This window comes from Cryptomeria japonica, chromosome 3 (assembly GCF_030272615.1).
Source record: "Cryptomeria japonica chromosome 3, Sugi_1.0, whole genome shotgun sequence".
Classification (NCBI taxonomy): domain Eukaryota; kingdom Viridiplantae; phylum Streptophyta; class Pinopsida; order Cupressales; family Cupressaceae; genus Cryptomeria; species Cryptomeria japonica.
Genome location: NC_081407.1, coordinates 247,216,793 through 247,288,881, shown reverse-complemented (window position 1 = coordinate 247,288,881; position 72,089 = coordinate 247,216,793). Strand labels below are relative to the sequence as shown.

General features: G+C 36.5%; 1 protein-coding gene across 2 annotated transcripts; it reads right to left on the bottom strand.

The window, feature by feature from the left end:
* Positions 1-24,319: 24,319 nt before the first annotated feature.
* Positions 24,320-34,955, bottom strand: LOC131035098 (xylose isomerase). 2 transcript variants are annotated; one of them, XM_057966734.2, is made up of 20 exons: positions 34,847-34,955; positions 34,077-34,193; positions 31,962-32,036; positions 31,716-31,845; positions 31,483-31,574; positions 30,917-30,967; positions 30,677-30,756; positions 30,456-30,510; positions 30,064-30,165; positions 27,964-28,015; positions 27,547-27,592; positions 27,378-27,433; positions 26,663-26,714; positions 26,387-26,466; positions 26,134-26,204; positions 25,954-25,994; positions 25,072-25,171; positions 24,873-24,944; positions 24,713-24,790; positions 24,320-24,585 (listed from the first exon to the last, which is right to left on the bottom strand). In XM_057966734.2, exons 3-20 carry the CDS (start codon positions 31,965-31,967, stop codon positions 24,550-24,552), a joined length of 1,200 nt encoding a protein of 399 aa, XP_057822717.2. In that variant the 5' UTR covers positions 31,968-32,036; positions 34,077-34,193; positions 34,847-34,955; the 3' UTR covers positions 24,320-24,549. The 2 variants fall into 2 exon arrangements, with proteins under 2 accessions (XP_057822717.2, XP_057822716.2); XM_057966733.2 differs by having other exon boundaries at positions 34,717-34,928.
* Positions 34,956-72,089: the final 37,134 nt, after the last annotated feature.

Genomic DNA, 72,089 nt, shown 5'->3' with positions numbered 1-72,089 from the left:
AAAGGGACATTTAATTAATTAAAGGTAATTAATCAAATCGGATGGCAAAAAGGGGATTAATTAACTAGGTTAATTAATTAGGAGGAAACGGGTTGGGGAATTAATTAATTAGAAGGAATGGGATAGGGAATTAATTAATTAGATTAATGAATTAGAAGAAAAGGATTTAATTTTGATTAAATTAATGAACCAAATTTAGATGTCTACACTTTGAATACACTTTTAGTCCTAATATATTATGTATTATAAGTTTTGTTCAATACTCAATTTAGGAGAAAAATAAGTTGTTTGACATTCTTATTTTTATGCTTTTTTTCAACAGGATTCAAGGGATAATATGTATGAGTGTTACTATAGGGGCTTACATTTTAGGTTGGAAACTTCCAATCTAATCAACAAACTAGTTGGAGCAATTATGTTAATGATCAACAATAGAAATAATTTTATATATTTAACTTTGATTTTAAAATATGTTCTAGTATTTTGTTCTAGATCATTGTTATTAAACAAGCCCAGATGGATGACCTAATGCCTCAACACAACTTGCCATCCAAAGTATGTTGTGGAGCGTAGTTGGGTTCTGGGTTGGAATAGGATCATTTGTGAATTGGCTTCTCAAGTGGTGGTGACTTTGTTGAATGACCAACGGTTAGATGATGTTGGTTGGCACAACTTTGGCTAATAGACAGATTCTTCAGTTGTGTGGTTCTTTGGAATCTATTACTTTTCATCACATTCCTAGGGAATGCAACGGTGTTGCAGATTGTTTGGCCAATTGGGCTTCTAACCAACTACAGGGGTAGAATATTATGGATAGAGGACAATTACCTCTAGATTTGTCTCATATGTTGGACCGCTTAGTGGAAAATGACAGAGTCCTGTAATGCTCTTTCTTTTTGGGTTTTTGGCTTTTCTTGCTTTGTACCTCCTTTATGATTTAATAATTTTTTATGCATCTTTTAATTAGTTGTTAAAATTATCTTCCTCTTGATTTGTATTAAAACATGCTTTTGTCTCTTCTCCTATATTGTCAATTTTAATACTAAAATATGGTATCCATTCCTCTGCAATTTGCACACAATCTCTACTCATCAAGATAGCCTCCCATATGCAATCTACTCTAATGATGAGCCACAACAAAAAGGCAAGTGTTCTCTCAGATTTATGAAATAATTTTCGTAGATTTCATAATAGTGTACAGATTGAAACAATTCACTTGATTGCAAGTTAATGTTGGAAGCCCCTCATGTATCAAGAATACTTGAAATATGTACAGATAATATGTACCATTCCTTTCAAGTGTAATATATTGGTCATAAATGACCTCGATTGCATTAAAAATCCTACAAGCCAAGCAAAAGCAACAATTGTACATGTGATCTTGTTGATAGTCATGGCCAAATGACGATACCAACAAATATCAACAATAAATAAATTGACACATTTTTGCCACAACTATTGCCTGGTGCAAGTGTGTGCCTTATAAAATTCACAATAAAGAAAAAATGCAATATGAAAGAGGAGATGATAATTATTGTCTCTAGCTAACTATTAAAACAACAATTGAGATCATTGAAAAAGTTTGCAAGCAACATAAGCTCACACCTGATACAACTATATCCCAACCAATCCACTCAGATAATATATATTTAATTGGAACACTAGTCATTCTTGTGGTTGTTCACTATCAAACACTAACCCAATATCAACTAATCCCCATGTGATAAAACTATTTTAAGATGTTTTCTACAAACATCAAACCAAATTATATACTCCTTGCATTATACAATTCATTAACTATACCAACTAACACATTTCCTTCTTTTATAGGTTATAGTTCCAAGCAACTATATCAACATCTGTGCCACCCTCCAACGAATGCTTACTTCAAAAAGAACACCACTTCTCTTGTTGAACAATGTTGTATGAAGCAACATAAGGGGCACGTCTGTCATAAGATCAACTTTGTCCACTTTACATTGATGAACTCAATGACAAATGTACCAAAGCTTTTCTTCAAACACTTGCGTCCTCCAATATTTAGATATATGAATAATCTTTCATCTCCTAAAAAATGATTATTTTACATTTTTATCTTTTAAACTCCTAAAAGTATTATGGTTATTTAAATTTTTTTTATAAAGTTTGATTCTTTCTACAATCAATATTTTAGCACATTACCTTGTTAGTGCCAAAATAGTTTTCTCAAAATGTACAAATGTGTTTAACAACCTTGCCTCAAATTTGATAATAGAGATTTATCACATCATTAGCTATCATGCCACCTCTACTAAAATGTCTGGAACAATGGGAACAAAAAATGTTCACATACCACTGTATCAGCCAATGTGTAATCTATACCGCCAAACAATTTCCTTCAACAACAACACCGCTCAATGCATGACATGTGTAGTAACGACAACCTTTGCATACTAGCCTAAATTGCAAATGGCGTTGATGGGTACAACTTCACACAAAAATCTTGGAACAAAACTTTCCTGAGCTTACAAAATACCCTTTAAAAATTATGAGAAAGACATGTTTGTAGTCATCTATCTCATGCGCAAATTTTAACATGGAACATTTACACTTGTCATGAACAATTCCATCATTGTCATTGCAAACAAACGCAATTGTATAATATTATTAAAACCACTCTTTCACATTATTAAAATTTAAGAACTTAACGATTTATAATCATTACTTTGACTCTATATTAATTGTTGCTTCTAAACTGCAAAGTATGGTTGCATTGTCAATTGTTCAATCTACTGTTCTTGCTTCTCTAGAGGTTCAAATTGACCCCATCAGCCAATAGTGAGTGACTACTGACTATACTATTCTCTTTTATCATATCAGTAGTCTTCAGATTTCATTCTCTATGTCCACTTGTTTCATCCTAATCATTTTATTCTCTTCCTTTCTTCAGGCACGACATAGAACTAGTACCGGATCCAACATGACAGAACTAATACAAGCTATGATTTTGCAACACCTGAAAGCCTAATAGTAAAAGAGAACTGAACTGAGTATCTCATTTCTATTTAGGACTCTAATTTTTGTTTTTTGTTACCAAACAGTATAAGGCAAAACATGTTGCAGCTGTGCATTCACACAGATTATGTTTTGAGTCACATTCCAACTGTTTTAAGGGTTTTTTCTATAAATCATTGTTTAGGTCATTCCAAAATGACAATTTTGAAACATGGCATCAATAAAAATTGTTTAGGTCATGCCAAAATGACAATTTTGAAACATGGCATCAATAAAAATTGTTTAGGTCATGCCAAAATGACAATTTTGAAACATGGCATCAATAAAAATTCTTTTGATAAATCAAAAAAGACATTAGATTGTTGATATATATTGATTGTGCATCTTAGTTTATTGTATAAATTCGGCTTTAATTACTCAGCAGTGCTTCCTTTTTTCTTGCTCTAGATTGCAATGTTTTCTCACTCTTAGTGTGTATGTTTTCTCTCCTAAAATGGCCTGCATCTTCATTTCCTTTAACACATTTCTTTATCATTTATATATGAGAGTTTCTGGCCAGCAAGATCAGTTTGTATTCCTCTAAGTTGCTCACCATGTTCCAAGTTAGTCTTTGCAGGCTTGAGTTATTTGATTCAATAATGCTATTTGTGCACCCTTATTCTTGGATATTCATATAACCATTTAATTTACTCTTGCTTTGCAATTACCATGTGAATACTGTACTCTTATTTTCCTCCTGCCGTTCTGCCATTGTGTGTGATTCTGTTATATTAGTGTTGTGACCATTTCACACATCGCCCCATTAAAATGGGGACCCCCTCTTTTTGCTTTTGTTTTGCCTGTTCTTCTCTCTGCTTTTAGGGTTTTGAGTGAGTGAGTTGTCTGTCTGGGCTAGGGCTAAACCTTAGGGTTTTCTTCCGTATATTTTCAAGCTGAGTCCAGTCAAATTTTGAAAGTTATTAAGCATCCTTCCGAGGATTGATTATTGAAGTAAGGTGAGTCTGTCAGGAAGGTCAAATAAGTCTTAGGTTAGGTCTAGTCAGGGTTTTTTGGGGGTAAAATTCAAATTTTGTCTAAGTGTTAGCATTTTGAAGATGAAATTGTATATTCTTGCCTAGGTAAGTTTTGATCAAATTTTGGAGGCCAGATGATGCCTGAAACAGAGAAAGTGCTCCTGTCCTTCACTGGAGGCCCAGGGCGAATTTCATTCTAAGTGCAATTTCTTATTTTGCGAGAGCTTGCTAACTGATTCCTGGCCTTGAAGATGACCTAACTTTGCCTTGTGAAATGTTTGGAGACTTAAATTTTGAATGGATTAGCCAGAAAGGACAAAATCACTCTTGTCCCTCACTCAGGGACCAGGGCGAAAATGTTATTTTGTGCATATTTGTCACTAACTTTTCTATTTTGTTTTGTGCAGGGTCTCCAGGAGAGAGAATTGAACGTGACTTGGTGCTTTTGAAGATTTTGAAGGCATGAAAATAATGAATTTTGAAGGATTTTGTTTGAATCATCAAAAGCGCTCCTGTCCCTCACTGAAGGACCAGGGCGAAAAGACTTATTTGAGTCATTCCTGGCTTTGTTTGGTCAAATTGAAACATCAAAGGCATGGTGGACGGCAAAATGAACGTGATAGAACATCCAGACTTGATTAAAAACGATGAAATGATGAAGTTTTTGCCTAGAAGGTCAAAAGCGCTCCAGTCCCTCACTGAAGGACCAGAGCGATTTTCTCTATATGCACAATTTTAGACCTTTTTTGGACATTAACTTTTATTCATAGCGTGAAGTAAGGTGAAATATTTCCTAGCCAAGGAATTTCGAGATGAAAAATGAAGCATTTTGGCCTAGAGGGCAAAAAGCGCTCCTGTCCCTCACTGAAGGACCAGAGCTTGAATTTCAAATTTGCACTATTCTTGCAGGATCAAGACAATTTTATGATTTGAAGAGGTCAAGGGAAGCATGTTTTGTCCATTGAATATAATTTAAGCGGTTCACAAAGGAGTAAATCAACCCAAATGACAAAAAGTGCTCCTGTCCCTCACTGAAGGACCATGGCGTTTTTTCTAGTTTCTCCTCATTGTTTGAAATTTTATGGCAAAACTTGATTTGGATGGGAAGGACGAACAATATTTTATGCCTTAGACGTGAGTGAAGGTTTGAAAGACAAGGAAATATACCATGAAGTAAAAAGGCGCTCCTGTCCCTCTCCAAGGGTCCAGAGCGATTTTCTAAAAAGTGCACATTTCTTGCAAAGACAAGGCAAGTTTGTGATCGAAATGAATGGAAGAAGGCATGATTAGCCCATTGAAGATAATTTGGAAGGCTAGCAAAGGACAGACAAACGTGAAATTGCAAAAGTGCTCCCGTCCCTCACCAAGGGACCAGGGCGAAAAACATATTATCTAGCCTTTCTCGCCAATTTTGGACAAATTGAGGCCAAGGCACAAGTTTGAAATGATGTTTAAAATGCTTCGAGGTGGCATTGAGATGTAAGACTTGCGAATTTTGATGACAATTGGCAAAAGTGCTCCTGTCCCTCTCCAAGGGACCAAGGCGAAATTTCTAAATATGCCCATTTACCTTGCATTTTGAAATAATATTTTTGTTTCCAGGACTCAACAAGAAGTGGAGAATGATGTTCTACTCCATGAGGGTAATTTGAAGATTAATGTGATCAAGAATTTGCGCAAGGACTCAAAAGTGCTCCTATCCCTCACTGAAGGACCAGGGCGATTTTTATAAAATCAGCAATTTCCCTCCGAGATTATGCTAAGTCAAGGTTGTGCGAGATGGGAAGGATCTTCTAAAGCATGGTGAACAAAGATTTGACTTCAAAATTTGAGAATCCTAGCCTAAAAATGAAAAGTGCTCTTGTCCTTCACTGGAGGACCAGGGCGAAAATCTTGGGAGAGTTTATTTTGCCTTGCTAAAACGAGTTAAGCATGCATGGAACAAGTGAAAGAGATCATTGCTCACTCCACAACGAGAATCGACAAATAAAGGACAAAGAAATAAGAGCAAAAGTGAAAAGCGCTCATGTCCGTCACCCAGGGTCCAGGGCGAAAATGTCCTAAAGTCACGTTCCTCCTAAAGATCAAGTGAATTAAACTCAAGACTCCAATCAAAAATGCCATTTTAAAATGCCTAGATGAAGTTTGAGCGTGAAAATGAGGAATGCAAGGCCTAGATTGAAAAAAGTGCTCTTGTCCCTCTCCAAGGGACTAGAGCGAAGTCATTGGCATTCATTATTTTTTGCCATATCCCAACGTTGATATCCTCCAAATCGCATGAAATGCCAAAATCGCCAATTTCAAAATATTTGGAAAAAATTAAATTAAATTGGCATTTAATAAAGGCACATGGCATTTAATAAATTAATTTTGAGCCTCAAAAAATCGATTTTTTATTATTAAGGCATTTAAAATTAATTTTTGTGAAATTAAAATTGAAAAAGCAGGGCTTGAGGTATTATTTTTATCTATTTTATCAAGTCGGCCTCTTTCTTTTTTAATTTTTTTTTTTTTTTGGGGCCTATTTTGCCAAGTCGGCCTATGGACAGATGAAGCGGTGAGCGCCCTATATAATAGGGGTGTTTTGAGCAATTTTTATCAATCATTCATTCATTACTTCAAGTGCGATTTGGAGGTCAAGAAGAAGGTACGAAAGCTAGTCTATTTGGAGCGAATTATCCTAAGTGTTGGAGGCTTAAGGTGGTGGAGTTGATGCTTGTGAAGACTAAAGGAGGCGAATTTTGCTAAAAGGAGGACTTCGATCTACTTTTTGCCTAGCCAAAGTCCACCTTATTTTTGCATCATTTTTTTTAGAATTAATTCTCAAGTGGAGGTATGGCGAGATCATCCTAGACCCAATGTTGAAGTTTTGAATTTTGAATCCTAAGTTTTTTAAAAATTGCGTAGTTAATTACGAAATGATAACTCAAGATTTATCATGAAGTTTCCTAATTAATATCTTTTAATCTTCCTTTCTACTCTATATTTCTACATTGCAAAATATATTACTCATTATGAAATGTTGTGTAGGTGTCAAGATGGCGACTCCAAAGGCAGGAGCATCTACTAGTCATCCAGCCCTCATGAAGTAAGATCAGAGGAACGAAGAATTGGAGACCAAGATCGTGTCTAAGTGGAGCAACATTGGAGATACCAACTTGGGAAACTTCAGTGTGAAGAAGTTTCGAGAGCTCCCTTACATTGGAAAGCCATCACCTATCGCAAAGAGAATAATTGAAAGTGGCATCATCAAGGCGGTCGGTTTCCCTCCAGCAGTCCAGTGCCATGAGATGATGATCGAGTGTGCTCGCCATTATGACCCACAATCAAGATCGATCGTATCCAAGGAAGGGAACCCTTTGGCATACCTTTCGAAGGAGGCTATAAGTGAAGCTCTCCATCTTCCGGAGCATAAAGATATGATTTACAAAAGCCTAGAAGGAGCCAGGTCGATGTATGAAGATGATCCAGACTCTTGCTTGAGCATCATCAATAAGAATTGGTTACTCAAAAGTCATCCTCGCCTGAGCAAAATTCCCAACACACCACATAGGATCGACTTCTAAGAGGAGTACAGAGATTTGATAACTTTGCTCAATCGAGTTACAAGGGCTCCTCGGGCCTTCTATTTTGAGAAATGGATGTTCTACTTCATCCAAGTGATAGTTCAAGGAAAAGGAACGATTCATTGGGCTAGAATTATTAGCCATTGCTTGGACATGCAGTTGAGAAGACTAAAGGCTACCAAGTCATTTCACATGAGCTCATACGTCATATATGCCTTGATCAGGAGTTTCGAATATGCAGGATTACCTCACAGAGGAGTGATCGAAAGAGGACCCAGAGAGGTGAGAGTTTGTGATTCTTATGTTCATTTGCATCATCCACCAGGAAGTGACTACAAGTTAGTCAATGATACCTTCACGATGAACATCACTAGGATATTGCAAGGCGGGATTCACAATCGACTATCTCTAGATGCACAAGAGCTTGTAAAGAGGTATGGTGCTTGGTTCATCCAGTTTCCAAAGTTTACATATATCAGAGTCCATGGGTGTCCTTCACCTCCCTACATGTTGTCGAGGTATCCGACAGACAGGATAGTGCTACTCGAGGTGACTAGGCATTTGGCAAACTATGTGAAGGCATTCAGACACGGGCATAGAAATGGAATTCCTGTGCCCATCATATTGGGGAATTCAGTTGAGGTATGTCCTAATGCTTTAGCCTTGGATGATGCAGAGAGGGAGTTGGCCTCATATTCATTCACATTCTTTGCCTTGATGGAGAATTTTGATCCTTATGGGTATATAGAAGAGACATATGGTAGGAAGTACAAGCATGAGTGTCAGGTAGAAGACTTTTGGATGAATCTCTCAAGTGATTTAGAATTGAAAAGAAAGGTGCATTCCAGATTACCTTTAGATTTTATCAGGAAATGTAAAGTCTACAGAGTGGCCGATCAAGCTCAAGACAATGGCAGACATCTCCAGTCATCTTATGACAGAGAGGACAAAGCTGTGAAGATAGATTGGAACGAGCCTGAGATTACAGACTTGAGAGCTCTAATGGCTCCAGTTTTGTCATGTACTCGCAGATGGGTGGATGTACAACATCAAAAGTTAAGAGAGAAGAACATACCAATGACTTATACTTTGGAGGAAAGACCAGAAGAAGGAGCAGCAAGCGCAAGTGAAGACAATTCTCATCCTAGAGGCACAAAGAGGAAAGAAAGACCTGAGAAAAGGGAACCCTCCAAGAAGAAGCAAGAGGCCAATCGAGATCGCTCATCAGGTACATCATCTCGACATGAGAAAAGGACAAGTCAAGTTGAAGGACAAGAGATGACGATGCCTAAGGTTGATGAATCTATGGAGTCAATAGTACAGAATGATAAACCTGAAAAAGGGAAGGCACCTAAGCATTCGTCAAATCGATCTCCCCAAGTCAATGAGCTACATGAAGACAAGAATGATGATGAAGTGACATCTCCTCTCCGAGAAGACGAACCATTGCCTAAAGAAATACAAGTTAGAGAGACGAGATCCGCCATTCCAGATTGGTTGAAGGAGAGATTGACAAGGGTGATTGTGATTGAAGATGAAGATAATGTAATTGACTTAGAGAGCCTTGTAGGAAATTCTCAGGAAGTAATGGAGAAGAAGAAGGCCACCAAGATGTCCAAGATGATTAGAGATGAGACAGGGTCTAGGAAATTGCAGATAGCTACACCAGCAGTGGACAAGTATGAAGGTGAAATTCTCGCAGAAGAGTATGATGTAGAAACATTTGAGCTTGGTCCACTCACTGTTGAGAAGGCACTGGATGAGGCAACTGATTCATTTGAAGTACTTAAAGACAAGCTTAAGGAAGAAATGGAAAATAATAGAAAGCTTGAGAGAGAGAGAGGTTCTTGGAGAGGCTACTTTAGCCATCTTAATCAGCCCTTGGGACGTCAGGATCCAGCAGTGTCTCCTATGCAAGCACTTCCCCTTGAATCAGTTGGCGAGGCAGAGAGGGTCAAGAGCTTGGTTCAGCTTATGAGCTCTTGGATTGACAAATCCCACACAGTTGTCGTTGAATTTACAACAAGAATGATGCAGACAATCCACCAAGCTATCCAGGTCCTTGAGATCATCCACAACCTAATGATAACGATAGCTGCTTTCGCTCACACTAGAGATGTTATCATTCCTGTTCTGCAAGTGATCAAGCAAACACCAAGGAAGATCCTGGCACAAGAAAAGATAATGGATGGAGGAGCTCATAATTTACTCCAGTGGTCAACTCTACTCCAGATGAAGGAGGTTCTTTTCGAGGACATCAGCACCAAATGCAATCAAGTTGAAGGCGTCATCCATCCAATTCAGGACAAGGTGTTTGAGGTGTTATGTACCATTCTTGGCAGGAGGATCGAAGTTGAGACAGATGTGGACATTCAAGAATTGGAAGAAAGAGTCAAGGTCATCTTTTGCAAAAATGAGAATGTCATCACAAATGAACAACGGGATCAAATGTTCGCTACTATGCTCGTGATTGAGAAGATCAAAGAACTCGAACATGGATGGGATGTGGCTCTTCTCAAGGCCTTTGATCAGGTTATCCACTTGGAGGAACGAATGAGGAATCTTCCCGAGATTCCTATTGCTAAGATTGACGGAATTGTCTCCAGATTCATTGCATATGCTAAGAAAGAACATTGGAAAGGGAATAAGGTTCTAGAAGAGAGGTTGTTGTAGATGATGTGGCACCTTAATTATCATTGGTCTATGTTTCCTAGATTTTTTGTGCCAATTAAATATTTGGCTATGCATTTAATAATGTTCAACTAAAAGGGGAACTTTTTGTAACAAACCCTAATTAGGGTTTAGGTGTCAGAATCTCGGTCGTTGATCTTCTTTTGATTTGGGTCGTTCATTGTAATTGAGGATGCTATATATACCCTCACTCATTTTCATTTTGTCATTAAATATTAGCAATTAGATATTAGAGAGAAACAGTTAGAAGTTAGAAGATTAGAGCTTTTGGAGAGAAGAAAGTTATTTTGTAGCAAGATTGAGCATTGAAGAAAGAATTTCAAACAATTGTTGTCTATTTTGGCTTTTAGATCAATAAAATATTGAAGATATGGTGTTTTATTGCAATTCTTGTGGCTATCTTCATGGTTGTTTACTTTCTTGAATCATTCTCAGTCGAAGTAGCATTTTAGTTTGAAGGACTAAGTGTTGGGCTTGATCTTTGGTGAGATTCACGTTCCAAACCACTAGCTTCTTACTGATTGTAAGAACGCCTTGTGTGGTCAACTAGAGATATTTGGATTGCTTGAACCTTCAATCATTATTGAACTATTGATATGTACCTTCATGGTAGTGTCTATAATTCTTGATGATTTGAAAAATCACTAATCACCTTAGAAGATCGCATCAATTCTAGTAGAGTTGTAATTCCTTGGCAATACTGAAATTGGTAGAATTTTACCAAGTCTAGCCTACATGGAGTCATTCGTAGGATTAGATTAGAATTCATCTCTTGCAAACCCTATCTTTTGATCTTTTTTGAGAACTTGTTAGTTTTAGGAAAATTTTGTTCCTGCAATTCGGAAACGTAAGGCCCCTTGAAGAAACAGCATTCACAATGACCACTGGTGCTGACCCTACATCGAAGAACCTTGGAGTCATCCTGATTGATCCTTTTTCGCAACATCTTCAGCAATCAAAGGCTTTATTCAAGAGAGGATAAGGTACCCTTGGGTATTTTATTCTGTGTTTGATTGTGTACAAAATACACGTCAACAATTAGCTAAATGCATCTCTGGTTGAGTGGAAATTAGTGAAACAATTTTGTATCTACTCTTTAACAATGATGCTTGTGCTTCTTTTCTGAAATATAAATAGTTGACATCCGCCAATCATCATATCATTACAACTTATAATCTGAGCTCCATCATTGCAATTATCTGAATGCCAACTCTACCATTGCTATTTTGGCAAAAGGCCGGGATTCCAGCTGTATCACAGTTCTTGTTTGTTAAAAATTCATCATCTATGATTACAGAAATCAAATATATCTCTGTATGCTTATTAATGCATAACGTGCTCCCTAAAATCCATTCTTGTTATGAAACTAGCTCAATTTAATCCAAAGATTTGCTTCCTTAGATTTAAAATTACAGAACTACCTCAATCATGAGAACCTTACATCTAACACTGAAATTCAGGGTAGCTCACCTTTACTCTAGCAAATTTCAGGCTTGGTTCTTTCTTCAAAACTTGAACATATTGCCTTCAAAAGAACTCCTTTGTCAAATTTCCCTACCATGAAAACATGTGAATATGCCCCATCGATTCTCTATATCAGAGAATTTAAAGCATAAAAAAATCAAATTTACCGACCTCTATATTGTCTGGTGTTGATCATGAGAGTGGGCGGTATTGTTACATCACCATAAGACCAATATCCAACCTGAGGAAATTTTCAATAGCCTACAATGTCTCTGATGCTATGGGAAACCAAAAGCCAACATGCAAAAAGCTTGCACAATAACCAATCAAATTTTATAAATATGAAAACAAATGATAGGAGGAGATCGATTTTAGAATTGAACATAATTTGTCCCAACTTCGAATAATACACATGTAAGATAACCTATGCATCTTCAAAGTAGATTCTCTATATCTACCATTTAGATCTCCCATACGTTTTTCTATCTTCTACAAATCCATTTCTAATAAAGAGTCACTGCCATGAACCAATTACTAATAGATGATATAGCATCATCAGGGGCAGGGGTTCCAATCAAAGTAAGATTCTCCGATAGCGATCCCTGGTTCGACTCAATCAATTGGGTATGGATCCGTATCTTCATCTGAGCCGCAGGAAGGGAAGTCTAGGTTCAAGAATTGATCTAGACACTTTCTTCAGACTAACTGTCAATACATGTCAGAAAAACCAAACATTCAAGTATTTAATTGGTAGAGATTTGATTACATTATCTACACATTTCTTCTTGTATTTTTTATCCTTTCATTGGACACCTAATATGGAAATCACTGACATAGTCATACCAAATTCAGGATTTCTAAGTCTCGTTTGCATCTTTAAAAACACAAAGTTGCCTCAAACTTTCAATCACCCCATCTTTTCCATCATAACATTTACTAAAGTCCTCTAGATCAAGTGAATGACAACTTTCATGATTAATGCCCTGATCTTTGCACTTCTTGCTGTGTGGGCAGTACCATGTGATATAATGAGGATTAAATTGTGTATATCCACTTTGCCCAAAACAATTTGCACTAGCTTTGAAACTCTTTGCAAACTCCATTTGGCTCTCACTTGACTCCACATTCATCATTGTTGTTTGTTCACAATTCATACTTCACTCGATAATTTGGGCGTGGAACATACTTTCTCTATTCCAAATTTATATTAAGCGTGTCCTCCTTGCTGAAGGCATTTTCAGCTGGTTACTGAACAATGCAGAATCTTACCTTTCAATTTTGCATTGCAAACTCAACCTCTGCACTAAAACTAAAGAACTTCACTCAACATCTAGAAATCTTAGACGCCTAAGCATAGAAGAAACTCGACAACATAACAATAGATTCAAAAACACCACATGAAGACCAAAACTCTATATATTCTCAACGTGTGTTGCGTTTTTCTTTTCATATTTAGTTCCCACGTTATAACCATCTTATGTCCAGTGGTCAATTCACCTGACAAAAAGAACATAAAAAATCATATCGCAAGTTCCTGCACAAGTAAATCATTTTATGTTCACCCTCGTGAACTCGCTGATTCTACAATCTATCTCCACAAGTGTTGTAGATCACACCAGATTGCTAATGTGGTATGCTTTAAATGGCCTTCCCTCATATTATAGGTTATGCATCTTATATTTAATCTAGAGGTTCTCGAATTCTTCAATATTAGATGAAGACAAATAGTTATGCAGCAGCCATCAGCACCTCACTCGATTACTTCATATTTGATGAACAACCTCATCTGGTCTTGATAAGGCAAACACATTAGCCTCACCAAGAATTAACCAAGCTTTATCAAATGAGGAAAATATAGAAATTATATCATAAGGCAGGCAAATGTAAGAGGTGTTTGTCAGCTTAAAATATACTTTATTGGGAATAATCCATCTTCCAATGGAAAGGAAACTTTTAAGTATGGGAGGTAGCCTTTAGGAGTAATTATATAATAAAGATGAAAGAAATTGATCAGTGTTGAATTATCGAAGTTTTGATTTAGGAAATGCATATGACGTGGAGTCATCAAAAAGTTTGGGAATATCACTAATATTCAATATTGTAGATTTATATCAATATCAGAGTGATCTTAGTTGGCTTAGTTGGCTGCAAGGAGGTGCAAAGCTAGATACCAAGTGTTGCATATAATTCACCAAATGTGTGATGGAACTTTCTCGAATACATGTGATGATGGATCAATAGATTTTAATGTGGTTCATACAAAAAGCTCTACTGCATCCAGTGTATCTTTAAATGTGTTATCTTATCGTTGCATGCTTTGAAATGTTACCACAAACTGTGAATAGTGAAACATGATTTTTACTTGTTACGTCTTTGCAATGATTAGAATCTCTTGATATTTGAATGTAATATTGTAGGATCAATGTAGAATATGTATTGCCAATTACAAGGTGAAATGTGTAGTGAATCATGGTAGGATCTATAGGTGATTAATAGTTAATGACTAGAATGTGAATGAAAACTTACAAACAAATAAACAAGTACATCTTCTTTTTTTTTTGGGTCAAGCAAGATTGCTCTTACACCTTGGGAAGCTCTTGCAACAGATACTTTGGCTAGAGGAAAACAAGACTGTTTATCTTAACTTTCAAAATCCAAGATGAATCACTTTACTAAGTACTCATCATGTTATCTATTCTTAGCGTTTCTTTCAATTCTAGTGTCCAAAATCTCCTCAATCTCCTCCTTTTGCTATTATGATATCCAATTCTTCCATTATACCTTTAAATCACTATCTCCTAATTGTCCTTAATGAGTTTTTACTCTTTTTTTGACGTTTTCTATTTACATCCCACACAAGAAGACAACACTACACATGGGCATTCATGCTATGTGCTAGCATCCTTGATTGAGAGATTCAATTTCCTATTGAAGGCTCTTCGTTTTGTACTTTTCAATCTATAATTAGAAGGTGAATTATTTTTACATATTTTCACCAATTTATTGTATTTAATTATGTTAATTGATTAAATTTAATCTGTGTGTGCATTTATTTTACTTTCAAAGGAATTGTGTTTTCCTTTCACTAGAGTTAAATTTCCTATATACAACTTCATAAGTAGAAAATTAGATGTTTAGCATTGTTATCCAAGCACATTATGCATCAAGAAATTAGGATACTAAAGTTTTATTCTCACATCATTTGCAATTTGTGTCCTTATGATCTCAGATGGAGGAGGGGCTAAAAGATGTTAACTATAGCAAGCATTTGGAGATCAAACATCAATTAGAATATACGATGTGCAAAACAATATCAGAACTTATTCAAATTTAGAGTCTACTATGTGTTTCACTGATAATGTTTCAAGAGTTTTCTATGATTCAACTTGTTGGTTACTGGTTGAAAGTTTGGGCCCTTTGCTTTTGCTAGTTTGTGACTACTTTTATAGTTCTTTGTTTGGATATTTTATTTTGAATTCTTAAGGTAAAACATTTTTATAATGAGTTTTTGATAGTTTCAATGCCAATGGGACTGATCTTTGTAGATCTATGATTAATTTCTTCAAAGTTCCTTTCCAAACTATTATTTTTTCATTTTATTATTTTTAGATTTCAGCAATTTAAAACTTCACAAAGTTCTAACACTTTTTTATCTTCATAAACACAAATCATATTTCCTATAATGATTTTCATAAATAAATCAGTAAATGTCATGTGTTAATCAAAAAAAATAATGGCTAACAATCATCTCAAACATGATCCAGCTTTATCTGCCTTCAACAAAAAGCACAAGAGGGGCCTCTTTTGCTATCCGGTTGATTGCAAGAAAGTGCGAAAGGATAAGAAGCTCATGGTAACGATCAAGATCTATAGGGAATGCCCTTTCAAGAACAATATGGAGTTGTTTTTGAAGTTTTTATATTTAGACAACAACTTACTCTCCATTAAACACGTAGAACACATGTTAGAACTGTCAAGCAACGACGGCGGTGGCAGTTGTAGCACCAGCAAGATTGGATGCGCATAACATATGCATACGTATAGGGTGCTACATTTATGGAAACCTCATTTGATTTACTGTAATCTCATTTGTTATTATTTCTCAGACTTTATTTGGTATTCATTGAGAATAATAGGCTAAAAATACAAAGAAGAAAAGGGATGAAGGGCCAATATAATAAACCAAATCTGGTGCAATTAGTCTTTTATGCTCTACAAATTTTTGCAACATAGGGTTGGATCTTATTTCTTTTAATCACAAGTTGGACGTAAATATTGAGATATGCCAAATCATCAGCCTTGATTTTAACATGGTAAACTATTACTTGGTGATTAATATACAGACATGTAAGTTTGGGGTAGGTTTCGATTCTAATTTGACAGTCATATAGAACTGCAAACAGGAGCAAAAGCATTAATACATCTAAGTTGGTCTAATGGTAAAATACTAAAATGTACTCTTCAAAGAGAGGTCACAAGTTTAAATTATAGAGGGTCAGGTATGTGCACACAATGTTTCAAGCTTTCTAAAAATTTAGTTTCTCCATATTCTGTGACCAAACATTCTGACAAGGAAAGTTTTCTTTAGTGCCTAATGAATCTTTGCTACCATTAAGGAAAATCCCAGATTTGAAGAATTTCATTTCCTCTTTCTGGCATTGCTCGGAAGAACTCTATGAAAACTTTGGAGTTTGGAATGATTTGCATCCCTTGCAAACCACCCTGCAGTTTGCAATATATTGTGAATGTCACATAAGATCATTGTAGATCTTTCTAGGGATAAACCCCATGCAATGACAATAATATCTTCCGGTAGACCCTTAGAAAGGAGCAGTTATGGTCGAAACATGCCATAATTACCAACCTCTACCCATTTCTTGAATCCTTCATGATAACTAAAAGATTTTATACTAGGCTTTGTATAAGGATTGTGGGCGGGTTTGAATTTTATCTTAGTCATTCCCAGACGAGAAAAGAAACCATTCAAGACACCAATCAAGTCACCCAATGTAAGGCCTCTATCACAAACAACACCTTCAATTTGGTGAAACTCGACAAGATGTGTCCTATCCACTGCCTCATAGATCTCTATTGTTAATGATTCATTATATTCTGGAAAATATTTGCCTCTCATCTCTAAATCTCTCAGGCATAGACTCCACATGTAAATCTCTCGGGCAAAGACTCCACAAGATTGTCCCACTCCGTTGGATTGTTACCCATCAATCGAACACAAAAATTCACTAGTTGCAGTTTTTTCTTAACTGCATCACTAGACTCTAATATTAATTTTAGCAGTCTGAGGTGATTTATATATTTGTTTCACTATCTGGATAACTGTTGAACTAGCAAACATCCCAGGACTAGCAGGAATGGCTGTCTTGGCAATGTCTATGGAACCAGACACCTTGGCCACTTTTTTAGCCAATAAAGAACATGAAAAATAGAATAGCTGAGATAGAGTACACCTCTAAAATCTGTGGTTGTTTAGCTTCAACCCTGAGGAATTTGGCATAAGGGGTATTTGTGCAGAGATGGGAAAAGACTTCATCCATTTGCTTGGTCTGGATATGTGGATGTTTTACCAAATTAGCCATGACCCACTATATCATGGTCAATGTGATGTCAATGGAAAAATCCAAGTCATTTACTTTATCACTTAATCAACTGTGGGTTACTTGGTAAAGTGGAATTCTTTCGTCAGCTGGAACTCGCAGCGCAACCATACCCTAAGGTGGATTTGAAAAAAATCCATCAATGTTTCAACAGACTAGTCTGCTCAAGACCTTTATTATGCTTGAATGGTGCCATCTCCACATCCTTTGAATTCACATCATCCCTATATTCACATTGTGTCCAATGGATTTATGCTTTTTATGTTAAATTCCCAATGTGTCCTCTCGTGGTGCCAATGTTTTTTGAAGAAACATATCCTTAAAACTCGTGTGAATGCCACCATCACCTATTGGTCCATTTGCATAAAGAGCTTCACATTCCTATATGAAATGTACTGCATGGTCCTTTGTGTTGAAGCAGACATCCATTCGTAACCTTATTTCCATTGGCTCAGTAGTTGACAAAGGAAGTAAATCGATAAAATGTGCCTGCAAGCACCTTCCAGAATCATTTTCCTCAACTGCTGCTCCATAAGTTTCTACCTTAGTTTTCATTTTCCTCAACTTTTTCAAAGGCCTTGGCTTCCTTACACAAAACCCTTGAAAAGCCACCTGAATTTATACATTTATTGTATTTTCATCCATAGTGAGGACCTGCATTCAATGAGGAATACTTTGTAATTTAAATCCGTCATTTTAGAGATGATCTCTTCTAAAGGCACAACACATTCTTTCACCAAATTTCCTTGTTCTAATAAACTTTGCATTACCCTTTCATTGAAAATGACATCTTTGTTGCAGGTGACTTGTTCCAAAATGGGATCCCACAACCTATAGTCATGTATCATCTCTGTATCCGACAAAGGTACACCATTTTGATTTCACTTCCATCTTTTTTCTTTTTTCCTGTCGAATGTGATTGAAAGCTTCACACCCAAACACCTGCAAATGATTGTATGAAATCCTCTTTCCTACCCACTTCTTTTCAGGTACTTCAAAATCCAACTGAGAGGACAGACCTCAATTAACTAAATACACCACTGTTTTTACTACCTATAACCCAAATTCTTTTCCCAAACCTACATTTGAGAGCATGCTACGAGTTCTCTCCAAAATAGTCATGTTCAAACTCTCTACAACACTATTTTCTTGTGCTGAAAACAAAACTATTTTAACACCATTCTCTACACAGAATTGATCACATTATGAAACAAAATTCACCACCATTATCCATTTTCAGACAATTATTTCCGATTTGGTTTTCAACAAATGCTTTGAAATCCTTAAATTGGTCAAATACTTGAGTCCTATCTAACATGCAAACACAAACCTTCCAAGTGCAATCATCTAGAAAAATAACAAAATAATTAGATTCACCATTTGAAGTTACCTCTGTAGGACCAAAAGACAAGACAACTGAATGCACTAGCTCCAACGATCATGTTTTTTTGTCACATACCTTGGTAGAGAATCTGGTCCTCTTTTTTTTGTCATAAATACAATGCTCAAACATCTCCAAATCTACCAATTTCAGCCCTGAAATTTTATCCTTTTGTGAAAAATCTCAAGGCATTGCTCATGCAACCGAGCCTCTTGTGCCAAAGCTGCATCTCGCTATCCACAATTGCCATTGCAACTCTCATTTCAGTGTGACTCTCTAGCACATACAAAGTTCCTGATTTGCTGCCCCTAGCAATTACCAAGGCTCCTTTTGTCACTTTCCATGTACTTGATTCAGAAGTGACTCTACATCCTCGAGAATCTAATTGCTCAGCCGAAATCAAGTTCTTTTGACTTGAGGGATATATCTAACATCTCATAGCAGCAAACTGTTTCTATTTTTTAATTTCAACAAAATATCCCATTTGCCAACAATATCACAAAAATTCTGGACCCATCCTCTTGGCAAAAGGCTGCTGCTAGGGTTGAGGAGGGATGGATTACTGTTAAAAGTAAAAAATCTAAATTGTCCCAGTCCTCTTTTGATATGACCCTTCGATCCCATAAGGTTAGGTCAAATTCTTGATCTTTCCTTGTTGGAGTAGGGCTGCTGGTTTTTTGCAGCTTGTTGGTTTTTGGTGGGGGTTAATGCTGTTCCCTTTCTTTTGATTGGCTGGGCCAAATCTCTTTTGTGTTCTGTTTCTTTGAGTGGTCTTTCAAGTTTATCTTTCGGTTTGGGTTGCAGGTCCTTCTAAAACCTATCTTGTATAGGGTTGCTGGTCCCTTTAAAACTTGTTTTTACTTAATCAAAAACAATATCACAAAAATTATTATCACCAAGAAAAAACTTACCAAAATTACCGCTTTGATAGTTTTTGAAATACTCCCTGCATGAAATGATGCTGTAGATTCTCCTATAGATAGAATAAGAACACCTACATCTTCATATGTTGTATTTGCTTCATTATCAAAATGGTATATTGGTATAAAGCATCATAGGCCTTGCTCAGTTATAGATTTGTCAACATTTCTCATCTGTCCATATTTAAGCCTTTGACATTTGTAGATTTGCCAACGTTAAGCCTTTTGCATTTGCACATTTGTGCAAATTAATCCTTTAACATTTGTTTCTTTGTCCCTAAAAGCAAGATTTTGATGGTACCCCAAAGACTGGACAGTGGCCATGGAAGGGCACTTTACTAAAACTAGTATTTAGTGTTTTGATCGAAGAAGAGAAACTCGTATTTTTACTGCTGTTTATCAAAGAACACCTGTTACAATGAAAGGGAGGATAATACATGCTCAAAGTCATGTCTCAAAATGAGATAATAAATGGAAAAATATTAAAAATGTACAGCCTAGGTCAAAAGGCTTTTTGGAGAGGACTGGAATGCATTGTGCCAAGCTATGAGACAATCACCAGCCTCTGCCTGGACCGCAACATGAACAAACCTTACCCCAACATCAGGGATTAAGTACATGCCTCCCCAACTAAACATGAGATCTTCCCATTCAGGCCCACCCAAGTGTGCTAATAGGTAAAACTCCATTATAGGCATATACCACCCAACTCTAACAATAAATCGTAGCAAGAAATAAACACAGTAAGTAAAAAAAAAATTCTCCCTCTTTTGAGTAATATACCTATTGATGGGTGTTTTGTGACTACACCAACACAGAATAAAATGCCAAAGACACTTTATCCTCTCTTGAACAAAGACTCCTCACGTGCTAAAATTGCAAAAAAAGTTCATTGAGGCGACTCCAAGATTTCTACTGCATACATGCGACTTAATATTGGATATAAGCTCTTTTGGATGATGTATGATGGTAATCCAAGGGGACTTAAGTTTGAATTGTTCTTCACTTCTTTTGCAATGCTGGCTGGAACTTCATCATCGGATATAGCAGGATTGTGATGCTTCTTCCTTGAACGGACTTAACTGAAATTGAAAAAAATGACAAAAGGGAAAAGGTTAAGAAGTTCTAATCTACTCCTAGGGACAATGAGGGTAATGGATGATGCTCCAATAACCAAGTCCTGCTTTGCCATGCTCAGCAACAACTCCACGAGAACTAGTGCAATCTTCCAGGGATTATGCAAAGACTTCTCATATCACAATGAGCACCATCATTACAAACAATGTACATTCCATGATAGAAGTTAAGCATCCATATAAAAAAAGGTTCAGGCGAACTTTACACTGCAAATAGAAATCATCTAAGTGCAAAAATTATGAACCATTGAAATTCATCAAACATTATCACATTCTCCATTAACATCAATGTACTTCTAACAACTTGAGAAATCGAAGGAACACCATGCAACAAGTTAGAATAAACATGAATCCACCATATTTTCAATGAAATCAAATTTTATTTCTCCAAGTCTTACAACAATGTCTTCTCCTTCTACTCTACTTCTACTCCAAGGAGCAAGAGATCTCTATTTCTAATGAGCTATCTAATGATTTACAAATGAGAAGACATGGGCCTTTTATAGAGATCCTTCCACAAATGGCCGAGATTACAACATGGAACCCTAATTAGGGTTTCAACGTAAATGACCACCTTTTATGCAAAAAGAACTAGAGTAAAGAACCAATAACTAGATGTCAACTAAGCATCAAACAACTCATCATCTAGAAGTAAGCGTCCCTTATCTCTCTCTTTGTTGGCAAATTCAATGAACCTAGACATCACTATCTCGAGTTCATCTACAAAGACACTTGGAGTAGTCTCATGCTTGTACTCCATAATTGTTGTATCCTTTTCACACTGACTGAGAGTCTTCTGCCATGTTGGCTTGAGTACTTGAATCTTGTTCATGAAACTTATGAATATGGAAATGTCATCTAGGCGACTCCCTGAGAAAGAACTCATGTCCTTGAAAACGTATTCCTTGACCTTGCTCTTCAAATTATCTGTGGTCATTTCCTTATCTCCCATTTCTTGGACAAACAATTCCTCCATTGAAAAGAGGATTTAATCTGAATTTCTTTGAGTATCTTCATTAGCCGGGTTGATTCTTCATTTGATTTCTTGAAGGCTTCCTTCCCCGTACTTGGAATGGATTGGACTTTCTTGTCGAAGATTTTGTCATTCTTGATATCTTTCACACTTGAACTTTCTGACCTTTGATTTCCAGATGAGATTCTTCATTCTACATTTGCACTTGAACTTTGATTTTGAAGTGAACCTTGGGGTCTAGAACTAGATTGCCTTGAAGCCTGAATGTTTGGAGTTTGAATGTCCTCCTCGACGTTTAGAGCTTCAATTCTTCCTCCATGAACTCCCTAAGATTGGATTTCTTCTTGAACTTGTATGTCATAGATTGGATTTGCTCATCTTGGACCTCCATGCCTCTTGATGTCTTGATGTTGCCTTTGGATTGGATAGATGAATCCTTGATGTTTTATCATTTTCTGACTTGTCAAAAATACCATGTTTTATCAAAATATCTCCTTGGGAACTTCAATTTTATGTCTCCAATCACTTTTCTTCTATGGGCAGATTTGAGATAGGTGGAAGGATTCTCCATGTTTGGGCGCCAATTCTCCATGGTGGAGGATTCTTCTTGCTTAGAGGATTCGTCCCAAACTTAGTAAAATTTCATCATTTCTTGCCTTTCTAGATACTTAGGCACATTTGGATAGTAAAATTTCATCATTTCTTGCCTTTCTAGATACTTAGGCACATTTGGAAGGGAAAAAAGTAAAATTTCGGAGGAACTGGAGGATATCTTTTTTCATTTCTAAGGAATTCCTCAACACATATCAACCTTGGAAAAGGAAAGGTTCCTTTCTTTGTGAAGTTCTGCCATTTATTGTTCAGTGAATGCTCGTGTGTACTTTGTCCTGAAGAAGGAATTCTCTGATACTTAAACCATTTTTTTACTTTCCAATAATTCTGTCCTGAAGAAAGGAATTTTCAATTCTTAGCCAATTTTACACAATTTCCAAGAATTCTGTCCTTTGCTGAGAATTTCCACTCCTGGGTGGACTTTTGAGAATTTCCACCCTTGGGTGGATTTTTGACTTGGAGGAGGATTTTTTTTCCATTGCACCGACTTTTTATGCTCTACAATTCATCTTCGATCTTCTAGACTTGAATCTGGATATAAATTCCACTTGCAATTAATGTTCAATTGTTTCTAAAAATAGAAAGTTTTGTCCAAACACGAAATTAGGCCAATCGGGGCCATAATGAAGCTTTCTAAAAATACAAAATTCTTAGAAAACACTCAAATTTTACTGGTAGGCCCTTTGAAGGATAAGGTTTTACCAAAATGCGAAATTAAACCAATCGAGGGCCACAGTGAAACTTTATAAAAATAGAAAGTTTTCAGAAAACCCTCAAATTTTACTAGTAAGCCCTTAGAAAGATCCTCTTTCATTTCCTCGTATTTGTTCTCAAGGTTATCTTGACACTTAGCCAAATGTTCATCATTCCCTTCCTCTAACTGTGTATTCTTTCTCTTCCTTGGACGATGATATCACCCACTCAACGATGTCCTAAACCCTTATTGTCGGCTTGATAACAATATTAAGACGGTATCCTGTCTAGGCTGTATATTCCTTAAGAATACATTCCCTACTTAGTTAGTTCATTAATTCCAAAGATCAAAATCCAAACCAACAAGACCGTATAACTCATTCCTTAGAGCTGTAAAAAACTTGGTTTATTTAGCGAGACGAGGGGGTCCCCATTTGCACTGGGGTGATATGTGAGAACGTCACAACAGTACCCTCCTTAAGTCAAAAACCCACAAAGACAATCTTAGAGAGAGGTAACCTTCCATCAACTTCATTAAAAATTTCATAGCGCAAATAAAGCTTGTATGCTTTTACAACTTCCAGTTATCTGGATTCTCTTGAACCAATCTGACCAGCTCCTTGATCACTGCAAGATTGGATAGTCAATCATCTCTCATGACAGAATATAGTTTGAGTAATATCACAGTCCGTCATTTGAACGAAGGAGGCCTTTGCACTTTAGAAGAGGGAGGTAGGTTTGTACACTTTAACCATATACAGGTATATGGAAAAAGCAATTCCTTTGTTGTCTCCCACAAGGGGCTTCATACACCAAATTCATGTCTAGGGTGACAGCAACCCAAAAAACAACCTTTAGCTTTCATGGCCTCTCCACGTTCAGTTTAGAAGCCCTATCAATGTTCAAGTTCGCTACAGAGTTCTCACAAAAATCCACTCTTCAGATTGTGTATGGTCCCTTTATAGCAATTGCAAGTGATTTCTTATTAAACCAAATATCACACTACTATATACACCACTATAGCAGTCAGCACAATCAGGCAAACATATTCAAAAGCAAAACGATTGAGAGTAGTATAGCAGAACCAGATGTAATATGTAACAAGAGAACAATGTAAACATTAATTCATCAAGAATAAACACAGCAGCTATATTTCCATAGTAACCACCTTCCTCGTACCATTATGATAAAATAAACATGGAGAGCGAGTAGAACATATTTTGATGCTACAGGCCACCAAGACAGTTCAGTACAAACACAATCATAAAAACTGATGGTATGTTATTTTACTTGAGTTATTTGTACTGTGAATGTAACTGAAACATAGTTAGGCAGCAGCACTGAAGTATCACATGTTCCATGGATATCCTACCACAATACAAAAGAAAGAATACATTTCTCCCTACACTCATCATAAGTGGCTCCATAATTCCTATCCTGATAATGGATTGGGTACACATGTTTAGATCCATCTAGACAACAGCTTCATATTTACAAGTAAGAATGAAAAATCATCTCAGCGAGTTCCTGCGAACAGGAAAAAAGATATTAATTGTTATGCAAGACATCCTTCTAGAAATAGACATACTGCTTCAAAATACAAAATAACATAATAACATATTTCAATTCATACAGAAGTCCATATAGAGCTTACCTGTTTCCCTGAAGTAAGACGGGGTTCACCCCACTCTTTAACTTTGTTCTCAAGCTCCTCAAAACTGATCTCTCCTTTCTGCAAGGAAAAAATCAAGACAAAGAATTGGCAAAAGAATTACTAAATAAGACTACAAAATATGAGAATAGATTGCAGTGACCTCAATCTGAGTTCCTATTTCAGAAGTGAAGGTTTCATAACGCTTTTCAACAAGCTTTGTCAATTCCCCATCCTGAGCAATGAACATAAAATAATCAGCAATATTGCAAAGATTCTATAGAAAACCAATCTTAAATATGGAATCCTAAAATATAAATAAAACCTAGTATGCATAAAATATAAAAACACAAAATATTGACCTGCAAGAGTTTAGCTGCATTCCTCAAGCCTCTTGCAAGAGTGTCCATGCCTGATATATGAGCAATGAATAGATCTTCTACATCCACACTCTCTCTCCGCCTATATAGGAAAATAAATAAATCAAATAATATACAAGCTTAATGCCAATTCAGAATAGCAATAGAATAAAATTATAAACCATCATCCAGGATTATTACACTATGCAAACATACAGAAATATAAAATAACTTGCCTTCTTTAATATACTTTTGGCTATACGTAAAAGAAGATATTTATCTTCTTATCTTCTAACATTAAAATAACTTTACAGAGATATCTTATATAGACAATTTGCCCCATCTTTGAAATCATAACTGAAAATTCATCAATTTGCTAAACTAACCCATAAGAATACCCTGACAAATAGGAGGTAGAGATGGAGAGGAATTAATGAATGCAGATCAATGCATTCAAATAAATACTGGAAAGAAGAATCCAAGGCGAATCTTCCTACTTTTCTCATTTAAGTGGTAGAAGAAAGCGCAATGAATTGGTGATTTCATGAGTACATACTCAACCACCACAAATGTATGTTACAGGGTAAAGCAAATATTATAACTGTTCCAGCTATAAGAGCAGCATTCATTCAGATAGTGAGCAGTTTAGCATACATGTTTGTCCATTGCAAAGGTATGTGGAAACATATATCAATAATCACTAGATAACAAGCACAATAACCATGCCTTATCTCATCCAAATTAATGTACATTAAAAATAAGTAAATCTAAATTATCTCGTCCAAATTAATGTACATTACAAATTAGTAAATCTAAATTTTTGAAGAGAGAACTGTTACGTCATATTGTGCTGAAAAGCAAATCACCAAAAATGTAAATACTCACAATTTCGCATCAAAGTTGAAGCCACCAGGTGCAAGCCCACCCTGCAGGGAAGGAATAATTTGTTTGATGAGTGAAACATGTTCAGTTATGAAGAAACCAATATAATACCTCCAAATACTTCGTGTGGTTTTGCACAGATATTATGAGCATTAGTAAAGTTATAGCAAAGTTCTGACTCACATTCTTGATAACAGTCATCATGACCAAAGTTGCCTCTCCAACATCCACAAGAAATTGGTCAGTATCCCATCCTGACAAAAATGAAATTAGATAACATAGATTAGCCTCAACAGAGGAAAGCAATTAGCAGAAACAAGCAATTACCTCTAGATTGAAAGTGCTGAAACACAAAAACTATAGCAGTTACCACCTGCCGCTTGTTATTCCTTACAAGTAAAGAATATTCTCCAAAAGCAAATGTCAATCCAAGTACCTGTTTGTGCATCCCCTGTGTTTGCATCAATGTTACCAAGCATCCCATAAATTCGTGCAATTTCCAGCTCATGATGACAGCTGAAAACAAGACCAATTAAATCAACATTACACATTCATCAAACTGTGTTTTCTTATTCTAACCACTAGTTCGAACACTAGAAGAGATAAACAGACCTTTCAGGATAAAATCCACATATTGATTCATGCCAGAATCTTAAACAGGATATAAAAATATTTATCCAAATAATTCAACAATGGAAGAAGGATGCCTTACCTGTGCCCTGAAAGGGTTGCATGATTGCACTCGATATTCAATTTGAATTCTCCTGAAAAATGGAAGCCAAGGAAATGTCATAAGTTTATGAATAGTCACCAAAAAAACAAAGATGTGAAAACTTTAACGAACTTCAAAAAAGATAGATAACAAAATAACTGGCATGAAAAATAAAGTAATTCCAAAATACAGGAAATCCCATATACATATGATATAAAAAAACACAATGATAAAATATGCCAATTATATGAAAAAAGCAGAAATTTCTTCAAAAATAAAATTCAATTTCCAATAAAAAAAGTAATCTAAATAAAGAAGAATGCAAAAGTCAAATCTAAGCCAACAAAGAAAATAAAAACTATGTTGAACAAAGAAACCAGACTGTAGGAAGAAAGGAAAACTACAATAACTTGATCGACCTTGTATTGCAGTGTTTGGACAATTTACAGATCAAAACTATCAAAATTTTCTTTCAAAGCAGCAGATTATGAAATTTGGCAATTCATGACAACGCTGTAAAAGCTGTAACTTAAGATATTAGACAAATATAAACACCAGAATTATTTTTATTTTTTAATCAACAGAGGAATTGCTACAAACACGTGCCAGGATACCATATGATATCTTAAGAATATCCGAAATATTTATACAAGAATATGCAAAATGTAATGTTTAAATCAAGGAAAATATGTTAATAAATGAAATGTTTATACACCTGCAAGACCATATCTTTGCAAGAACCCCGTCGTTGTTGCAGCATCCCAGTCATACCTGACAAACATTTGATTCAATTTCAATACAGAGAACATAAATTAATGGAAATGTGAGGCACGGAAAGAGAAAAGGATGAACTAATATCAATATGATCAAGGGTCAAGATGTACTGGTGTTTTGTAGGCTCTTGTGGCTTGGGTTCAATCAGAAGTGTCCCTGCAAACCATATTCAACAAGATTCAGACATTACAAAGTGGGAAAGAAATTTCATCCTAGCAAGAATAAGCATTCTGTCCTAAAACAATGTTCAAATTTATATATAAACACACGTTTAAGTAATTCCGCACTTTCTTACAATATTCCCATTTTCAAATCACACTTTGACCTAATCATTTCTCTTTCCTACTCCATACTTGACCCCTCATTGTTCACTATCATGCAATACCTTGATCCCTCTTATCAAGGCATCATTTCTTGATCTCCAAATTGCCAATCCTCTGTTACTACTGAACTTTTCTAACATATTGATATAACAGATCGGTTCTTTCTCAAAATGGAATAGTGATGATTCAAGATAATAAAATTACCATTAAAACCAATTGTTTTCTTCCAGTTCACAGCCCCTTGGAGAAAGCTAGCCTGCAGAGTTCCACATAATTAGAAAAATTTTGTTGACTTCTGTTAAAGAAAGCCTAACTCAATCCTAAGTAAGTTTGAGCGATAATTTCTCCTTTTCGTCATCTTTAATCCTCTATATTTAGGATGAGCATGTGCACAGCATGAATTGGCTTATGAATACAAAATGTTCATAGAGGCAAACAATCATATTTTACTATTTAGAGAGCATGAAAGTGCATAGTTGAAGTGTGGATGGCAATGCAAACAACAATTACAACTATAAGCAGTAGCCAAAGGATACAAGTTTTTATTCTATACATTGTGCTTATTTCGATTATTCCATCTATTCTCAGGCCAAACAAATGTGTGGATTTTACAACTAGCCAACCTGTAAAAAACCAAAGAAGCAAAAGCAACAAGACAAAACAGCTACTATTGAACAAGAAAATCACATCAAATTACAAGGACAAATCAGTCTTGTGGATTTTTATAAGAAAAATTTGATCTCTATCTTAGCTAGTTCTGAACAATAATCTTTCCTTTCCATTGTCTCTAACCCTCAAGATCTATGTATGCATATCCATGCAGACAACTTGGCTTATATACACAATGTTTATTCAAGCAAGATCTTTTATTTAGAGACCAAGAATTACAAGTTGGAAGTAGGAATGGAATTGCAAATAACTTTAATATTACAAGCAGTAATTATGGGAGCAAATTTTATTCTATATATTGTGTTTCTCACCATTAACTATTCAAGAGGATTCCATTGACTTGCAAGCCAAAATCACTGGTCAATCAAAAACAAATCTGTGGGTTTTACCACTTGCCAGCCTCTCTATAAAAAAAGGAAGAAAAAACTTAGGCAAAATAGCCACTACTAGACAGGAAAACGTGGCAAATTACAAGGCCAACCCCAAGCCATGGGAATTCTTGATGAGAATCGGTATTCTTCATTGGCAAATTCATAAAGAAGGGAATTCCATCTACTTGCGTGGACATCAACAACAAATTCACTAAGGGAGTGTCATCTATTATAATATTTATCTAAGTCACAAGGTTCGAATTCGAATTTGAAAGAGACAGCCATGAAATTCGGATGAAATTCGACAAGGGAAAAATTCGAAAAAAAATTCGGATAAAATTCACCTTCTATAATTTTGTTTATTTTTAAATATATTTATACTTCTAATAAATTATCAGAATAGCGACCCTTGTTGGAGAAAATCCGAGGGCGATCCAGCAGTTGCAGACACCCATGACCCAATAGATACAAAGCATATACAAAGAATACCCACGACCAGCTGAGTTGTGTTTAGAGGCGGATAGCAGTGCTTTATAGAGGAAATTCGATTAAATTTGATTTTTTTATAGAAGTTTGAAATTCGATTAAATTCGAACCTCATCCATGAAAATCGCCGTATCCTGTGACTTAGATATTTATTATGCATGATTTTGTGAATATGTTTCACATTATTATAAAGAATCTATCAAATTCTTAAATAGAATGAGTGCATTAAAATATCACGCAAATAAAAGGTATTGTGAACTAAATACACCCCTTAAAGCATCCAAGTTCAACAAAAAATTGCAAACATGGATTTTCTTAAGACCAATTTTGTGCTAGCTTTGACTTTGTAATCAGTATCTATCAAAAGTTTGGCTCTCCTCCGTGTTACTGGCAATTGTTTCAATATGTTCTCGTTAAAAAAACATTAGAGATATTATGCAAGTCATCATAAAAGGATGAAATTTTGGAATTGAGAAGCATATGATCAGGTTATTGTTGGACAACTAGCTCAGGCATTACACAGAAGTTCAGAACATTGGAATCTATAGGACAGTATATTACAAACAGGGCTTTTAAGTCAACATACCTTAATGATTATAAGTCTGATTTATTGCTAGTGAAAATCAATTACCATTAGCCCAAGCAAACATAGTTACCACTAGAGTAATAAGAAAGATTTACTGAGAAAATTTTCATTGCAATGAGATTGTAGGAAGGCCATTTTATCAGAGGTGTGACCAGCATCATTCTGCAGAAGGGAGCATCCCAGCATACATACCATATGATCAAGTTCTTTTTTTAGATCGGTATTCAGTAGCGTTTGATAACCCTCTCTTCCACCCCAGAAAACAAAGTTCTCTCCTCCAAGTTCATGCGTCACCTGCAAGCAATAAATGTGGGGCCATGGCAATAAATGGTTACTTATCCAAAACAGAAAACATTAACTTTAATACTTCAACCTAAAAATCTTGTATCAGGAACCTTAAACATGACTCTGAATTGTTTTATGTAGTTTCCCGAAATCAAGGCAGGGTGATTTTTTATCATGAAATGAACATTGAATACTCCCTTGGCAATCACAATACTAAGCCTAATTACCCAGTGGATAAGTGCATAATATTAACAAACAAATAAAATCACCGAAAGGACAGAATTGACTTACAACCATACCTCCATTGCCTTCTTGACCTGAGCTGCAGCATATGCATAGACATGTACATCTGGACTGCATCGTCGGAAAAGAAAGATTCAATTTATCAGCATCAAACTTGAAAAAAGGGCAGCATGAACATATGCATACTAGCTTAAGATCCAGTACAAGTTAAGAAACACATAGAATAAAAGCTATCCATGTAATCATGAAAAACCATAGTGAATCTTCAAATCAGAACCTTGTAGCACCTCCATGCATGTAACGAGGATGCATGAACAATTGGGCAGTTCCCCACAATGGGTGAATACCAGTTTGTTCCTGCCAATAAAATAAGTGACTGATTAAAAAGAAATGACTCTTAGGAAAGACTACTCCATAGCTAGTAAATTGGAAAATTTATTAGAAAAAAAATTTAAGACCTAGGCATTTGGTATGACTAAAAAGAAGGATGTGACGAAGCTTAAGTGCAAATAGGTACCTGAAGCTTCTTTGCAAGTGCCACAACAGCATCAAGATTGGCATTTGACTCCTAAAATGAAATGAAAACTTTATTTGTTAAGCATATGGATTTGAAGATTACTTTTTATGTGGTCTCCCTTAGAAACAACAATAGTGGAATACAGACACAAACACAAAACACAGTCGCAAACAGATAAAAGATTCTGATGAGTGCATCTCTCTATGGGTATTAAATTATTAATAGAACAAATGTAACATGACTATCATCATGTCAGTAGATATCAAATGGTGAAAGAACAAATAATTGATGCTCAAGAAACTTTGGAATCATTCTAATGATAATCTAATAGATCAAATATGTGAAGTAACAAGACAGTAGTTCAATATTGTTAGCATTATAATTATTAATAGTCTCTAAAAAAAGTGTATATTTCAACTAATAGCGCCCATTAAAGTTCTTACTTCAATAAATTATTAAAAGCTCCTTCTGATCCAGCAGAACAAAACATTATTAGTAGTTTAATGCAAAATTAAAAGCTTCTTATTGACTATCTCTAGCATGAAAAAGCTTCTTGTAGGACTTACCATGAGTGTTTTACCATCAGGGGCAATATCACGATCATGAAAGCACCAGTAGTCCACCCCTAATTTAGTTAAAAACTCGAAATTTGCTTTCACTGCATTCCAAGAATAATATATTAACAAAAATTATGTAATGCCTAGCTTCAAATCCAAAGTTCATGAAGACACATCACAATCATGTTTTCTTTCCCACAGACCAATAAATAAGAGAAAATGTCAGCCAAAACTGTTCTTACTTCTTCTTAGAGCCATGGATAATGAGTTAGTGCCATCTTCCCACGGCCAACTTTTGGTTGGAGCTCCAAATGGATCAGCTCCAGTGCCACGGAATGTGTGCCAAAAAGCAACACTAAATCTCAGCCAATCCTGCAAACATATCAAAGTGAAGATAATGTCCAAGTCAAGCATCATTGGTGTAAAACACTGGAACACAAACCATATACTCCACGGAAGAAAGTACAAGAAATTAATGATTTGCAAACCTTCATTTTCCTTCCAAGAATCTCCTCATCTGCATTGTACCATTTGTAGGCCAAAGGATTCTTACTTGATGGACCCTGCCAAACCCCAATGCAATGGGGCCTTAGAATGGAACTGAAAAATCATTCTTAATTAGCAACACCAGTACAAAGGAATTTATGGTTTCATTTAGCTCCTGTTTCAGAAAGACGATGATTATTACAATGTATATGCATGCGAATTAAGTGTCCTTAATAATCCTGAACCCCGCCGAAGCTTAGAATGACAGCCATTATAAGCTCTAAAATAACAAGCCATATGACAAACCCCTAATTAAATCATCTAATTTTAAAATAACAAGAACAAAGTGACCTCATTTTAGTCCTTGTCTAAAGAAAGGTGTTTCAAACTTTATTTTCAAAAGTTATCAGAGAATGCTCCTTGTTCGCTAGCATTATCCACTTGTATTAAGGATCTCTTATTCATGCATGTAAGGTTAACTAGAGTGACACAATTGAGACTCGAATAAGTCAGCAAGACCTGAGATTTAAGACTACAACACTGCCAATGAGTGAGAGTACAACCCACTGCAAGCAAAACTTAGAAAATACTAAGCAAAAAAAACATATATTATTCAATTTTCTCTTTCAAAATTAAAGTAATTATTACATGGGTACTTCCTCTGTTGTATACTTGGACCACACTCTTCAGAGGTATATTTAATGTGGTCACCTTATTACAGTGGTAAGATTGAACCTTAAACACAGTATGGGGGCATATTTTGACTGCACTCTTAAGATTTGTAAACAAGTTTAGTTCTCAAATGTACCCCCTAATCATTGAACAACAACCTTGCCAAATCTCCACCATAGTTATGGGCCACCTTATTTAAATGGGGAAATTTGAACTGGGTCAAAGTGCTTAAGAGTGTCCCCTTGGACAAGTGGAAATATTTTTCATTCTATTAAAAATTCAATTGATCAAAGAAAATATAAATTATTATGCTTTACATAAGCAAAAATCATCAATGCTAGGGCATTTGCCGATTTGATATGTATTATTCTATTTTATTTTAAAGAAGTATAAACATGCAACTCAGGCTCAAGAACAGCTTGACAGGCTGAAGAGTAACAGTAGACTAAGCACTTGACAAAAGAATTTGAGAAACAAATCTGCGAACTACTGTTACAACTCAATTAACTGGAGTACAAAGAAAATTGGGAAAAATGTTGTAACCATTCAGCAAAATCTAGTGACCATGCTTTTCAACACCCTTCAATGACCACCACTGCAAGAAATAAAGAAACATAAAGAACAGCACCAAAATTTCAAATGAAAAGGGTTCCGGACTGGTTTAAATCAGTAACACAATGTCCCAGCGAGAGTGGTGTCCCTAGCCCAAACCTTACAGATACAACCTCATGATTAGATTGTGGAAAAAATGGAGGGACCAATTAAACACAGTGCAATCTGGTGAGTGGCAGAATCTGGAATTATTGTATTATGGTAATGTATAATGGTGAGTTCTGTCTCCCTCCCCAGAAACATTCTTCACCAATAATGAAAAATATTCAACAGAAAATACATTCATTACTGGGAAAGTAAAAATTCCATACATCCTTGATCCTAATATACTGGGAAAGAGTTTTACAAAAAAATGTTGGGATAGGTATCATAGAATTTCACAGCATGGAAATTCTCTCTCTTTGTCATTGAATATACAGTCTTGTCACTTTAAACTACTCTTTTTGCTTGGTAAGTCTTCGGTAAGGCGATGCACTGCCTTTATTGCAGTGTAGGGTAAGCTTGAACCACATACTTGAGATTTGTGATGACCCACCCAATGATCATTTACAAGAACCTTAATACATGTCTACATGATATATAAATTTCCTTATTGCCATTGAGGATATAAAATTAACTTTCAAGGAAGGAATTTTAACTTAGATCATGCCTTCCAAGCTAGCTCTCAACTGGGTAGGGAAAATCTTATTGCGAGGTAGTTACCAGTCAGACTATTGGGCTAATACCATCAGTAGGGCTGGAATATTTGAGCTTTGGGCATCACCAGCTCAAAAAATTTAAGCAAAAATCGACGGTCATTTATAAAAACTTGAAAAGTAAATAAACCCGCATACCTCATACTTAATGTTCGGAATTTCAGGAAAGAATTCCCCTTCCCACTCCTTATGAAGCCCGCCATCAGATACCAGGCTGGGCTCAGCCCGGCATGTTTGATCAGCTATTAACTCACCCTAATCAAACAAAACATCCATAATTTTAATAATTTTGGTTGATTGGATTTTTGAGCTTTTTTTCAAAAGTTAACATGCTTGATAAAGAAATCTAAATAACACTACTTCATAGAATTTGGTATACATGATTGACAGCTATATCTGGAAATAGCCGTGCATGTAGGTTTTAATATCAATCGAAAACGCATATTGATGCATAATAGACCAGATTAAAAACCTCAGTAAAACCGCCTGCATTTTTGAGACATTAATATAATCTTGTTGTAAACATTTTAACAAGAACTAAAAAAAAACACTCTGCTCTCAATTATATCTATTGAAATTCCATAAATTGCGTCCCAGGCTAAAATTCGAAGTATACTAAACACACAGCTTTTATGAAATAAGAGGAATGAAGATTTGATCGATACAGAAATTTCACGGAAAAATATAACAAAAACAATGATTACCCTAGTGTAATATAATCTGCGAAAGTAATATAAAATTGAATTTAAACAGAGAACTTTAAGAAGCGCACACACACCTTAACAAGGATTGTTGCAAAGAAACAAAAGAACAGGAAATGCAGACGCATTGCAGGTTTCATTATTCCTGGAAGAAATTTTTCAATTTCAGTCGTAGGATTATAACCTCAGTGAGAGTGAAAAATATACATATATCTAATACATCTTGATATGTGAGTCGGTCCCTAGATCAATGGACTGTGAAATTTAATGTGCCAGTCTATCGGCATTGGAACCGATAAAAGCGGTAAATAAATCACATCGGATAAATTACACGTGTAATGGATGAGGTTAGGCGACCGGTTCTTATCTAACTGAATGGAAATTTAGTGTTTTGCTCTTTCTTTAATTTTATTATTTAAATTTTTTATATTTATTATTTATGAATGTTAATTAGTTAACAAAGCATTCGCGTCAAAAGTGTCACATGTGAGTAAATTTATTTTGCATCATCAAAATAGTTTTCAAGTCGTTAAACAATCTTCAATCTTCAAAAATCATTTTACACCTTTCAATTAACAAATAATTATTCATTATAATGTAGCAATCGCATCTTGGTGTGCAATGGGTACGCCAAAGAGGTGTGGAATGTCAATTAGTGAAAATATCGGTCTATTTTTGCATACATTTGTACAGTATATCAGGTCAATTGGTAAGCCATTTAGCGAATGATATTTATGCAACTAAGGTCTCAATGGCAAAGTGATAGCTTCAAATTAGTTACGCATACACATACAAGGACCCAAACATGACTAAAATAAAACCTCTAAAAATCATAAAGATAATTAGGCTCGATTACCAATAGTACCAACAGGCTCATGTTATGTTTAATACACTAGAGAGAGAGAGAGAGGGGGGGAGAGAGAGATGGATAAATATAAGGGTAGAGAGAGATGGAGAGATAATGAGATAGATATAAAGGTAGAGATGGAAGAAAAAATGTGGAGAGATAGAAACAAAGAGATATAAACGTAGAGGTCTAGGAAGAGGGAGAGAGAGAGAGAGAAAGAGAGGGAGACATGTCTAGAGATAGAGGAGGAGAGAGGAAGAGGGGAGAGAAAGAGAGGCAAACATGTCTAGAGATAGAGGGAGAGAGAGGAAAAGGGAGGCAAATAGAGAGAGAGAGAGAGAGAGAGAGAGAGAGAGGGGCAAACATGTCTAGAGATAGAGGGGGAGAGAGGAAAAGGGAGGCAAATAGAGAGAGAGAGAGAGAGAGAGAGAGAGAGAGAGAGAGAGGTAGACAAAGAGATAGAGATAGATAGAGGAAGATAGAGGAATATATATATATATATATATATATATATATATATATATATATATATATATAGATATATATATATATATATATATATATATATATATATATATATATATAGATATATATATATATATATATAGAGAGAGAGAGAGAGAGAGAGAGAGAGAGAGTTTTTTACTCTCCCTATAAAATGCACTCACAATAATTTCACTCTTTACAACTACATAGAATGAATGCAAACAATAATGCTTTATAAATTCATCAAATAAACATCTTCAAATTTTAAAGACAACATATAATGAATGATTTTTTTTGAGTGATGCAAGATTGTTTGTGGACTTGGATTATCTTACATCACTAGAGTAAGATGGAAGAACTTTAGTGACTACCTTATCACTCAAGAATAGAGTCTCCATCTTCAAAAGATCTTAGAAAGAAAAGAAAAAAAAATACATAATACATACATACATATATATATATATATATATATATATATAAAAGATGTATTGTTTGGGATCCATCAAAATTGAGTGAATATTTAGCAAAGCATGAGGATATTATTCTCTAACCTATTCAAGAGAAGTTGCAAGCTAGCCAACAAACCTTTCCTGAGGAAAATTTATCTTCTAAAAGTTAGAGCCTTTGCATGGCTTGCCTTAAACAATAGGATTATTACAAGTGTAGGCTAGAGAGACTGAATATCTTTCCATCTTTGAATTGTGTAATGTGTTGACTCCACATGGAGTACACCAATCACCTCTTTCTTATTTATCTATTTGCTTCAAGTTGTTGTTTTTGGTTATGTAGTAAGTTGGGATGGCAACCCCCTCCTAAATTATCTTTTCAACCTCTTTGCAAGTTGGCCCTCTATGTATCCCAAGTCAGTTTTTATAGCATCTGATGATGTTCCCCTTCCATTTTAATCTCAAACATATGGCTAGAAAGAAATAGAAGAATATTTAGAAAGAAAAGCTCTTTCTATGTCCAAGTCATTGAGAGAATAGAAGATTCAATATAAAAAAAAAGAAGTGAATGTTAAAACATTCAATTTGGGCTCTGATATAGTTTATTTTTCCTCTTCAAAGAATATGGATAAAAAAAAATGGAAATCAATAAAACTCTTGTAGGTTGGGGCACAAAAAATAAATTGCAATTTTGATACAAGTAAGATAATTTGGATCCAACTCCATTAAATATTCTAAAGTTAAACTTTGATGGAGCCTCTTATGGGACCCCTAGTTGCTAAGGAGTAGATTGTGTAATAAAAAACTCAAAAGAAATAGTGTTTTGTGCGTCAACTACAAATATCATGGAAGGTTTGAAAAAATGAAGCAAACGCTCACGCTATAACGTTTGCCATCCAATTGATAATCTCAAAAAAAAACCATAACCTTATTCATGAGTGAGATTCAGTAATCATCGCAAATTTCTTAAAGGACAAGAAATTCATAAACTAGAAATTGAAAAACATCTTAGTAGAATTGTGGGACCTCCTAGACCAATTCCACGACCTAGAGTACCAACAATTCTATAGAGAAGGAAATAGAGCCACCAATTTTATGGTAAATTTAAAAATTGATCAAAAAGAAAAAAGTCTTATTTTGGTGGTGACAATATTCATCTCATGTTCATCTTAGCAGAAATCATTGCACAAGAAGGGCCCTAGATTTCATTCAAAGTGGTAATGACAAATTAAGTTGTGCTAATGACAACTTCCATTCATAGAATTTGATAGGAAGTGGCAATGATAATTTGTGATAAACTTACAAGGGTTTCATAATTACATCTCGAATAATTGTTGTTGCTTCATTATTATCAAGGATAAAAATTTAATGACTTGTCATATTAAGTTCATCTTTATCATCTTGAAGATTTGAAATTTGTGGTAATTAATTCCATCTTCCTATCAAATTCCATGGCAACTCTTCCAATTCTCGACGCTCCTTCATAGATTAGGGTTTATGTTTGTGAAATGTTTGTTTAATTCTAAGGAAAGATTTTTCATTGTTTTGCAAAACTACAACCTAGAAATATATCTTCCATGAGCATATATCTTCCATGTGGCAGATGTGTAATGTATTTTGAATGCCTTCAATTGTTGTATGCAAAACAATTGTGCATGTGTGGTTGTGAATTCCCTTGAATCCTATACATATGCACTGGATGAGGAGTTGGTCCTTCAAGAAAAAGGTGCTCCAATGCCCTCTTCTTCCTATTGAATGGTACTCCATTTGTTGCCACAAAGATTGACATGTGTTGCCATGGAGATGGATCCCTAAAAAATTACATATATTTTCTCTCAACCAATAGGAATCAACATATGATGATAGATGCCCCATTGAATTATTTTGTCATTTATTTAGCTCATTAAATTGTAACAAGGATCAACTTGGTAAATGATTTTCCAAATCAACAGTCACAACAGATGAATAAGGTATGTGGTATGATGTATCAAAGTGTAAATCCATCAAAGTTCGTTGAATTTAAAACCATTTTAACATGCTCCTTTAAAATCCATAAGTTACTTCATCGAGAGGCAGCATAATCAATCACATTCTATCACATATACTCTTTACACTTATTAACCAACGGTGAGAGACGTAATTTGATCCATTATATTTTAAAATGGCACAAACTATCATATTAGGATTAGATTGATAATCATTGCTCCTCGATTAAAAATGTAAACCCTTGATCTTGCTAGCTACACCATAAAAAACAAGTTAATTGTTCAAATTATCTAATGAGAGAAGGATACATTCGCACCTTCACTTAAAATAAAGGATATTCTCAGGTAAGGTGTCAATACATCATTTGATAATAATAACACATTATTTGACAATAATTGGTCTTTATTATCATTTAGTTTTCTCCATCAATATCTAGTGTGGAACTCTCTCTCTCTCTCTCTCTCTCTCTCTCTCTATCTCTCTCTCTCTCTCTCTCTCTCTCTCTCTCTCTCTCTCTCTCTCTCTCTCTCTCTCTCTCTCTCTCTCTCTCTCTCTCTCTCTCTCTCTCTCTCTCTCTCTATATATATATATATATATAGGTACTTAATATGACCTAGTTTCCTAGACACATTTATAGTTCTCTTCTTGGAGGAATTTTCCCTCTAAATGTAATTAGGGTACATGTAAACCTTCCCACTCTTGCTTTATTTCTTGATTTCTTAATGGCACATTCTATAGCTGCACCCAAGTTTGGTGATCATATCTAGTCACAATTCAACAACAAAAATGGAGAAATAAGAGCATGTTATAGAGGCATTCATACTATTTTCATGATTCATTCCACATTTGGAGTAAGAATTCAAAAAAATTCTAAAATTAGGTTTCCTTAATGCATTGTTTGATGAGATGGGACCTACTTTCAACACTCGTTGTGAGATCATTTGCATCTTGATTATATATTTTTTATGTGGAGGTATTGATATTATAGGGATAGAAATATGCCATTTCATGATTCAAGGTTTGCATGGTCCTCACTATTCTCTCCTTTTTTGTAGGGAGGAACTTTTATATAGAAATACCTGAGATGAATACATATTCCTCAAGACCCATTTTTCACCTTGCTAAGCTACACTTAAGTGGGGATGTTATTGTAGGTTTTTTATTTTATTAGTTTACTATGCAATTTTTTTAGCTTTCTTAAGCTTGTTTTAGAGAAAGTCATTGGAGTTGATTTGTCGACATCTTCCAAAGTAGTTACTATTTCCTATTTTGAAGATTCATGAGTTGTTCTTCCTATTGGATATATTCTCCACCTCCCTCTCACTTTTCCTATTAATGTAATTATTTCCTTATGTTTATTGAATAAGATAACATAGTGTGGGCATTTGAGTTACTGCATATAACATCTTGTATTTATTGTATTACTTTTATTTTCATCTTAACCCCTTGATTAATGGAAATATCTTTATTCTTTTATTTTTTTTATTTCAGGTCATTGGTAGAATAGTGATGTTATTGCCAACCCTACTACAATAGGTATTGATTAATCTTTTTTTTATACAAAAACTTAAAAAGTATGTCTACTCCAACTATAATAATAATAATTCTAATTGAAATCTCAACCCGAAATTTGGACATTCATCTGGTAAAGTTACTATTTTCATGGCTAGTGTTCATTTAGTTATCAACCCAGGGACGCAAAACTTGAAATGGGTCTGCACTATATATGCACTAAGCTCCTTCAATGGCTATTTTGCATTGCTGCAATAACTAACATTATGTGGAAAGGAAAGGCAAGCATGGAAATTATAGAAGGCTACAAGAAAACTTATAAAAACAATGCTGGAATGATCTAATATAAATAACAGAAATCACTTTGTTCTGGCTTGGCTGCAGGAACAGTCAATGGATCTATTTCTAGTGGTTGTAGGAACAGTCAAGGCACGAACTTCTACTGCAACTAAATAAGAACTAATTTTAATGAGCATAAACACAAGATCACTCACCAAGTGGGGCCCCTTGGATGAGTGATATCAAGCTTCCAGAAAAATACTTTTAGCAGATCAGAACAACATATCTTTTATTCATTGTTTCCTGAAAATGATTACATGCTTTAAAAGAAAAAGTCCAGAATGCTTTATCAAAATTCTCTGCTCTATTCCTTTCTATTCTATCTAACCTCTAAGAAAAAAGGAAGATATTATTAAAAAGCAAAGATCAACTACAATGGACAACTCAAATCACGCCCAGAAGAAGAGGCGGATGATTGACTGATGAAGAAGATAACTAGAGCTTGGCTGTAGAAAATATGGATCTAGACCGAACCACAGTCTTTGCATGCCATAGCGATATTTTGCAAATTCAATGCCCACTAGAGTTAAACTTTCGTAGTGCTACCTGGCTGCTCCGCTCATGTCGTACCTTGCGCTCGCTCAGCTCCTCTTCAGTTTGATCTCCAGTTATTTCTTACGTGATTCTTCCTTCTTTGGGCGAGAAAGGAGAATATCCACTGCGGCATCATTTATTATCTGCACTGCAACAAAAACAACATACAAGGACATGCATACATATTTTATTTAATTAATACATTCATTAATTCACATATGATATTACCCTAAATAATCTGCATAGCAACATGAACAAATCACTTGGCTACAGGAATAAATGGCATGGCTACAGGAATAGACCGACAAAGTTCAAACATGATTTCATAAGTTCAGGTTTAACACATGGAATACATATAGTCAATTTACAATACTTCACTACTTCTATGCAAACCAAAAGATGTCAAAAACCTAAGAGTTTTGATGATAAAAACATGACAAAGTCTCAACTTATCATGCCCCCCAACTTTAAGAGTTTGTTGATCCTACATCAAAAGGAAAATTTATGACTCTTGTTGTAACTCTTAAATCACCAACGGTGCCCTGACCTGTCCCCCCTGAAGCCAAGTTCCAATAAAATCCTTTCTTTTTTTCCAGCCTGGACCATCTAGTTGTTTCTTCTGTGACTGCATCATAGTTCTGCTCTGTAGGCTGACATGCCAAAAGAGGCGACAGAAGGATTGGGGGTTGAAAGATCAATGGTAGCCAGTTGTCGGCTTTCTCCCTACCTAATTGTATGTATCTGGGGGCTCTTTGCATGGCTGCATGAAAATTTTGTAGTAAATAAGGTTCTCCCTATTTTAACTATTCTAGTAGATTATTCTAGTGTTGAGTTAACCCTTCTATTGTAGTTGTCCTGTCAGTCTGAATCAAATGCTCATATGCTTGATAGACTTCTTCTCTCATTGGAAGCACTAATTTTCTAACATCATCTCTTACCAGTAACTTCTGCCAATTATAATAAAGAACTCTTGGTGCTTCTGATTCCCTTCTTAATGGTAATGGACAGTCAAGCTCTAATTTTTCATACTCTTTGGCTTGTGCCCCCATGATAATCTCATTTTGGATCCATGACATTCAAGCTTTGATATGGATATCCCCAATATACAATAAAGGGTTCCACTCCCTGTCTAAGGGTACAACATAGTTATGTAAGTATAATTCACATAGCAAATTCTTCACATCAGGTGGAGAGGTTTGGTAAGCATAAAAGAATTCTTCAGGTGTTTCTAAAGAGGGGTTAAGGTGCCTAACAATGTGGTTTAGTTTGAAGTTCAGATACCGCTCTTTCAAATGTACTGGATAAACTCTTGGAGGTGCCCTACACTGCATCAACTCAGGAACCATGCCATAAATTATTTCTACCTTAGCCTCTAATTCCTCAATTTTGTTATCTCTCTTTTCAATTTCTTTTTGTTGTTTATCAATAATCCTCTGCAACCTAGCCTTCTCTATTTCCCATTGTCTATAAAATGTTAAAGCAGTAGATAAACTACTTAGGGATGAAGGAGGTCTAATAGGTACTACCTTAGACCACGAGATTTCCTCAATAAACTCCTCAATCTGAGCCGACATCTCTCCATTATTTTCATCAGGCTGATGTAGAATATCTTCAATAGTGTCTTCAAATTGTTGTGCCACAGAAGCAAGATTTGCTAATTTATCCTCAGCAACATTTTCTTGGATTTCATCCTCTATAGGGCTTCCTTCTTCTGAAGTTTCCACTGTAATAACCTTTGTCGGATTACCCACAGGATGAGTCTTCTATGTCTTGCTACGTGTTCTTCTTACATAAACTTTTGGAATGGCTGCAGGAGTTGCTTCAGTTGCTGCAGGAGTTTTTATTTTTGTCCTACGCCTCTTGGCTGTAGGAGGAATCTGAGTTACCTGCGATTGGGTCATAAGTTCTTCATTTTTTTCATCCCTTTCCAACTCTTTTCCTTTCCTTCACAGAACTAGTGAATCTCTTCGAAGAGAAGTAGAGGGTTGTTCTTCACTTGATTCCGCTATCTTTTCTTCCATAATAACTATGGCTCCTTCAGCAACAAGAAAATCCTCATCTACAGCAACTACGGGGGAAGAGGGTTCTGCAACATTTTCTTCTTCAACCGACGAGTTATCTGCAACAGGGGCATCTTCAACCCTAAATTGTTGTATATCCTCAAATACACCCCATTCCATTTGTGAAACATCTCTCAGGGACCGATGTACAAGTAGCTTAACCAATCCATGATGGCTAACAGAGCGATTTCCATTTTTCTGCGTCTCCTTAGCACTCGTAGAAATGAGGTGGTATAAGAAATTAGGGACATTCACTCGCCAGCCATGCCGCAGAGGACTAAGTAATTTAAAATAAGGTGAATGCAGATTTGAATATCGCCCTTCACATGTAATGTATTTCATAACATACAAAGCTACTTGAGGCCAATGTGCTGGTAGAGAAACCCTTCTAGTTCCTTGTTTGTCCACGATTAAGGGTTCATTTGTGGGAATTGTGAATTCTGCCTTGGCACTCCTTGCATTTTTTGATTCTGGAAAGAGTTCTCCTTCCTGCGGCAACCCCGTTACTTCTGCTATTCATTGCTCCGTAGCAATAACCCTCAAACCTTTAACTATAGCCTCTCCTTCATTAAAGGAATGCATAAATTCTATAGCAAATTCTTTGTTATAATCCCTGATTTTCAAGAAGTAATCCAACCAGTCGTGGTGTCTGAAATAATGCTCACAAAGAGCATCCTGCAGCAACACTTCATGAACCATCGGCTCATGACGAATTGGATCACCACCCATCTCTTACTCTACTATTTTTCTATCTCTGCAGCTAAACCAAAATATATGACAGTCTTGCTAAATTGAAATTCCCTTACATATCTCAATTCCTGCGGCAGATTTTATTATTCTCTTGCGTGAAATAATAACATAATAAGTAATGATGGGGAAAAATTAATTCAGAGTACAAAAAAGGAATGATAATTAATCACTTTGGAAACCGAACCATAAAGCACCCCCCCCCCAAACTTAACCTAGCACGTGTCCGCACAAGCTGACAAGATTTTGGGTAGTGGAGTGGATTTAAAAAGGATATAATCATAATAAACTAATAAATACATAATTAAAATAAAACACAATATACACGTACCTGCAATTGTACGAAAATGATGGCGAAATGAAATGAAATGACAAGTAAGAACGTGGGATGGAATGTCGTGGATGGGATTTTATGTACGGAGAAGAATATTCCCATAGAATATGGAAATATTTTATTATGAAGTGACAAATATGTTCACTGCAGAGGCTGCAGGAACTTTACCTTTATTACCTTGCTCAATTGCAACAGGAAGCTCATGAATTGTTGCAGGCTCATTGTCAGTTGCTGCAGGAACCTCTATGTCACTTTGTGGAGTAAACTGCTGAAGGAACTCTTCTTTAGTAGCTGGCTTATGATATAGACATAGTCGGTGACCATTTACTAAGAGTTTAAATCGAACAGTATCAAATATGGACAAACGAACATCTCCATTCTGGAAAACTTTTTCTATCTCATATGGACCTAACCACCTAGCTTGAAGCTTTCCTATAGCATCTTTATATCTGGAATCATACAGTAGTGCCCAGTCACCAACTTTGAATTTATTTTCCCTGATATATTTATCATGTCATTTTGCTCTTTGATTTTGAATCAATTATGTCTATTGAACAACTATCTTTCTCCATTCATCTAGAGCATTTAATTGTTGAATGCGTTCTTTCTGTGCTTCAGACAATGTCATATTTAATTGCAAAGTTGTCCTCAGGGTTTTATGCTCAAATTCAATAGGCATCATTACTGTTTTGCCATAAACCATCTCAAAAGATGTGAAACTAATTGGTGTTTTCCAAGTTGTTCTATATGCCCAAATTGCTTCTGAAAGCCGGTGAGACCAATCTTTCTTGTGAACAGACACTGTTTTTGTCAGAATAGCCTCAAGCTCTCTATTTGTAACTTCTACTTGTCCATTAGCTTGTGGATGATATGGAGTAGATTTTATGTGCCTTATATTGTATTCATTGACCAAAGCTTTTATCAATGTTGAAGTAAATTGAGGTCCCTGGTCTGAGATAATTTCCCTTGGTACTCCATATCTTGTAAATATCTCTTCATAAAGAAACTCAACTACCTTATTATCTCTTGCATGTGTCATGGCACGAGCTTCTACCCATTTTGTTACACAGTCTGTACATACCAAGATATAAGATCTGCCATTAGAAGGTGGATCAATTGGGCCAACAAAATCTAATCCCCACTTGTCAAATGGTGCAACTGATATTTGAGGATATAGTGGCATCTCATCAGATTTTGTAGGTCTTCCCATTTGCTAACATCTGTCACATTTCCGTGTGTACTGACTTGCATCCTTATGTAATGTGGGCCAATAGTATTCTGTATTGAGTATTTTCAGTGTTGTTCTTTTGGCAGCAAAATGACCTCCACATGGCTCATCATGACATGTATGCAGGATGTCATATGTTTCATCTTCTCTGACACATCTTCGCATGACTTGGTCAGGTCCAGTATAAAATAGACAATCAGCAATCCATGAGAAGTTAAAACTTTTTTCAACTAGCAACCTTCTTTCCTTAGGAGAGAAATAAATTGGTATCTTAGTTGCAGCTAAATAGTTGGCAATATCAGCATACCAAGGAGTGTGAGCTTCAATGAGAAACAAATGTTCATCTGGAAAAGTGTCATCTATTATTGTAGAATCTTCTTGCAATTGAAGACGTGAAAGATAATTTGCAACCACATTAGACTTCCCTGGTTTATCAACAACTGTGATATCAAATTCCTGCATCAACAATAACCAGCGAGCTAATCTACCAGTGATTGATGGCTTTTTCATGAGATATCTAATTGTAGTATGATCTATATGCACAAATATGGGATATCCTATGATATAGTGTCTAAATTTGTTAAGTGCATATATGACAGCTAGCATTTCCTTTTCAGTAACTGTGTAATTCAATTCAGGTCCCTACAAATTCTTACTAATATAATATATTGCATTTTTCAATTTGTCAATTCTCTGTCCCAACACTGCTCCTATTGCATAATTAGATGCATCTATATGTATTTGGAATGGTAGAGACCAATTTGGCCCTTTAAGAACTGGTGCTGGAGTCAAAGCATGCTTAAGCTTTAAGAAAGCTTCATTGCATGCTGGGGTCCATTTAAATTTTGCATCTTTAGTAAGCAGTGAATATAAGGGACTTGCAATTTTACTGAAATCTTTGATAAACCGTCTGTAGTATCCAGCATGACCAAGAAAACTTCTTACATCTTTTTTCTTCACAGGGTCATTAATATGTTGAATGACCTCAATCTTTGTTGGATCCACCTGGATGCCTTGTACAGATATATGATGACCAAGGACTATTCCTTCTTCCATCATGATGAAACACTTCTCACTGTTTAAAGACAAATTGTAGTCTTCATATCGCTGCAAAAATTTCTTCAAATTACCCAATGCTTGATCAAATTCAGAACCATAAGTTGTAAAGTCATCCATGTAAATTTCCATAATATCTTGAGAAATATCATAAAAGATACTAATCACAGCTCTTTGAAAAGTGGCCGAAGCATTACACAACCCAAAAGGAAGAACAAAATATGCATATGTGCCCCATGGGCAAGTAAATGTTGTCTTCTCTTGATCCTCGAGGGCTATTTGGATATGATTGTAGCCACTAAATCCATCAAGGAATGAAAAATATCTCTTACCATCTAGAGAATCCAATACCTGATCCACAAATGGCAATGGAAAATGATCTTTTCTGGTTGCTAAGTTCAGAGCTCTATGATCAACACATACCCTCCATTTTCCTCCTTTTTTAGGGACTATCACCAGAGGTGATACCCATTGACTGTTAGAGATAGGATAGATAAACCCAGCTTTTAACAATTTATGTAATTCTTCTTTAACTATCTCCTTCAAAGCAGGATTGATTCTTCTTTGAGGTTGTCTGAGTGGGCAACACTCATCCTTTATATAAATACAGTGGGTACAAACTGCTGGATCAATCCCATTCATATCCTTGTAATCCCATGCAAAAGCATTTTTATGAAGTTTCAGCAAGTCCACAAGGCCCTCTTTTTGAGTATCTGATAGATCTCTATTGATATTCAAATATTTATTCCAATCCACCTCTATCTTAATAGTAAGATCAGATCAATCTGGTTTATATCAGAAAAATGAGAAGAAGATAATTCCTGCAGCAATAGAGTATGCAATATATCAGTGGCTGCAGGAAAGTCCAAACCTGCGATATTTGGAACCAATTCCTGCAATTTTTGCTCTTTTATAAATTCATTTATCAGGATTTTATAAAGAATTGATTCCTCATCATATAACTACATGAGTGGTCCTCGATTAATCAACATAAGGTGATTAATAGAGTCAATTTCTTCATATTCTTCTCCCAAGATAGGCTAAACGGCTTGTTGTTGTTCAAGCTGGGGTTGTGCTGGAGAATACAAGGTTAATGTTTTTGTAGAACTCCCATCTGAAATAGTCATATCCCCTTATCTACACCCAATATATGCATCAGTTGTGGCAAGCCAAGGTCTACCCAAAATGACCGGATATCCTCCCAATGTTGCCTTTGGAGATAAAAACATAAAGTCTACAGGATATTCCTAGGAATCTAGAATAACCACTACATCCTCTATGATACCATCAGGTCTCACTGTAGAGCCATCAACAAGATATAGAACTGTGGGTGTAGGCCTTAAACTATTGATCTCAAGATGTTTCATTACTTCCCTTGTCATTACATTAATGGCTGCCCCTAAATCAATCAAAATATTTTTTATTTGACTGCCATTAATGACTATACTCACAACAGGACTACCTGGATCAGAATACTTTGGAATGGCAATCTTACTTAACATAATATCAACCAGTTGACCCATAACATGCACTGTTTGTGGATCCTTTTTCTTCCTGCCAGGTTTTTTTAGACATGCTTCTCTCAATGCCTTACCATATATGGGAACATCCTTTATTGCTTGCAATAATGGAATTTTAACACAAATGTGTTTCATTTGATCAATAATATCAAAGCTTTGTTGTTGTTTAGTGAGGACTTCTTTTTCTTGCAATCTATGGGGAAATGGTGGCAATATTTGATTCCGGGGTATTGTATCTGTTGGATTAGAGATTTCTTGCTCCTCCTGTACCTTAGTGATAACTAGATGAGAGGGATTAGGTAAAGTTGTTCCAGATCGGAGGTGAATGTCATCTAGTGATAAAGAATAGGCTGGGTATTGATTAACATCAGTTGAATAAGCTTGTTGTTGTTGTCGAGACTTGATAGTTGGATTTGGCAACGGTTGAGTAGGCAACTGTGTTGGTTTAGATGGTGCAGCAGTAGCTGCAGGCGGAGGCATTAAAGTAGGAGGTTGTGGTTGCTAAATAGGTGGCTGATAACCAGAAGATTGAGTTGGCCATGGTTGGCTTCCCCTCCATTGAGAAGTAGGTTGCTAATTCCCTTGAAACTAGTTTCCTTGGCCCTGAGGTGTGTACTAGTTCCCCTGTGGTTGCTGCGACTATGGCATTTGATTAGCAAAATGTTGCCCTTGGCCTTGTGAACCATACCAATTTTGATAGTTACCAAGATTTTGAGAATACTGTGATTGCCATTGGTTATTTGGTGCATAAGAATTTCAACTATAACCAGAAAAAGAAAGTGGATTGGGTGGCATACCTTGTCTTTGAAAATTTGGTCTTCTTTGAGCAACATAGAAAACTTGCTTGTCCCCACCTTGAATTAGCTTGAAGTCAGGTACCTCCACGTTTGCAACCATCTTACATCTGCAATCTTTCTTTTGTTGTTTACAATGAGGACAAAATTTTGCAAGGAATGCATCAGCTTCCTCATGCTTCTTCTTAGCTACCAGTGTATCCAACCGGGTAGCCATATTGTTTATAATGTCCTCCTTGAAATCCTTTAACAGATGACTAAGTTCCATTCTAGAAACTCCAATTTCAGATGCTGATAATGGTGCCCCTGGTTTAAATCTCATATTCTTCTTAGAAGTAGATCTGGAATACTTCTTGCAAATTTGTCCTATTTTAGCCCAAGTGGATTGTGTAATGTCACCTCCTCCCATAAGATCCAAGGAATCAGTGCATTCATCACTGATTCCCCTCAAAAATATCAATTTGAGGGAATCTTCATTGAGAGTGCTATGCTTGGACTTTTTGACACTAAACAAAAACCTTTCCAAGTAATCTTCAAGACTCTCATCTTCAGTTTGTGTCATTCTAAAGATATCATCCCCATGACGATCAGTACCTCTACAATAATTTTTGTATTTTGCAAGAAATAACCATTTCATCTCATCCCATGTATTGATTGTGCTACTACCCAAGCTCATAAACCATCTCAAGGATGACTCCTTCAAAGTGGCAGGAAAAAAATTGAGTCTATGGGCATCCGTAGTATAGTCAAAACTCCTACAGAGAACATCAAACTCAAACAAAAATGTGTCCGGATCCTCTGTCACCAATCCATAGAATTTAGGGAGTGAAGATGCTGGAATGTTCTTGAGATTAGCGTTATCATGTTGATCAGAGATGGAAAACTCAAATGTTGGACCTGGTGGTGGTGGTGGATTATTCCCACCAGGAGGAGGGTTCCCTTGCATTAGACTTGTGGGGGTTGTTACTATAGGAATTTCTTCTTCTTGAAGACCAAAAAGGAACTGAAGACTACCTTCCAGAAATTCAGATTCATAGTGATTCAAATTCTATGGGGCTTGGTAAAGTTTGGCAAAAGGATTTATATCTGGGAAATAATCTTCTGCATGATTAGGATGAGTGGGCAGAAATCTACCTTGGGGGTCTCTTCTTCTTCTATGCATGTAGATTCATGAAATTTTCAAACAATAAAGAATCTCACAAACAATTAACTGGAAACAATAATAACCATGAAAGGTTCTTAGTTTGACACCATCCCCGACAACGACGCCAAAAATGTCTACTCCAACTATAATAATAATAACTCTAATTGAAATCTCAACCTCAAGTTTGGACATTCATCTGGTAAAGTTACTATTTCATGGCTAGTGTTCATTTAGTTATCAACCCAGGGATGTAAAACTTGAAATGGGTCTGCACTATATATGCACTAAGCTCCTTCAAGGGCTATTCTGCATTGCTGCAATAACTAACATTATGCGGAAAGGAAAGGCAAGCATGGAAATTATAAAAGGCTACAAGAAAACTTATAAAAACAATGCTGGAATGATCTAATATAAATAACAGAAATCACTCTGTTCTGGCTTGGTTGCAGGAATAGTCAGTGGATCTATTTCTAGTGGCTGCAGGAACAATCAAGGCATGAACTTCTACTGCAACTAAAGAAGAACTAATTTCAATGAGCATAAACACAGGATCACTCACCAAGTGGGGCCCCTTGGATGAGTGATATCAAGCTTCTAGAAAAATACTTTTAGCAGATCAAAACAACATATCTTTTATTCATTGCTTCCTGAAAATGATTACATGCTTTAAAAGAAAAACTCCAGAATGCTTTATCAAAATTCTCTGCTCTATTCCTTTCTATTCTGTCTAACCTCTAAGAAAAAAGGAAGAGCATATTAAAAGCAAAGATCAACTACAATGGACAACTCAAATCACGCCCAGAAGAAGAGGTGGATGATTGACTGATGAAGAAGATAACTAGAGCTTGGTTGCAGGAAACGTGGATCTAGACCGAACCAAAGTCTTTGCATGTTGTAGCGATATTTTGCAAATTCAATGCCCACTAGAGTTAAACTTCCGTAGTGCTAATTGGCTGCTCCGCTCATGCCGTACCTTGCGCTCGCTCGGCTCCTCTTCAGTTTGATCTCTAGTTATTTCTTACATGATTCTTCCTTCTTCAGGCGAGAAAGGAGAATATCCACTGCAACATCATTTATTATCTGCACTGCAACAAAAACAATATACAAGGACATGCATACGTATTTAATTTAATTAATACATTCATTAATTCACATATGATATTACCCTAAATAATCCGCATGGCAACAGGAACAAATCACTTGGCTGCAGGAATAAATGGCAGGGCTGCAGGAATAGACTGGCAAAGTTCAAACATGATTTCATAAGTTCAGGTTTAACACATGGAATACATATAGTCAATTTACAATACTTCACTACTACTATGCAAACCAAAAGATGTCAAAAACCTAAGAGTTTTGATGATAAAAACATGACAAAGTCTCAACTTATCAAAGTGTATGATTGTTTATTTGATTTTCCTATTTTCTCCTTTGTTGTGAGTTTGGGTGTACATTTGATCTTACTTGGGTATCTATCTACTTACACCATCATCTATGGATGTTTTCCCTTCTTTAGTGGTACCATTCCTTGCCCTATAATATTAGACACAATTACATTCATTTGTAACAACAACTAGGGCTATGGTTGTTCATGTTATGGATGAGAAATTTGAGGTGACAAGGTAGAAGGCAAAGGGAAAAAGGTAGAAGATAAAGACTGGAGGGAAGAAAAAATACCTCTCTATTCACCTATACCATATAAATAAGAGGTTAGCTAGTTGATATATCCATAAGTAGTAGCTAGCAAATATTGTTAGATCCATGTGATTTTGGATCCATGCAACTTCCATCTCCATGCAACTTCCATATCCATCCATGAGGATCTGTCAGTTGGAATTGGCTAGAAAATTTTTATCAAATCCGTCAAGGATCTTATTGTTTATTTGGTTGAGCAAATAGATAATGGATTAGTCATGTTGTTATAAGTGCAGATTTAGTTGGTTCATGGTTAGATATAATGTCATCCCTACTAACTAAAGAGTTGAGTGGTTGGAGGAGAGATAAGTTGTTGATAGAAGGCAAAGTATGTTGTTAAAAGTAAGGTAAAGCATTATGCCATGCATCTTATTTTAATAGAGGTAACATGTTAAGCCATTAGGGCTGATGTAATGAATTTTTTTATAATGTTTTAATTATGAGCAACATATATGTTTTAGGGAGTTTAGTGGTAGAAGTCTTTAATGTAAAGGCATAAATCTGTCTTCTCTCATTACAAAGGTTTTAATGCATCCACACAGTTATGAGTGTACTACAAGTCATGTGTTCATCTTCAAGATAGTTCATGGATGTATTTTAAGATCTAAGGCGTTTTAAAATATTTACAACTATGGATTAATGGTATGGGGAGCATAGATCGCTCTTTTTGGAGTTTTCTACCTTTTGTAGGTCTCTCTAGAGTATAATCTTGTTATTGTTGCTTATGCAACATGAGCAATATTTTGTTAGAACATTGGGGCCCCTTTTTTATCTTTAGGTTGTTGTTCATGATGCCTTGCATTCTTCTATGACCCATGTCATTTTTTTTCTCAAGTGTCATGAGAAAATTTGCATAATCTTAAAGAACTTTGAGATCTTTGTGTTTTGTAGGGATATTTCAAATAAGTGGAATTTCATGTTGGTCATTTGGTCTCTATTATATTCATTACCCTACATGAATCTTGTTCACGTATAACATTTGGATATACTTGTATCCCATTAGTTGGCACCCATGTGTATGACTTGAAGTGTGTTTTTGTGTTTATCACAAGCTTCATATCTTGCAACTTGACACCTACATTTAGTATGACCTCTCCCTCAAATATGTGCATAGTCATCACTTACATTACATTCAATTGTCATCTAACTGATCGCCATGCATCCCCTCATGCAGAATTGAGAACTCAAGTTAGTTGAAATTAAAATTTTGAGATACTGTAATTTTAGATTATTATTTTTTAATTGTTTAAAAAATATTTATGTGTAGGAAAAGTGATACTAGACTAACATGTGCATTAACCTAGGATCAACTCCTTTTTCCTATACAATAGTAGAGGTTTGAGTGGGATTGTCTTATTGTCCACAAGAAAGAGCCAAACAGTCCTAGACTCTCTTATATTAATTGCATGTAATTGGAATTGATTGTGTGTCAATGAACTAGGTTAACTATGGAAAAACACATTGGGTTCCCTAGTCTAGATATGACAAAAGCTTTGAAAAATGATTAAAAAAAATGCAATCAAGAGGTTTGACACAACTAACTCCCAAAAATTTGGGTCACTGTAGCATGGCAAGGGTGTTGGGTACCCTAGTCTAGAGCTTTTCATCTATTCAAAATCTTTCACTATTTGTAACTATTTGCTCAACTTGTTTGTAACTTTCTTGTTGTCATATTTGGACTTGTGCATGCAGAAAATGGGGGAAAATGTTTGTGTTGTATTAGGGATTGCTTAAGTTAAACCCTGTGTCAGTGTTCCCACCTCCACAACATCGATGATAATGACAAGAGAGATTATCTTTGTAGAGACAAAGGATTATTAAATAACAAATACTAAAATGACAAGATTACTTTAGATATGAAACCCTCTCAAGGAGTTTTGTATAAAGGTGGTAATGCAACGCTCTTTTGGAAGCCCTACTAGCATTAGTGCAATAATGTGATGACTAAATGCTAAACATGAATCCACACTTGAGTGTAGAATGGTTGTAGTCTACTACTATAAAATTTTGATAGCTCTAGATTGGATAGGATTGTAAAAATTTTGCTAGGTTGTTTGTTAGACCTTATGAATGATAGAAGATGTTCTTTAAATAGTTATCACAAGGTTATTTTGAATATAGGCCAATAAATAACGATCAAATGCAAAGATTGAGACCAATATAGGAATCAAAAAAGGTAAAAGTCAACACTTACAATACTTGATGTTTGGGCCCTTTTGGAGGAACTAGGGCACTACGCACCTAGGTCGACCCAAAAATGGGCCTTTGAAAGGGAGAGCCAAGTATTAGGGCCTTTAACATAGGGCCTGATCTTAGATTTTTCTTTTGACAATGATCACGTTGTAGGCTTATTGGTTAAGTTTTAAGATAGCATAAAACACAAATGGGCTTAGAATGAACTGGGGGAAACCACACTAAAGTAGGTGCCAAGTAGAACATTAAATAGTGTGGATAAACAATTCACAATGCTACAATTATTATTTTTTATGGGGGATTAACTTTTGATTTGTTTGATTTTGTATATGATATGAAATGATCTCAAGGTTTCTAAAATGACATACACTATGTTACAAGAGTTGATTATTTTCTATCTTTCTTATGCTAACTCTGGGTGGAAGCAGCACATGTTGCCTCTGAATCAGCCTCATGAAATGCCATGTCGACGCAGTCGATTACCAGGTACAATGAACACTCCTTCATTCTTCCATTCATTTTGATCGATAGTGCAGAGGGCCCGCAACAGGGTGGGTGGGAGATATAGTTCTGCCTCCTTATTCTAGCAGGCTAATTAATAAGGGGGCCTCCATTATAATGGAATTGAAAACTGTTAGTGTGAACAATGTATTTATTCACCTAGTTGTATTTTATGTAGCTCCTACACCTAGTAGTCATATTCACACTAGCTAAGTTCACTTAGTTAGTTGTCTCACTAAATAAACACTTGGCAAATGCCTTCACGCTTATCTCAAGTGTTCTACTTGTGTCACACTTCTTGGAGGGTTAGTCAATCCTTTTGTTTCACCTTCCTACTTCCATCTTCATTTATATATGCAAGGAGTGTTTATTGTACATACACATTTTTAGGATAGATTATTGGCCATTGCATTGTGCTTGATTCATATGTGGAAGTCTGAATTTCACATTCATTTGTTGTTGCTTCAACATGGTATCAAAGCATTGAACTGCAAGTTCCTTCTTGTTTTGGTGAATCGAGCTCATATATCTATCAATTGAAGTGTCATCTTGATAAATTTTTTATTTTTTATTTTTTTGTATGCACAAGTTGTACGTAAAAATTGAAAGTTTTTGAATTTCTTTTGCAATGGGAAACTCTACAATTTTCCCATCTAATTTTTGGTAAAAACTTTGGTTTGTGCAAAAAGTTTAGCCTTCATTGGCCTATTTGGAAGGCAGTCTACGTTGTTTTTTGCAAGAATTTCTCTCGAATGTTGTTTTAGTTGATTGTCATGGAGATTATTGGTTAACCTTTTGTTTTTTGCATTCACTTCCCAAGGTCATAAGTATCCACCACAGGTGTTGGGGATGGGGAGACAGGGGGACGAGCTTTGGGATGGGGGGCCCAAAGGGCTTAAGTTTCAGGGACGGGAGCGCCAAAGGGATTAAGTTTCAGGGACGGGGGGATGTGGGCCTGAGGTGGGGGAGATGCGTCGCCATGGAACACTGTATCCATTGCAGTCTGTGGTTCATGGCATTTTACTGGCCTATTTGCAAGCAAGTATTTTAATTTGGTCAAATATTTCAACAGAAAATAGAGTAATTTGACAAACGCTAGTTTAATCATTGACTTGTGAAGGCAGATTATATTGGAGAAATTACTACATCGAGCACCTACGTCATCCCTTCTCACTATTGATTGTGTTTGGAAAGATTCAACTCTCTATTTTGTATTGCTATGTGCCACTAAGATCAATTTTTTACCTAAACATTCATTTGTTTTCTATTCATGATTGATTATTGATTGTGTTTGGTTGAAGTTTTCCTTCATTTTAGTGTGCCATTCAATATTTGAATTATTATAAATAACAGCAATTGAAGGTCGTTATGCTCAAATCAAGGGTTTCTACAAGCTATCTAGGCATTTTATTGTTGTGCAACCTCCATATGTGGCTAGCACTTTCTCAACCTTCCAACTTTATTTCTCACATCTTGCCTGGCAGCAGATTATTCAAAGAAGCCAGTAGTTTGTGGGAGAAGCATGACCTACTAGCACTCAATTCTTTGAGTTTGCTTCTTTGACCAGTACACGTGGCTTGTTCTAGCCAGTTCTGCAGTTGTTCAGCTTAGTAACAGATAGATTTGCAGTTGTTTTGGCACTTTTTTAAAGTGTTGTAGCACTTTGACTAGTCCAACATCACGTGGTGGCTCTTGTTTCTGTGAATGGCTATATAGTATTTAGGATGCATCAAATATCTATTGCAATGTCTATATAATGTATGAAGGGTATTAATATTTCAATAGATTATTTTCCAGTACCTCCACAAGAGACACATCACTCACTTGTTGCAGGTTATTCAATTAGTCTTTATTGCAGGCAAAGGACTCAGTCAAATTTTCACATAAGTAGTGTCAACTCCTCTTATTAGCCCCACATGGATTTACTGGCCTTATCATATCATTTGTAAATGAGAGAATATATTCATTTAATAGTAAGTTGTGTATAAAATTATTTAGTGGTTATTATTTTTTGCAATTTTAGTGCTTGTAAGGAGGAGGTAGGTTTATTTTGCGCATAACATTTATCGAAGGAGTATTTTTGAGAGTGAATACTCATTGAAAAGTTCTTTCTGAGTCGATTCCAACAACTTTCTATAAGCCTAGGTTTGATCTTTATATAACTGATGCTCTGCAAAAAGGATTAGAAAATCTGTTTGATGGCAACACACACAAGAGCACAAGAAACAAACATTAGTGTTAGCAACAAAAGATTATCCTAAACAGGCATATCAAGAGAGGTATTAAGCATGAAATAGAAAGCATATAAACATAGAATGAAATAGCTAATCAAGATGCTCATAGTTGCTCCTCCCTTGTTCCTCTCCTCTCCAAGTCCCAAATGAGTGTAGCTCTCAGCAGCTTTTTGCACTATGGATGCTTATGGAGGATTGAGATTTAATATTAAGATTCAAATATGAAATGAAAAGCTAAATACTATGCTATTGATACTAAAATGATTGATTTTACCAAAAAGACAAGATTTTAGTTATGCTATGCTAAATGCTCTCTAAAAATGTCCATAGCCTAAATGCATACAAGTTTTCAGGATCTGGATTATGAAGGAATGGGCTCTATTTATAGGAAAAATGGAGCAATGGATGGCCAGGATTGAAAGGTTTAATCAAGGGTCAAGTTTGAAAGTTGGGGATCCATGTGCACAATTTGCACCAATGAAATGGTGACAAGTGTCAACATAAGATTGGGTTGAGAGAAGAGGTTGGAGGCATTAAATGCCTGAGGAGACCTCATGGTTATCTAGAAGGTAAGGGTCAAGCCTAAATTAGGATTACCCATTGGATTAGGAGTTAATGCAAGGATAAACCTTTGTGCAAATGATTAAGAGATAATCATGGTCAAAGCATTAAAGGCTTGATGAGACCCTTGGGTTGGGTAGAGGTTGAGTCAAAACAAATGTTTTAACCATGTGGGAGGGTTTGAGGTAACCATTAATGGTTATTGGAGACTTTGGGGATTAAGTGGTTGAAGGTTGAAAGCCTTCAATGGTTATCAAAGACTTTGAGCCATTTAGTGGTTGAAGGTTGGAAGCTTTCAAAGGTTATCCAAGACTTTTAGGCTTTGAGAAGTGACTCCATTTTGCTTAGGAATGTGACAATAATTAGGGGATGGATTAAGTTAATTAGGAAGGGGTTAGAAGAATCTAGAAGGGGATTAGATTTTGTAAGTGGATTTGGTGGGTGAGGGAAAATAGGATTTTATTAAAATAAAAATTCATTTATTTCAATAAATGTGTGCAAGTTGTATTTGGATAAATATTCAAATAAATATTAATTTATTTAAATGAGAAAAAAGAAGATAAAGCATTAAAATGCTTGAAGACTTTGAGGGGAACCATTAAAGGCTTGAAGACTTTAAGGAAAACCATTAAAGTCTTAAGAAGACTATAGAAGGAAGCCATCAAGTTTGAAGACTTTAAAGCCATCAAGTTTGAATACTTTAAGGGAAACCATTAAAGGTTTCAAGTGGGTGAGGATAAATAGGATTTTAAATAAATAATTTATTTAAAATAGTTGTGCAACTTGCTTTTGTAGGAAAATACAAGTGGGTGGAGGATAAAGGTGATTTTAAATAAATTATTTATTTAAAATAATTGTGCAACTTGCATTTGTAGGAAAATACAAGTGGGTGGAGGATAGAGGTGATTTAAATAAATGTTAATTTATTTAAATGTGAGAGGTGGGATTTTGGGGGATTTAAATAAATATTAATTTATTTAAATGTGAGAGAAGATTTAATTAAACAAATATGATTTATTTATTTAATTAATGGTCTGAATTTGGTTAAGTGAATTAAATCAAATAAATTGAATAATTTATTTAATTAATAGGAGAAGAGGGTTAAGATGAATTAATTAAATATTAATTTAATTAATTATTAATTGATGGTTAAATAATCAAATAAATACTAAGTATTCATTTAATTAAGTGGACAGATTTATGTGACTACATTTGCCCCTCTTTGAGACGGTGCAGTTTATCGCGTCGTTTCAAAGAAAGAAAAATAGGTGTGAAGAAATGCCCCATAAAATGTAAATTTAATGGGTGGTATGCCCCCTCGAGAGATGGGCTGAATTTTATTTTGAAAAATCGGGCGATCTCTCGAAAAAGAATGCAAAGTGGAGGGGAGGTAGAATAGAAGAAATTAGAACTAATGATGAAAGAATGGGAGAAAATGGAGTGAATATGAAGAAACAACAAGCCAGCGAGTACCCTGAGGTCATGCAAGAGATACATAGCAGATGTAGTGTGGGGTTTGGATTGATGCTATACAATTGATCAAAATTGGTTGGACAATCTGGTGCAATCGGTTTAATTGCCCCGGTCAAGTCAAAGCGTGACAGTTGATGTCAGTTGGTCGCTTGGACATGATAAAGTCTGAGTAAGTGAATCAAAGTGACCTGATGTGACTTAGACAATTGATGTAATTGCCCGATGAAGTCAAGGTATATGAAGCAAAATACTCGTTGAGACGTAGACAATTGATGTAATTGTCCGTTGGATTGTGTTTGATTGGTTGATCAATTGATAGTATGTGCGTGTGATGGATGGTTGTGGGGAATCATGGCAGCCCTGTTGAGACTAGGTCATTATGATAAATGCCTGATGTAGTCTAGGATTACCATAATCGATTACCTGTTGAGACCCGAAGATACGTGATCAGAGTATCTGTTGATAGTCTAGGTGTGTGGGAGTCGATGTATCTATGTAGACAGAGTAACTGGCTTAATTTTGTGGATGAGTGAGGATGGGAAGCGATGAAGGGATTAGGATGATGTTGATGATCAAGATAGGGAGGGTGAGGGGGGATTTGATGTTAGATAGAAGATATGGAGGACTTATGACTCATTCCTATGGAAGAAGAGGAAAATAGAGTATGCATTATTATGACTATGTATGCATGATATGCAGCTATTATGAATGTATGGATGGTTGGAATGCAACGAAATGCAGTATATATAGATGAGATGGAATGACGATCCATAGTGCTCTATTTTCATCATTGAGCTTTAAAATGTTGGAAGAGAATACAAGCATCTTGACATAATGATTCAAGATGACCAGAGTATTTCTTACATGGATTTGATATAGCAAGTTAATACAAGCAACTTGATATAATGGATCAAGTTGACCTGAATATTGCTTGCAGAACAGACAAGGATTATCTCCGTTCATGCATGACTTGGATCGTCCTCCTTGATCTTAGGCTGATCATATCCTGAGACAAGTGCATACCGTACTAAGAAATAAAAACCTTTATCCAAATTGGATGAGGAGGAACCAAAGAATGAGCATTGTACCTGTAAACAAATAGTATATACATAAAGAATAAAAGAATATGGATCCTTGGTAATGGTTCATGCTCATATGGTCGAGGTATACGCTGTAGTCAGCAAGCCGTAATGATCTATGACTGTATTTGGCATAAGATCACGTAGCCTAGTGAACTTCCCACGTAGACACCATTAGTACATGCCCCAGAACTTCATCGGAAATAATGCGCAAATGATACAAAACAATGCTGAAAGATCCCGATACAGATAAACAAATGAATTACTCACGAATCAACCAAGCATTTGATAGCTTAACATAATTTTCTTGTCAAAGAAAACGTCACTTTTGTCTTTGTTTTGGTAAGGAAGGATGCATCCTTGTTTTTAAAGACAGTTTCTGATTTGTTGGATGTGGATTGTGTGGTCGATTGATAAATGGTCATTGTGTGAGTACTGTGTTAATGTTGGTTTTGCATCTACTTGAATGAATATGTACAAGGTGTTGCCATGTTTTTGTGTGATTTTCGATGGGTTTTTCGATGTTTTTGGATTTTGTGTAATAGTTTTTTAATGTTTTTGGATTTTGTGAGTCATTTTTGAATGTTTTTGTATTTTCTGATATTTTTGAATGTTTTTGCCAATGAATCACCAGTAATGTAGAATCCACTTCCATCATCTAGATTGTAAGGGCATTGCCCCCAAGTTGGACATGATTTATGAAAAAGCGGGATGCCAGATGCATGAAGTACTTTCTTGGATTACAGATCAAATAACAAGCCATGGTTAGATGGATGGATGTGTGTATGTATGAATGTGATCGCAACGAGCCTGAAAGATACTGGAGCCATTGCCTTTACGAGTGGTGCCTGTTTGCCAGGTTTTCGCCATCGTACTTACCCAAGGTGCCACTGGAGTGGTTGTTCACCGTTTGGATGCATGATTTTTCTTTACTTTTTTGAATGTTTTTGTATTTTCTTTAGGACATTTTTCTGAATGTTTTTGGTATTTTCTGATATGCAAGGGAACCTGATGCCTTGTACACCTTAGGTATAAAACCGTTTGAGGTGCATGCTATTGATTGGATCTGCGAGCGGTTCTCCGTCTGATGTAGCCAACTGATATGCCCCGGACCCGAATACAGCAGTGACAACATATGGGCCGAGCCAATTTGATTCAAACTTGCCCTGATGTTCTCGGTTTGGTTGGTTGCGAGGATTCTCTCGTAGAACAAGATCACCTACCTCAAATGTACAAGGTCTAACTCGATGATTGTAGCTTCTGCTCATGCGCTGCTGATAGGCTTTGAGGTGATTGTATGCAGCTTGTCGTTTCTCATCAAGTAACTCTAAGTCCTGAAGACGTGAGACTCTGTATGCTTCATCATCGATGAGATTATGCAAGGAAACTCGTAATGATGGTATCTCAACCTCAATAGGTAAGATAGCTTCTGCACCATAGACCAATGAATAAGGAGTTGCACCTGTAGGGGTTCGAATGCTAGTTCGATATGCCCATAGCACTGGATTCAATTGAACATGCCAATCACGACCGGCATCATTGACTGTTTTCTTGAGGATCCTTAATATGTTTTTATTGGATGCTTCAGCCTGACCATTGCCTTGTGGGTAATAGGGAGTGGAAAAGCGGTGTTGGATATGAAATTTCTCACAAAGTTCACGGACATCCTGATTTTTGAAAGGAAGACCGTTATCTGTGACGATGGACATGGGTACACCATACCGGCAGATGATGTAGTTGAGGATGAATGAGGCGATCTGCTTGCCGGTGACTTGGGTAAGTGGAACAGCTTCGATCCACTTTGTGAAATATTCGGTAGCGGTAATAATGAATTTATGGCCATTGGATGAAGATGGATGAATCTTACCCACAAGGTCAAGGCCCCATTGACAAAAAGGCCATGGTGTTGTGATTGGTTGCAGTTCCTGTGCTGGTGCATGTATCAGGTCACTGTGAACTTGACATTTCTTGCATTTCCTGACAAAGTAGTAGGAATCCTTTTCCATAGATGGCCAATAGTATCCAGCTCGCATGATCTTCTTGGCTAGTGATGGACCACTTGAGTGAGTCCCGCAAATTCCTTCATGTACCTCTTCCAAAACCTTTGTTATCTCATCCTGTTCCAGACATCGAAGGAGAGTACCATCAAGACTACGTCGGTATAGGGTTTCGGCAATAATGGTATATCGAGCAGTTTGGCGAATGAAGGTTTTTCGTTGGTTATTTGATTGGTTGGGAGGAAGGGTATGATCGCGGAGATAGGTGTAGAACTCACCGTACCATGGGGATTCGGAACCAACAAGGCGACATATCATTTCAGATTCGGGGATATCATAAGCGGGGATCCAAAGCTGTTCTACCAAGAACTCGTAGCGTGTTGAATTCTGTGGAAGATCTAGTAGAGATGCGATGGTAGCCATGGCGTCAGCAGCTCGATTCTGATCTCTTGGTATCTACTCAAAAGTGATAGTAGTAAATGATGTCTTTAGAGTGTCCACCATTTGCTTATATGGCATGAGTTTATCATCTTTGGTCTGATATTCATCTGTTGCTTGTTGAATGACTAGTTGGGAATCGCCATATACTTGTAGTTCTTGTAATTTCCATTGTACGGCTAACCTGAGTCCTGTGATCAAGGCCTCATACTCTGCTATGTTGTTTGTGCATGGAAATGTGAGCCTGTAAGACTTCGGGATGCTATCACCCTAAGGTGTGATAAACAGAATGCCTGCCCCTGAGCCGTGCCTAGTGTATGAACCATCAAAATATAGTTTCCATGGTTGTACTTCTGTGATCATGAATATCTCTTCATCTGGAAAATTGGAAATGAGGGGATGATCGCCTATGAGTGGTGCATCGGCCAACTGATCTGCAATGACCTGCCCTTTGATATCTTTACGGTCCACATACTCGATGTCAAATTCACTTAGAATCATTACCCATTTGGCCAAGCGACCTGTCAATGCTGCTTTGTTGAGTAAATACTTGAGTGGATCAATCTTTGCGATGAGTTGTACCTTGTGTGTCAATAGATAGTGTCACAATTTAGTGGCTGCTAAGATTACTGCTAGGCAAGCTCACTCAATAGGTGTGTAATTGAGTTCATAGCCAACCAGTGTGCGAGAGATGTAGTAAATAGCACACTCTTTGCCTTCTGCATTATGTTGTGCCAATAATACACCTAATGTTGTACTTGTCGCTGAGATATAAAGTAACAACGGTCTACTTGGATCTGGTGGCATCAACAATGGTGGATTCATGAGATAGTCTTTAAGCGTCTGAAATGCTTGTTGGCATCTGGCATCCCACTGAAACCGGATGTTCTTGTGTAGCAAGTGTGTGAATGGGTGACACTTATCAGCCAATTATGCAATGAATCTTCGGATGGATTGAAGCCGCCCTTGTAATGTCCTTAGCTGACTGATATTCTTTGGAGGTGGCATGTCCATTATTGCCTTAACCTTTGCTGGATCGACCTCAATGCCTTTGCTTGAGAGAATGTATCCTAGAAGCTTCCCGGAGGTCACTCCAAAGACACATTTCTTTGGGTTGAGTCGAACATGATATTGTTCTAGTCTATCAAAGATTTGATCTAAGATGTGGAGACGTCCTTCTCCAGTAAGTGATTTTGCTAGTAAGTCATCCACATAATCTTCCATCATAGTATGCATCATGTCATGGAAGATGGTGGTCATTGCTCTTTGATAGGTCACTCCTGCATTCTTTAGACCAAAAGGCATTACATTCCAGCAGTATGTGCCCCATGGACATGTGAACGCTGTCTTATGTTGATCTTCGGGTGCGATCTTTATCTGATTGTAGCCGGAAAAGCCATCCATGAGTGAAAGCATCGCATGTCCTGCTGTTAGATCCACTATGATGTCGATATTTGGTAGGGGAAAGTCATCCTTAGGACATGCCTTATTCAGATCTCTGAAGTCAATACAAATGCGGATGCCCCCTTTTGGTTTGCCGACAGGCACAATGTTGGAGATCCATTCTGCATAATCAATTGGCCTAATGAAACCAACATCTAGGAGTTTCTTGAGTTCTGTTTTGACTAGCACTGCAATCTGGGGATTCATCTTACGAAGCTTCTGCTTGACAGGTTTGGCTCCTTCTGCTACGGTGAGGTGATGCATGACTAAATCAGGATCAAGCCCAGGCATGTCAGCATATGACCATGCAAAGTTGATCTGACGCTTCTGGAAGAACTCTATAAATTTAGGTTGTTCCTCTGGAGTGAGAAGAGATGTCAGATGTATGATATGAGGATTTTCAGGGGTCCCCACATTGTATTCTTTGGTTTCCTCGATGAGAATCGTTGATCATTCCTGTTGTGCATTAGTAGGGAGAATGTCAAACCCTTCATCCTCAGGTGCCTCAAAGAGGTTTTCACCGTTGGATACGCTCTTTCTTTTTACTTTTGTGGGATCAAACAGTGCCACAGTGTGGTTTTCACTGGAAGATCCATGTTTCATTGTTATATTTTTGCAGCTGAAAGGTTTGGCATCCGCCCCAAAGTATGTTGCGCTATTAAGTTCAATGGCGAATCCAGCTTTGTGATCCCCGCTTGGTAGGTTATCCCTTAATTCCAAAAATTCAATGATAGCCTCATCGTTTTGGAAGAGGTCAAGACATGGAGGATTTGATTGGTTCCATTCGATGAGTTCAGGGTGGATAATGGGCATTACTTCATCGATTAGGTTAAGTGCGGGAGATGTATCAGTGAGGGTTAAGACGTTATGGTGAAGGTCGTTAATGGTACTCTCCCTATCAGAATCAGGCGTAGGATGAGACATAGGGTCTGTGGAAGATGTTTCCAGCTCAGGTACCCAAGTGGTCTTTATCTGTGCTTCTCCGTGAACAGGGATGTCTTTGCGTGGCGGAGGTGGTGATGTGTCTTCCTCATCTGAAGTGTTAAGTTGTACAGAATCAAATTCCCACTCATGTGAGTCGGTCTCTGAATCACTCTCCAGCATCCGATTGCTATACCATACTGGGATGTCTTTGGAGTTAAACACGGCAGGTGTGATTGGTTTATGTATCTTTGTAGTGATCGGTGCTGCAGGAACTATGATGGGGATTAAAGGATTTGTTACTAGAAGTATCGGCAGTGTTGATTTAGTGGCTTCTGTTGGAATGGCTGGTGCCATAGATGTTGCTGTAGGTTTCCATACAATTGTTGCTACAAATGGTATTGCTGATGGGATTACTGGTTCGTTTGGTGGGATGAATGATATTGATGACGGTTGCGGTGGGGTTGTGAGCCTCGATGGGGCAGTGGGGATAGTGCTTGATGGTGCTTTGATTATGAAAGGTGTCCTCTTTGCAGTAGGTGGGCAAAATGGTTTGCTGGGTTTTCCTTTGAATTTGAGTTTAGGAAGGATCTCTTTTTCAAAGCCTAGGCCTGTATTACCTTTGGGCTTGAATTCTGGTAGCAGAGGTTCATGTCGTCCTTGTTTGCAGTATCCCAAAGCACTCTGACCATCATATCCCATTCTTTGCATAATGCGAAGGCCTTTGCCATACTGATCCGTAGGAAGTGTAACTCGCGGTATCCAAGTCCTCATCTTGTGTTTCTTCCTCTTGACTCTTTCCAAGAACGAAAGGTGTCAAAGCACATGCTGGTATGTTTAGTGGTTGCTGGAGTAACTGTTGTGGCTTACCATGTGTTCTAGGAGAAGTGGGCATTTGTCCCACACAAAAGAGCTGACTCAAGTTGTATTCTCCAGGAGCTTCCTCTGCTACTTTCATCTTAAGCTTTTCTTGCTTGGGTATAGGGGTGTTCGAACTGGCAAGAGAGGCGGGACATACATATGATGTGGAGGAAATGGCTTCCCTATTATTAGGAACAGTAATTTCTGGTTGATGGCTGATATTATGGCAAAATGCAAAGGGATTTGCATCGCCCAGGATTGTGATCTCTGTACCGTTATATGGGAACTTGATACATTGATGGTAGGTAGATGGAACAGCTTTCATGGCATGTATCCAAGGTCTCCCTAATAATAGATTATATGGCAGAGGAAGGTCTAGAACCTGACAGATGATGTGCTTTACTACAGGGCCCACTCGGATTGGTAGTACCACAGCTCCTTTGGATGAACGCTCTGCATCATCATAGGCCTTGATGGTGATCTTCTTGTGAGGATCCACTGATTCTATTGCATATCCCAATGCTGTGACCAACTGTAGTGTGCAAATGTTCAGGCCTGCTCCATTATCGATCAAGACTCGCTTAATCCTATGCTAGTTGATAAATCCTTCAATGTGTAGCGAGGCATTATGAGGTTGCTGGAAGGAAGAGTTGTCACTTTCAGAAAAAGTGAGACAAGGTGATGACTTTAGATTTCCAACCATGGCTTGAAATTGGTCCGTATTCAGGTTTGCAGGGACTGACGCCTCTTGGAGTGCTTGATCCAAGATTGTTTTATGAGATGGCGATAGGCGCAATAGTTCTAGAATGGATATAAGTGCAGGGATTTTGTCTAATTGTTCCACAAGATTGTACTGCTTTGGGACGGAGGTGGTGCCTTGTGGAGCTGCCTTGATGGTGACCTTGCCACGACGGGTAACAACATTTCAATTTGAGGTGGGATTTTTGAAGGTGATAGTTGCAATTTGTTCATTGGCATCATACAGGTGATTTACAGTGTAGTTATACGCAGCCTACGTATAATCAGTGGTATCAGTGCCTCATCTGGAAGTGGAAGGATCCCTTTGATCTTGTGATGGAAGTGGATTTTTGAACATCAGATGATCATTATTGGTTGTTTTTGGGTCATGTCCTTCAATTTCAATTTCTCCTCGATCAATAAGATCCTGAATGAGATCTTTCAATCGGTGACAATTACTTGTCTTGTGTCCTCTTCCTTGATGGAATTCACAGTGTTCAGTATCTCTCCACCATGCTGGTTTGACTTGAGGCTCATAGTTTGATAGCTTAGGTAGAGTGACCAAATTTTGAGAGAGGAGTTGTCGCAACACTGTTTCAATGGGTTTCCCTAAGGGAGTGTATGTTCGTTTTTGTTTTTGCTGACGAGGTCTTGGTTCATCATGAGACGTGATGCGACCTTGATTGGAAGGAACATTTGTGTTATTCTGAGGTGGAGGATTTTGTCCTGCAAACCGAACCACAGGTTGTGCATTTTGGATAGTTCGAGCATCCACAACCCCATCGTTGACGATATTCTTATTCTTGTTCCAGAATTTTGGTTTATCACTATTGAAGCGCGGGCGAGGACAATCTTTTGGTTCATTAAAGATTTTGATGAGTCCTTTCTTGATGAGTGCCCTTTCACATTTTAAACCCTTGGTGATCATATCGTTAAAAGAGTCTGTGTCTTTGACATCCAAGTGAAATTCCATTTCTTCGTTTAAGTTGGAAATGAAAATTTCCACTAGTTCTCGTTCAGGTAACTGAAGAGAATGTCTGCTAGACATTTGGCGCCATCGTTGCAGGAATACTGAGAATAGTTCACCTAGTTTTTGTTTGGTATTGCATAGATCAGCCATGGTGATGTCGCGTTCAATGTTATAAGAGTAATGAGATAGGAACTTCTGGATGAGTTCCTCAAATGTTCTAATGCCACCTGGTAGTCGGGAAAACCATGATGTGGTTGTTCCTCCCAAGCTTTGGGGAAAAAGGCACATTAGGTAGGTGTCTTCATATGCCACTTCAAGACAAGCGGAATGAAATTCTCGGACATGATCACGGGGATCCCCCTTTCCTCTATATTTTTCAAATTTGGGTGTTTCGAACCTGCGTGGAAAGGGTGGCATATAAAGATTCCTATCAAACGGATAGGGACAGATGTCGTTAAGTGAGAATTGATTGGTCTTAACACCACTATGAAGTTGTTGGGCGAGATTCTCGACTTGTTGCCGCAACATCTCCATTTAATTTGGAGGAGGAGGTGGTGGGTTACCTCGAGGAATGTTATATCTGATGGGATCTCTACCTCTTTCCTCTTCATGGCGACTTTGTCTTTCTGATGCTTGTCTTAATTGGGCAAGATCAAAGTCAGAGGGGAGTTTTGCTCCTTCTTGAGCGAGTCTTAAGAAGTGAGAATCCGCATTGCTCCTGAGTATTTCGTCAAAAAGTCTGTTAAAGAGAGGGTTATGCTGAGCCCTTTCTATTGTTGCAGGAGTGGGAGTACTTGGGTTTTCGTCATCTACATTTCCTCCAAGTGCTTCTTGAAATTCATTGAGATTTTCCTCTTCTTCTTCTTCCCTTTCTATTTCTCGTTGCCTGGACTGTGATCGGGTTTGAGCCATTTTGCTTGCAAGCTGTTGTTGAAGTTGATTAAAGATGATGATGAGTTGTTTGATGAAATGAAAGATTGATGGTTGGTGAATTGTGTTGCACGTGGATCTCTAGCACTTTAAGGTAGATGTAACCGAAATTCCTTCTTTGAATTGCTTGTTTGTTTGATAAGTTTGGATGTGATAAGGTGTAGAGAAATTTGAGATGTGTTACAGATTTTGACTACCTAGCAATGAGAAGATTCACTCATGAACTAGTTTTCACCTGCGTAGATGTGTCTCTTAGGATGAGCTTATCCTAGATGTAGAAACAATCTAAAAAGTGATGTGATGTGTTTGATTTCAAGCAATATCTAAAAGAGAACTTGGGACAAGAACCTCTTAATGTTTTGAGAGTTGGGATGGATTGATGATGAAGTGATGATGTATGAGTGAGATGATGGATGTTTTTGTTTTTCAACTTCAATAAAAACTTTGGGTTATAAATGGGACAAACTCTACCTCTTCCCTTTCAGGTGTTGTAGGTATTTCTTGAGCTGTGTTGTAGGTGATGCAGATGTTGGGGAAAAAGTGGGGATTAATCTTTCCTCCTTGATTTTTGTGATAACTCAGAGCTCTATATTGCATAAAAGCTCTACGATTCAATGATTCTGAATCAAACTCGTTTGTTTTACCTTGAAGGTATAGACGCATGCGATGTAGAAAGACTCTATGTGAGACAAAGATTTGTCTATTGAGATAGAAGAAGTTCCTCCTTTTGATCAAAGCCTTTGAGCTTAATGGTCTCCTTTTCAAGTTGATATTCTGATGACACTTCTTCTTTCGCAAGATGTGAAGAATGGTCATAAAATTTGTCTCTTTGTTGTTTGCACTTTGTTTTTGGTATTTTTGTTTGTTTTTGAGAAATGTTGGATGAATACTATGTTTTTGGGATTGATTTTCTGATTTTTCTTTGACAAGAAAACAAAGCAAGCACACAAACACAAGAATGTTGCCTCAAAGGCACAAATGAGTATGGGTCTAGATCAACCCAATCCTTGGACTTGTTTTTGACCCTTCCTTTAGATGTATTTTAAGGTGTATTTCCAAAGCCTGAAGTCGGCTCAATTTGCACTTGGTCTTTAAAACGAACACACTTCAAACACTTTTTATCCCTAAGGTCAAATGGCTAGTTGTGATAAATTTAGCCCACATCTTGATATTTCTTCGACTTTGGTACTACATACCTTATGAATCCCGCCTTGGCAAGTAAGGATGTGATATACTAAGTCTTGCACGAGCATAACAAATAGATGATCCCTATGATGGAGGAGTCACCACTTTTATCAAGCCACAAGTGACCTTTCAAAAAGCTATGTTTCTACTCAAGGAAATATGTATGGTGAGTATCTTGGGAGCAAAACCTTCTATGCTCTTGCACTAAATTATACCTCAAATATCCTCAATCAATAGAACAGGTGGGCTACTACTTAAAGGTGTTTAGTCATGTTCGATGGCTTTGGACATAAGTTCATTCTGCAGTGACTCACTTAAGAGCCTTGTAACTGGTGGTGGGGCCCATTTGTCCTTTCAGCCAGTTACACTGTAGGAACAGCTATACCCAAGGCTACAGCTTTCGCTCTCACCTGATTTCTATAGCGGCTCGAAGGATTTACCGCTCGAGGTCATTCCCAAGAGTATCGATCCCTTGGCAGGCCTCTCTTAAAAAGATAAAATTTGAGTGTTACTAACACTTTTCTCTTGCACCTAGGACCACGAGAGCCAAGGGAGAGGATAGTGTGTGTTAGAAGTAGGTCCACTCGACTGACTTTTGTGCACAAGCGTGCCAGATACGTAAAACACTTGTTCTTTTTAATCCAGCATTTGCAAAGATGATTTAACTATTTGGAGATGTTGCTCCAACAGTCATGGTGTTCGTTTTAACTTCAAAGGCAATGTGTTTTGTAATCTAGAATTTGGAAATCCTTGTCAACTTAATGAAAAACACGTTTTGCTTGAAGGAAATTTTGTTTGCAAAAAATCAAAACAAGTGGTTTTGTAAGTTTTTAACTGCACCAAAATTTGAAGTGTGGCTTGTGTTTTTTAGATTTGATGCAAGAAAATGGAATTGTTTGGTTTTAAGCACCAAATAAAGTGTGTTTCCTAACTTGCAAGAAAACAAATGTTTGAAGTTGTTGTTCTTTTTACCTTGCAATAAAGAAAGATGGATTTTTGTTTTAAGCACCAAAAACAAGTTTGAGGTTCATTTTATGCACTCCAAAATAAAATGTGAGGTTGATTTTAACTTGTGCAAGAAGGAAAAATGGATTCTCTTTAACCAACTTTTGAAAGAAAGTAAAATTTTTTTTAAGGCATCTAAACTAACTTCTTCCCCTGCACACAAAAAAGATTAGAACCTGCACACAGTCAATGGTCAAATGTTAGTGTGGGCTTACACAAGCCTAAATTCTGATTTTTGGTTACAAAGCGAATTGGACAACACTCTGTCACAATAGTGCTATTCTGCTTTTTAGACAGAAGCGCTAATTAATACAATAGCGCTAGTCTGCGGAGGCAGAAGCGCTATTTTACACAGTAGCGCTTAAAGAATAGGAAAATCGAGAGATCAAAAGCACCAGAATAGTTGCAATAGCGCCAGAACTGTGACAAAAGCGCTAGAATAGAATCAGTAGCGCTAAAACGTTTTCAATAGCGCTATTTTAGGGGCAATAGCGCTAAAAGAAATTGTTTCGATAGCACTAAAACGTGTTTAGTAGCGCCGAAGCGTGACCTGTGTGGCAGTTTCAACAAGCAAAAATGTTAATTTTAAAAAAAAAAGATCAGAAGGTTGCGTGTTCGATTCACGTCGGGTTCACCAAATGATGCTCTGCAAAAAGGATTAGAAAATCTGTTTGATGGCAACACACACAAGAGCACAAGAAACAAACATTAGTGTTAGCAACAAAAGATTATCCTAAACAGGCATATCAAGAGAGATATTAAGCATGAAATAGAAAGCATATAAACATAGAATGAAATAGCTAATCAAGATGCTCATAGTTGCTCCTCCCTTGTTCCTCTCCTCTCCAAGTCCCAAATGAGTGTAGCTCTCAACAGCTTTTTGCACTATGGATGCTTATGGAGGATTGAGATTTAATATTAAGCTTCAAATATGAAATGAAAAGCTAAATACTATGCTATTGATGCTAAAATGATTGATTTTACCAAAAAGACAAGATTTTAGTTATGCTATGCTAAATGCTCTCTAAAAATGTCCATAGCCTAAATGCATACAAGTTTTCAGGATCTGGATTATGAAGGAATGGGCTCTATTTATAGGAAAAATGGAGCAATGGATGGCCAGGATTGAAAGGTTTAATCAAGGGTCAAGCTTGAAAGTTGGGGATCCATGTGCACAATTTGCACCAATGAAATGGTGACAAGTGTCAACATAAGATTGGGTTGAGAGAAGAGGTTGGAGGCATTAAATGCCTGAGGAGACCTCATGGTTATCTAGAAGGTAAGGGTCAAGCCTAAATTAGGATTACCCATTGGATTAGGAGTTAATGCAAGGATAAACCTTTGTGCAAATGATTAAGAGATAATCATGGTCAAAGCATTAAAGGCTTGATGAGACCCTTGGGTTGGGTAGAGGTTGAGTCAAAACAAATGTTTTAACCATGTGGGAGGGTTTGAGGTAACCATTAATGGTTATTGGAGACTTTGGGGATTAAGTGGTTGAAGGTTGAAAGCCTTCAATGGTTATCAAAGACTTTGAGCCATTTAGTGGTTGAAGGTTGGAAGCTTTCAAAGGTTATCCAAGACTTTTAGGCTTTGAGAAGTGACTCCATTTTGCTTAGGAATGTGACAATAATTAGGGGATGGATTAAGTTAATTAGGAAGGGGTTAGAAGAATCTAGAAGGGAATTAGATTTTGCAAGTGGATTTGGTGGGTGAGGGAAAATAGGATTTTATTAAAATAAAAATTCATTTATTTCAATAAATGTGTGCAAGTTGTATTTGGATAAATATTCAAATAAATATTAATTTATTTAAATGAGAAAAAGGAAGATAAAGCATTAAAATGCTTGAAGACTTTGAGGGGAACCATTAAAGGCTTGAAGACTTTAAGGAAAACCATTAAAGTCTTAAGAAGACTATAGAAGGAAGCCATCAAGTTTGAAGACTTTAAAGCCATCAAGTTTGAATACTTTAAGGGAAACCATTAAAGGTTTCAAGTGGGTGAGGATAAATAAGATTTTAAATAAATAATTTATTTAAAATAGTTGTGCAACTTGCTTTTGTAGGAAAATACAAGCGGGTGGAGGATAAAGGTGATTTTAAATAAATTATTTATTTAAAATAATTGTGCAACTTGCATTTGTAGGAAAATACAAGTGGGTGGAGGATAAAGGTGATTTAAATAAATGTTAA

Bases quoted from the DNA above. Each gene is read 5' to 3' on its own strand.
- LOC131035098 (XM_057966733.2), bottom strand. From the start codon at position 34,779: ATGAAACCTGCAATGCGTCTGCATTTCCTGTTCTTTTGTTTCTTTGCA. The intron at 34,194-34,716 runs GTGTGTGTGCGC...TTGTTTGATTAG, and splicing joins TTGCAACAATCCTTGTTAAG to GGTGAGTTAATAGCTGATCA. The intron at 30,166-30,455 runs GTATGGTTGTAA...TATTGCTTGCAG, and splicing joins AGGTCAAGAAGGCAATGGAG to GTGACGCATGAACTTGGAGG.